We start from the raw sequence: 72,089 nt of genomic DNA on the forward strand, positions 1-72,089 counted from the left end.
ACCAAGTTGGCGATGCAATACAAAAAGAAACATAAAAACTATAATATGTATAGTTTATGGATCATATGCACCATATTACCAAGTTCAGAATACATTACCGAAAACAAACATATAAACTAAAATAAATATAGTTTATGAGATATACATACAGTTATTTATCACAAAAAGGACATTTCATTATTCTATATGTAATCGTCAATATAGCTTTGTGAGACATACTTCACGTACTTATCTAAGTACCAACGAAAGCCTTGAAATTATATCCAGAGTCTTCTAGAAGGAGAGCGTGACACTTGTGTATAGATCTATACGGGTCTGATAATCCCGCACCTTAACTGTTAGCTATAGTTAGGCCGGTAGGCCTAGGGTGACAAATGTCATATCGATTTCGACGCCTGAAGAACGTCGTATTTAAGCCATTTTAGGTCATCAAGTACGGTTATAATAACTCACAATTTAGTATTGAACAATACGATTAGTGTACGAATAAGTAAACAACTTCAAATAGTTTTATTAAATAATAAAACTACAATACCGTATTTTACAGTACAACTGGTGGATCCAGGCACATACACTCACATAATTTCATACAAGTACAGCTACAATATACTAATTTCTTAATACGGAGAAACTTACATTTCAGGGAACATTTATTTTATGGTTTTATGTGGATAAAAACTATATCATACTACTTCAAAGTACAACAACATTCTCATGTTTTGGTGTTAGGGTATTAAGACTACAACATATTTACAATAGAAAATATAGGATTTTCTGGAAGAACATACTTACATTTTCAAGGATCAAAAGACAAATTTCAATTACAAACATACTTATGAACTCACCAACTTAATTGTTGACACTTTTTTCAAAACTACTTGTATTCTCAGAAAATCAATAAACAGGCACTCATAGGTTATGAGAAGACGAAGCTTCATAGTATCATGTCTTTTAGTTTTTGTTATACATTTTGGTGTCAAGTATACATTTATTTGAACACAAATGTAAAATTGTACATTATTAATATTATAGTTGTTGTACTTTGATTACTATTATACAATTGTTGTGATACTGTACATGACGTCATTCACCCTCGAACGTTTCCGCCGTTCTGATGTGGGGGTGTGACAGCTTTAAATGACAAATATTTGTCTCTCATCTATAGGCATTTAAAACAGGCATTCTGCCTTTTTCCTAGTAGTGACTCCCGAGTACTTTTCATTTAGACATTTAAATTCAATAAATCTATATTACAACAAAACAAAAATTAATTCTTTCCACGACATACAATTAAAACATTGAATTTATCTTGGTTTTTATTCACATATTCAAATCAATAAAACGATATTACACTTAAAAAACCATTCAAAATAGATTTGGTGGTTAGACCAAAACCAACATTAATATCATGCATCACTGACTTCGTAGCCAGCTTTTGTGTGTGTTAAAGGTAACATAGCTTCTGAATAAGTATAAAAAGGATAGAGTGTTTCATATGCCTTTGTTCCATCTATAACGTTCACCCTCTCTGTGGGATGAAAAGCGTCCCAAAATATATAGTTTTGCCTGTTGCTACATGGAACTTGATTCGGAACACAACTCCCTTTTCCCGTGGTTCTTAACGCAATTTCACAGCATGGTTTATCAGTAACATTTAAATCTGTATGCATGGAAACTATGCACGTTAGTAAGATGTTAAATAATTCTATTCTATCCTACAAAAATATAAATTTTAACTTTGAAGGTTAAACAATATTGTCAAAAGTGATGCTTTATACCACTAGGATATACTAAACGAGCGTCGATCAAGATGAACTTTGCATCAAGGAATCTATTGTTTAGATCATTTAGAGTAGTATTAAGCAGGGTGTTGAATAATTTGACCGCATTATTAACTAATTCGACGCAAGAGTTCAAGCCATAATCCGCCATGATCCCTGGGCAACAGCCCGAATAGCCTGCTGCAAAAATTCCAAACTTTCTAGCTCCAGATTCATACAATTCCTGTGGATTAATATTTGTATTTTCATTTTATTTTTTCATCACGAAATAGACTTGACGAACAAAATATCTAAAAATAAGAAATATAATCTTGAATCAAATAAATTTAATAATACAGACCAAAATTTAGACACATTATTGGGCTCAATCCAATAATTTTCATTGCGATTTAGTTGAAAGAATAAAAGATATATTCAAATGTATTTATATTTATACATCTACCTGTTATAAATCTTGTTAGCCGACTTATATATATATATATATATATATATATATATATATATATATATATATATATATATATATATATATATATATATATTCAAATGTATTATATTTATCTTTTAAAAAATCTTATCCTGGAATATCTATTGTAACCTTCATATATAGTTGATCATTATTAATAAGAGGGCATGAATTTTTTTCATGTTTAATCAAGGTTCCAAAACATTCGTCATGGTACGTCATGACTTCAACGCTTGTAGTTGGCGCCAAGCTTTAAAAAAATGTTGCATTATGTCATATATATATATATATATATATATATATATATATATATATATATATATATATATATATATATCCAAGATTTTCTCTCCAAAATATCTCTTATAGAGAGAGGGGGAACAAACATATATCAATACTTATAGGACCATGTAGCACCAATGTGTAGAGAGACATAAGTAGAATCCAAGGTTATGGCTCCAAAATAAATTTTATGGAGAGAGTAGGAACTCCAACATATATATAGACACTTATATGATTGTGTCGTACCAATGTAGGATACACTAACACAAGATGACCATAGATTCAACCTTACATGTGAATAAATGCCAATTTCATGTCGATTTTGCGGTGACTAATATAAAGAATTTTATATCTCTTCCACTCAATCAAAGTGACTTGACACTACGCATTGTGTGTTGAACTATTTCAAATGTACACATGCACTTATAATGTAGTATATCACATTGAATCGAATACCCCTCACCCTACTACCAATGACGTTCCAATATGGAAACAATTAGATATCATTCTAAAACAATGGATCTACAACACCATATTCACCAACCTTCTTTAGACAGTTGAGAAATTATGTGTACATGCCCAAGAACTTTGACAGAGATCCCAATTCCGTGTATCCGGTTAAGCAAGTCCCGCCGCCAACTTCCACCCAGAAAAAAAAAGTGAACGCCTAGCACAAAAGATTTCTTTACTAAGTAATATAACATTAGCGCTTTAGTTTGTTTGATTACTCATTAGTTTCATTTTTAATAAGGGCGGGAAGAAGCGAGCCTATGGGACAGTTGACAGAAATATTTCAATACAACAAACAACACGAGCTTTATATATAGAAGAGAAATTCAACACCACTCGTGTTTATGTAGGCTCCAACATCACTAATGTTTGTTCTCCCTTCAAAGCTCTAGTTGACCAACTAACTTATGTTGGTAACCCTGTATCATAAAACTAAATGGTGATATAGTTGGTATATGGTATTTGAAAAGGTGATTATTGAACTTAATATGGTATATATGTAATAACACATATACCCTAGCGAATAAGGTTCACTATGATCGGCCTGATATGGTTAATCCATGACAACGGAACCACGATCACCTGATTGAACCATTATGGCCAAACCATTCCTACTTACGAATACGGATGAATAGCGAATCTACACTATAATAAGCTAAGAAATTGAATGGAATGATGATGCGTTGATTATAGAAAGGTACATGTTTTTACAACAAGGTTTCGTTGTACCTTTGTCATAAGAAAAGTGTGAATAACATTACCTTCGAACATAATCTCGTACTTTCAGCCTTACAAACATTTAATATGAAAAGATAGCAACCTGCTTGGAATGGAAAGATAGCAATTACCGAGAAAGAAAGAAGAAGAAGAAGAAAGAGATAAATAGAGCAACAGAAGGTAAGCTATTTATACACTTCTTACACCTACAACATTTAAATACACTTATCGAATCCGAACCTAATTTGATCGTTGAAGCGTTTTCCTAAGAATATTATCCTTGGTAAATAACTTACGATTTGAGTATGTTATTAGGTTATTTGCTTGACACTCTTAAAAAGGGATAAACTTCATTACGTCCATTCCCCCTAGAAAACCTAAGTCGCAAAAACACTATTGCTACATTTATTCAATAAATTGATCACTTACTCATTTCAACAAAGCCATGTCAAAACTACTTTTCGAGGAGATGCTCAGAAAAAAAAAATGGATGGAGAATGACTAAAAGAATTAACTCCTAAAATTTAAAAAACTATTGGTTGGTAGAATGAAGCTTATAGGAAAAACCGACAAATTGATGAAAAATGAGTTGACTTTGACTGAACTAGTAATTGTTATGGTGTCAATTTTTCAAAATTTGAAAGCTTTGTGGTCAAAAATATGATGTAGGAAACTTGAAATAAGATGCATACCCTCACCATTTTCCCTCATTTCTTCTCCGACACGTTTTAGAGAGCTAGAGAGCATGACAATGGAAATTTTCTGAATGATTTCACAAAGAGTTTGAATTAAAGAAGTAATTGGTCTAGTGAAGAAACATTTGAAGCATCCTAGGGCTTGTAAGGTATAATTCCTCACCATTTCATCTAAAATTAGAGTTTGTGAAAGGGTTGAAAATCTGAATTTGTTTTTATGATGAATTGTCATCTAGAATTTTGTTTCTAACACTTTCGAGAGTGTTGATGTGGTTTAATCCCAATTCCATCACTCTTTTGATTGAATTTGTATTTGGGATTGAATGATGCCACAAACCCTAGAATCTCCATTTATGATCATGAATTTTTTTTAAGTAGTATTCCTAAATGATTCTATGATCATTGATGTAATTTTCTTGCAATAAATCCATCATGGATACACAAACCCATTGGAATGAGAGAATCATAGCTTTAATGATGATTTAGGGATTTCATTGTTGACATTAGAAAAATAATATGTAGATTTATCCATTCAGATATGTAAATGATATTCTAAATCATGATTTAATATATTAGGAATGAATTGGATGCAAAACATGAACAATTGCTTGATCTCTATGTGACTCTAAAGATTGTTTGGTCATAAGGGAAATTTGGGAAACCATAGAATGAATTTGGTAATTTCATAGTTACATTAAGTATATAGAACCATTTAGAATGTGTTTTAGCAGGATATTATGCACTTGGTGGCATTCATATGAATATTGGATGGTGTTGGATGAATCATATTGGTTATTGTTCAACTCGTCTATAAATTAAGCTCATAACTACTTTTTTGTGAGTTGAATGATAGTTGTGCCCTTAAGACTTTTAAACTGTTAAGTTCTTATGTAAATGGAACATAAATGGGTATCAAATGAGCTTCATAGACTTGTTACGTCCCTTAGAGCCATCTAGGTGATATATGGAAGGTTTGGGCGCATAGTGACCAACGTATAACACTTAGAAATGAAGTTTGGGACATTTTTGGACTGTTGGCATAACACGCATCGTGTTATTTTGACACAGGTTGTATCCTGTGTTCTGTTATGAATTCCTTGGTTATCCTTAAAAAATTCATAATTGTTTCTTCTGGACTTGAAATTAGGTGCGGTTTTCACCTACATTCATGTTTTAATATAAATGAAGTAATAAAATTTAAGATCTAGTATTAAGATCTTAATAAGTAACTTAATGGATCACATTTTTTTGAATGGAAAATACAATATATTCCTAAACTACTCCTAAATCCACCTATGTCTCAGACGAGACTTGAACCCTCAACCTCAATGGATCACATAATAGAGTTTTGATACACCTTTTAATGCAATTAGGTGCAACTTGAGTTACTACATTCTTGAGAAGAAAAAACTAAGGTGAGTTAACAGGAACACACATGTCTTACCTTACTTTGAATTTTTGTTATGATATTTCCTAAATGATACTATATGTATTTGTGCATCCATGAAATGCCATTTTAGAAAATGGTTTGATTATAAAATCAAAAAGCTTATATACTTTGAAAATGATTGTGAGATCCTTGGTTCAAATTGGACATTTGTTCTGTTTGTTTCATGTGTGTAGATTTCTAAATAATTCTCACATGCACAAGTAGAGGATCACTACCCCTTGTATGGCCTAGGATGATGTCCCTAGTGCCTGTTTATGCATATAAGGGAAAAAGTTGACATCATCGTCTCTCATGAGCTCTTCATATTTTTCCATCAAACCTTGTTTGTGGATATTAGTGCAAAAGTTGTTAGTGTAGTCTGTCGTGAGTTGTAAATATTTGGTCTTTGTTGGTGAGTTGCACTTATGAGATTCACATAGGGTTATGAATAGTTTCATGCATTGCATCTCACTTACTGTTTTCATTTTGTTTTACCTTTTTATGTAAATTTTGGGACTTAGTTGTCTCTTTAGGAAAAGGATTTGTTTAAAGTAAAACTTTTGAGAGTATAAAACCCTTGATTTGGGTTATTAACCAATAACTGTTCCTTTGTGTTTTAAAGTATTTTTGGAGGCTTGGTTCGAGTAAGATAGATTGCATCCTCTTACTCTAAATCAACTAATATCGGCTAACTTAATAGGAAATATATTGTCTAGCTTATTTTGATATGTGTTCAAATTGAACACCCTAGCTTGGGTTACGCATTAGCTTGGACTTTAAGAAGGCCACCAAATGTATGGTGAGCTAAATATTATTTTGATATATTTATTGTTAACAATCTCTCTAGATTTCAAACTTAAATTATGTTTAATAATTTAGGACCAAATTGTTTTTTCACAAAACATAAGTACTGAATCTTTTTTTGGGATATGATCACAAATGATTTTCTTAAGTATAATTGTAAATAGGACCTAGAGAGGGGGTGTTACAACACAACACCCCAATGATTTTCCTAATTAACCCCATCCTTCTTGAGTGTGCCTCGAAATAGCAGTCGGTCATCCACTCGTGGTGGATATCATTGTGGCAGCAACTACCGTGGGAAGGTCTAGGACGTGGTCAACAACAATTTGTTGTTGCAAAAAAAATCTCCAACACCATGGAAATCAATATTTCCCTAAGTGTCATTAAGAGTTATAGGAAAACCCACCATGCCCCTACCCAACAACATTTCTACCACACCAAGCAGACACGCTTGGCCCACGATCTAATACACATCCCTAACAGATTCCAAAATACCAAATCACCTGCCTTCTTATACATAATCGACACATACCCAACCCATAACAACAAAATAACTTGATGCTACCTTTCACTTCGTGTAACTGCTTTTAACATTCGAGTATAGGTATGTTTCCTTTTTTAACCCTTAATGCTTAATTCATTACATTTTGGTCCTTAGCTAGTATGAGGGGAGTACTCTATGAGTACACTTAGCGTACTAGCTCTCCGATTGATCGCGGGTTCACCCTCATACGCTGGGCGTATGTGGGAGTACGTAGGGCATACATAAGGATTAGGTAAACCCTAATAGCGTTTGTACCCTATTTAAGCAACTTATGTTGCCTTGGTGGTATCTTTTGGTCAACCTCCACTCCCCTAAACCCTAAGAACAAAACCCTAGTTCCTTTTGTGATTTTTAGAGCTTCGAAGTGAGTTTTGGTGGTGTTTTTAGTCATTTGCAGGAAGAACTCTTGGAGATTGCCTTAGGGTCTCTTGAGTTTGTAGATCCAGATTCATCATCATCTTTACAAGCTATTTGAGGTATAAAATTCCTTATTTGATAATTCATTATGCTAGAGCTAGTTTAGGGCCTTGTTTATGAGTTTTTGGGTCCTTTAAGATTTTCTTAGGAGTATAAGCTACTCCAGAACTTGGGATGTTAGACTTCTGACTTTAGGGTTTTGACCTTGTTGGGCCATTGGACTTCTGACTTTGGGCCATGGATAGACTATGGAATTTCTTGGGAGTGGGAGGTCCATAATAATTTTTGGGTCCAATTTCGAAGTTGGGCCTTATTGGGCCTAGGGATGCCATTTAGGAATTTGGGCCTTTTGAGCAAATAGGTTGGGCCTTGGTTTGGCCCATGTAAGAAAAAGGGTAGAATGGTCTTTTACGCTAGATATTAGACAAGAAGCTTAGATTCTTGATTATGGGTCGAGATCTAATTATTAATTGGATATTATTTGATGATATTAGCGCGGTGATTTTCTGGACTAGCAGACCGAGATTTATTGAGAGATTCAGCAACTAGAGGTGAATTCCTCACTGTGTTTAGCAGGTTGAAGGCATCAATGTCGTTCCATCGTTTGTTATGATTAGGATGCTAACTATTTGCATGACTCTTGAATGTATGATATTGATATGTATACCGGGAGGGGCCCAATGACTATCTTGTATGATACTTATCTTTGTGATTATTTCATGTGTTTATATGATTATATGTTTATATGTTTATATGTATACCGGGCGGGGCCAGATGCCAAGCGGGGCCTGATGACTGACATATCTATTCCGAGAGGGGCTCTATGCAGAGCGAGGCCCGATAATGGGCGATCCCTATTATATGTTTGATATGTATGGTATGTGGTATTTTGTGAATCTCACTAAGCTTTATGCTTACAGTTTTTAGTTTATGTTTCAGGTACTTCTGGTTCCAAGGGGAAGAGCTCGGGATGACTGCATTACACACACCACATTGTTCTACATTTTTATGACTCTGACATACTCTGATTTTCACTATGGTTTTATGATGTTGATTTGGTTATTAATACAAATATCGAAATTTTTGGTTTTAATTTTTGGGACGTTACACTGCTGCAACGAGATTCTTCTTGGTACATGGACTTAGGCTATACAACTCATCATAAATGGATCGGGTAAAATATATGCACTCTCTCATAAGTAATCAACATTATATTTAGTTGGAAATGGAAAGAATATTCCAATTCCTAGTCATGGAAATACCACAACCTCATTTTGTAATCATAAATACAATCTTAACCCAATCCATATATGGCTTAAAACAAGTAACTAATCCATGGTACAAACACTTTGCCTTTTATCTCCTTAAATTGGGCTTATGTTGTTACTTGTTTATCGGTATGGCAATGCCATAACTTATCTGTTACTGTATATGGATGATATCGTCTTAATAGCTTCCTCATACTCACTAACAGATGTGTTAATTTGGTCCCTAAAATCCAAGATCTAAGTTTAACATGACTGACATGCTGCATCCCACCTGCTTTTTTGGGCATCTCACCTATTTTTGGCCATTTGTATAACTCATACATCTCAATGTATGTTACATGACCAACGTAAATATGATGTGGAAATTATGAAGTTGGCCAAACTATAAATATTGCAAATCAATTTTATTCCCACAAAGACCTAGTTTAGTATGTGCCCTGCAATACCTCACATTTACAAGACCATATATAGCATATTTTGTCCAACAAATATGTTTCTTTATGCATATACCATGTGATATGCATTATAATGTCTTAAAATGCATTCTATGATACTTAGGGGTACCCTAGAACACATATTACATCTTTTGTCATATGCATGATTAATCGATTTCTTATCGATTGGAGTGACTACCCTAATACTCGATTATATACCTTACGTTACAACATTTTTTGGGCAACAGGCTTATTCCATGGTCTATGAAACGACGGCCTACCTTGTCCCGATCTAGCACTGAATCTAAATATTATGGGGTCACCAATGTAGTCTCTAAAATATGTTGGTTGCACAATCTTCTTCTAGAGTTTCACGTTCCCCTCAGTTGTGCCACATTGGTATATTATGACAACATATCAACAATTTACTTCTCCAAAGGTTTGATTCAACAACAGTAGACCAAACGTATTGATATGGAAATAAAATTTGTATTATAAAATGTTTCCCTTAGCCATATAATAGACGTTCACATCCCATCCACCTATTAGTATCTATATATTTTCACAAAAGGGTTGCCGCATCCCTTTTTCAGTAGCTTAAGATCCAACTTGAGTGCCCTCCACCCCCCAATCAAATTGTCGGGTCGTGTTAGCCGACTTATAATTCAAATGTATTATATTTATCTTGTAAAATCGTATCGCATAAGTATCAGAGTTTCTATTGTGAAATTTTTATGTAGTTGATCATAAATGAGAAATTGGCATAGAGTCATTCCTAACAATACATGCATATATAAATAAAAATCCTAAACTATTTTCATGTTAAAAAAACATGATCTTATCCAATTTTTTGGTAAAAACTTATTAATTTGTTCCATTTAAGTGATGTAGAAATAAATATGATGTCACCAATGACATTGGTGGTCTATGTCACCCTTTGATATCCTATAATGTATCGATACACAAAACTCGATCATCAACCATGTTATTAGCAAACATCACAGTCGATATTGTTTTACATCTTGATACATTATAAGAGGTCAAGGGATGACATGGACAACTCATTTTATGAGCCATAATTATCAAATTATTAAATAAAATCGATAAATATAACTGTATAAAAAATTTGGATAAATCGGTAGGTAAAAAATAATGTGTCTTTTGTCTTGACAAGAAAATAATAATATGTTTTTTAATATGTTGCATATAGCTTGTGTTTTAATTCTTTTCCCTTCTTTTAATGGTTAAATGAGCATCTATATTTTCTTTATATTATGTAACAAAATAGTATTTATACACACTATGTGACAATGTTTCGTGGTATAATCAAAAGACATGATATTTGAGAAGTAACGACAAGATGGTTGCATCATCCATTTCAGTTTTATAAGTTGGTAAACAACTAAAATAAGATCTCACTATTGGATTTTCATCTCCTTAATGCTATGTCAAACATAAGGGGCACAAAATACAAACCTGGAGTTGCCGGGAATACTGTTCAACAAGGACTTCTGCATATTCCTCAGGCGTATATTCAGAACTCGTCTCATAGTAATTGGGAACAAAGTAATTGCTAATGTAATCGTTGTTCCCCATCCCGATAGTATATATGCACTGGTTTAGGTATTTTCTTGTCACGTTAGCACTTCCTTTTCCATTCAAGGTGAAGAGTTGTGAAATCGTTATCTGATGATTGATTATCTGCTTGTTTAAGCTTATTCGATAACCCTGCAATGACCAATTATCGTTATGTGGGTCATTCGAGTATGAAATGAGAAAGCAATTGTTAAGTGACAGATTCGAACTCATTAAGGTTTTTGATTTATAGTTTAATAATCAAACCATCAGAGTGTCATTTAATAAGGTGGTACTTAGGTTAACAATGTGATACTTAGGGGCAAATTCAAAAAAAATAATATCATGTTTTGGACTAATGATATAAGTTGAAAATTTGTTTTTAAAATTATCCACAATTTTCATGGACAAAATTGTTTATTCATGTATTATGTTTTCCTGTTTAGTTACTAATTATTATTAAATTAGTAACAAAAATATTCTAAACGCTTTGATCTATAAGGCTATACATACAAGGATATCTGTAGTTTTTAAACTCGTTTGACCTAATTCGAGATATAGCTAACTTTCTAAATTGTGTTTAAATTTAAGTTTTTAACATCTTTAACTCTTTTTTATTTTTTAAAAGACATAATCATAATATTGTATATTTTGATCGAGAACCAACATAATTGTATGTTTTTTTTTTTTTTTTTTTATATTCAGTTGTATAACTATTAAAAATGATTAATATATAGAAATGAAAATTATAATTAATATGATAAACATACATAGTAACTTTAAAAGAAATTGCGCATATATATATTTGATGTTTTAGTGGGGATCATTTTTGAAAGATGACTCTTAAACTGTTATTGCTGATGTGAATGACCTAAGCATCAAGATTCAATTATAAAAAGCTTCATAGTATGGTATGAGTCGCGATTACATGACTCGTTTGTACACACCGCTTTTTTGGTGTTTTTTGAAGCGCTAAGCAACACGAAGTGTATACGAGCTTTTTGTTAACTTTCGTGGGGTACATAGGCTTAATTAAGCATCCCTATTAAGACTAAAAGGAGTGATGTCCCACCATGTTATTATTTTGGATAATTTTATGCTTGTTCTATAAATTGTTTCGTGTACCCTCTTATAGTGGAATAGTATCTATATCTCATGTTTGAAATTTTATTTGAATGAAGGAGATACTTATAGTAACACCTTTTATTTTTTTTATGCGACTATATAAACACCATCTCTGTTCCTACTCGAATTTGTCACTTTTTAAGGCTTTTTCATGCTTATATAGTCTTTTATGTATTTAATGTATATTAAAACTTTTATGTCTAACAGTAAATAATAATAATAATAATAATAATAATAATAATAATAATAATAATAATAATAATAATAAGCCCACATAAAACTAATATTAAAAATCATAATTGAAATTATAAAATACAACATAAAACTAAAATATACAATATAAAAGACATTCAATGTGAAACTAGTTTCTACCAAATTATAAAAAGAAGAAAAAAAAAAATAGCTTTCTTTTTTAATTATTCGCTAAAATGACCACGTTTGAAGGTTATATTCTTCAAAAGGCAACATTTTTCAATTATCAAAAATGATTTGAAATTGAATTTATATCACAAAATAACACTTGTATATATTGATCATTAACCCATTAAATTTAAAAATAGTCCTGACCAACAAAACGTTTTTATTTTTGGTGATACAATACCTCAAAGATTTTATTGATTATAGAAAATATAAGATTTTTTATATGAAAATATGTTTTTTTGTATATATATGATTTTATAAAGAAAAAATATATTCGATTTAAAAAAAAAGTATTATAAAAAAACTAAAGTTATGATGAATTCATAACAAAATTTTGAAATTTGAACAAAAAAAGTAAATTTTAGATCAAATTTGTAATAAAACTTAAAATTTCTATCAAAAAATAAATTTTAGACCAAATTTGTAAAATAAAATTGAATTCTAAATCAAAAGTGTAATTTTTAAAAGTTATATGACCTGTTAACCAAGTAAAATATTCAATTGAATACGATTATCGGTTTTTGGAAGTTAATTGAATAAAAAAATATAAAAACTAAATCGATTATGAAATCAATATGTAATGATTTTTTTTACAGTTTTCCCTTTGTTTTTTAACAAATCTTGATTGTTGTTTTTTTATGAAATTTTTAGTTATGTTTTTTAAGTTTTACTATGTACTTTTTATTTTATTTAACGAAGTATTTCTATTTTTATTTATTTTGTGTTTATTAATCATTTTTGAATGATTTCTATTTATTTTTTTAATTATAGTATTTAAAATTAAATTAATTTTATTTATAAAAAAAATTAAAATGAAAAGTAGTAAAAATTGATCATTTCCTAGTTTTTGGTGAGTGAAAGACAAGTGTGTTGAAATCTAACGTGGCAAAGAAAAAATGAGTTGTTAGTTGTGAATATACTATTTAGTCTTAGGGTGAAATGTAACCATTTTTCGACTTTTAGTGAGCGTAAAATTAACGTGGCTGAAGTTTGATAATTAGGCCTAAACTGTAAGGAATTTAGAAGGGCGAGGGCTAAAAGGGTAAAATATGGATTGGATTAGAAAGAAATTACAGAATGAGGAGCCAATTTCGTCATTATGGAAAAGATGTGAAAAGGGATGGGTATTTATGCCAAAGAGAACCCTGACCCTAGTAAAAACACTCCAGCTGTCACCCCCCCCCCCCCCCCAGCCTTATGTCTCCCCGGTCGTCACCCCTTTCTTCACCTCCGGTTGCCACCTCCATTGCCGACGACGACAAACTCGGTTGTTGCTACTACTGTCGTGGTTTGAGGAAGCAAACCCCACTGCCATGTGTGAGCATCCCAGTTGTCGTCACCATTGTTGTGTTTTTCTGACCGGTCAAACCACCGAGTGTGGCAACCTCTATCTCGGTCCAAGTGCAGTCAATGGCGTGATTGTCAGATGTGTGTGTGTGTGTCGCCATTTTCCGACCACCCTTCTCCATCTGCCAGCAGGCATTGTAGTCGCCGCCACTCCAGCAGCTGAGGTGTGACGTTGCTGCCGCCCTGCCTACCTTGTTCCACTGCAAGGGTGGTGGTTTTAGATATATTTTCGGTGACATCTAGCGTATGTTGACATTTTTGCGGGCAGCAAACCAAAAGAAAGCATCGCCACCACCGTGAGGTAGTGGATGACGACGCCACCTACCGCTGCCGCCTCTCCAAGGTTCTGCCATCGCCGTGTGCCACAAGGTAGGTGGTTAGGGTTGTTTTGTAATCAGATAGGGTGTATGTGTATTATTTCACTGATGTATAATTGGGTTTGTTGGTCGAATAGATCAAGAAAGTCACCGCCACCACCGTAAGGTGGTGGCTGCCACCATGAGCCACCGCCAGCCACCACTAGGGTGATTGTGTGTGTGTTAGAGTAGTTAGTGTGTGTGCTTATTTGTGGATTAAAAGCTTGTAATTGTAATTAGCAAAAGATGTAATGTACAAAACCATAACCACCGCCGTAAAGTGGTGGCCGCCACCGTGAACCGTCATTGACCACCACTACCCAAGGTGGTAGTAGGTGGTATCCCACTAGCAAAACCCTAATGGGCTTAAAGATTAATTTTGGGCATATTGGGCCATGTTTGAGTGGAAACCCTAATTAGGGTTTAGAAAACCCTAATTGTGAGTATTTAGGCCTTAGACTTATTGGGGCCCACCTTTGGGCCCTTGGGATTGGATTGTGTATTAAGCCGAAATTATTTCGTATCATTTTTCTAGTAGAGTAAAGGACTTAATGGATTAAGACTTTAATGGGTTAAGTGAAAAACACTTAACCCTAATTGTCATTTTATGTGAAACCCTAATTTCACTTAGACTTTGAGTTGGGTCTTCCTATTGGGCCTTGGTGATTAGGATAATAATGGACCATTCAAGAACAAGCAAATAGACTAGAACATTTAGATGGGCTTTAGGGAAAGGCCCATATGTGAGGGTTGGGCCCAATTTGGAAAATTAGGCTATAGATGGACTATAGTTTGGGCCTTAAGGTTATATGATTGTCACAACTAGAATTTTTTGTGCCTTGTAGATTACAACAATTAAGCCAAATTATGAATCAAAGACACAAGAGCATGTATGATGCATACTCTATAACAATAAAATTTCAAACAAACACCCCATGCAAGCATTTCAAGTAGTCAATAAGCAATTGGAAACCCTAGAAGTCCTTGTTTAAGTCCATTTTAGACTAGGACTTCCTTATTGGGCCTTATGGACCAATAAGCTTCCAATTTGACCATCTTGGGCTTAGAACTCTTAAATGGGCTCTAATTGGACCCACTTCCAATTATTTCAATATTTTGGGCCATATTGGGCCTAGAATGAAATAAATTAATTATATGAACCATTTTGGGGCATAATTAACCTAATTTAGCCCTAATAGGTCATAAAAATTATACTTTGATTTAATTAGGACAAACATCATCTAACTTAACAATAATATGGGCTTAGGGGCAAAAAGCCCAAAAATCTCCTCTTTCCCCTCTCCATTCTCGGCCCAAGCCCAAGGGAAGGAAGAGTTGACTTTGTGTGTGCCACCTCACAATTATTCAAGGGACTTCCATGCAAGAGGACTCATACTTCCATGCACCATCCTTTCACACTTCTCTCTTCTCTCCTTTCTTCTCTCTTCTCGGCCGAACCCAAAACATGCACACACACACACACACTTCACTCAACTCTCTCAAAAGAAACTCTCTCAACTCCTCTCCAAGTGTTCGAAAATTAGGAAGCTTCAAGGAGATTTTTCCCACAAACACATCATCTAAGGTAAGTTGATGTTAGATCGATAAGCTAGTTATTTCATTCCATTCAAGAATCACCTCTTAATCCATTCAAACTTATGATTTAGCACCTTAGAAGCATCTAAGTTATAAGATCTTCCAAGGAGGGTTGCTAAGGCCGAATTTTCTTCTCATTTTTCTTCCAAAACCGAAACCACACCCAAGGTGAGCTTCATACCCCTTATTTTTTGGTTTTTATAAGTTTTTGTGGGGGAGAATACAAGCAAATGCATAGATCTATGAGTAAATGTATGCCTTGTGTGATTTTTATCCTTATATGTATGATCTTATGTGATTTGTGATGTTTATGTTAGCCAAAAGAACCTAAAAACCGAGAACTACAATATTAGGAATGAAATAAGTATAACTTATACCATTTCACACTAATCAAGTCTAGACAAAGAGTTTAGTTGGTTAAAATGAACATTTTTGGACTTAAAACCCATTTTTTGACACAAAATGTCAAAAATACAAAACTAAGGGGCCCAAAACGACAAAAGATAATTTATGAATGTTGAAATGAGTCTAAAAAGTTTCTAGTATATATTTTCTGAATATCAACACTTTTGAAGAGTTAAAAATGTGAATTTCGAACATAATGGGCTAAAATGGGCTTTTCCGCCCAATAAAGCCCCAATTTGCGAGATTTTTGAAATTGGGGGGCTGAAAATGCACATTTCTGTAAAACACGGAATTACAAGTATACTAATACCATTTCAAGGGCCAAAAATGCTTTTCAAATTAAAAAGGGACCAAAAATGCAAAAATTTTCCATTTTGGGCCAAAATTGTAAAAGTTGGGAAAATGGGGGTTTCAACCGAGAAAATTTCATTTTTGAAGGACTTAAGCAGTTTATCAAGTAAATCTAGGCTGAAAATGTCTTTTTAATAAGTTTTGATACTAAAGTGTCAAGAAAAATGGTTTAGGGACTAAAATGGAAATTCTTTTATATAAAGGATTAAAAGTGTAAATTTTATCCAAGTAGGGTCACAAAAAGGTAAACTTTTATCTATAAACAAATAGATCTCATTAGATAAAATATGAGCACTACAACTACCGGCGAAACGTAATATCAAATACACCTTCAACACCAATATCTTTACCCAACGATTTGATTCGGTCTCGAATCAATTACAAAACAACAATCAATAAATAGTAGTACTTCAATAACACACACGAAATTTACAAGAAGTCAATACTCAATCTTTGGGCTTGAAAGTTTAAAATCGTGCTTGTTGGGCCTAGCTAGCCCAATGACATGATCTTTAGGCCCGAAGGGAATGCGCTTACATGCTATTGGGCCTTCTATGACCTAATTCCATGTAAAAGGACTTTCAATAGCTTTATTGTGCTGTTGGGCCCCACGGGTCCATTGGTACTGCTATCAAAGTCGAGAAGTCAAATGCGAGTCGGGCCAAGTGCCTTTCGCATTCACGATAGCCTTGAACGACTTATGGAAATAACGAGGGCTTCGTACCCTCTTTTCTCCTCGGTTGTGGGGCTATGAGAAGTCAGGGTGGTTGGATTAAGTGAGTCTTACGGATGACGCCAAAAGGATCGTTTGTATTTGGTAGTTATAAACTAGTCATTTTCGTTAATGCGTGATTATAACGACTCACAACCCATAATTAATCCAATGTCACCTGGAATTATCGGAAACAATCGTTGAATCGGTATAACAATAAACAAGACACGAAATCCTATGTACGAGGAAAACATCGGGTTTTCCCAGGAAGTTCAACACTTTTATCTATGTGATGTATACAAGGTTTAACAATTATACAAGTTTACAAAAATCAACAAGCATACTACGGATCTCCACACTTTTTCTTATGTACAATACTTGTTTCAGAAAATATCGGATTTTCTGGGTTTTCAAACTTCACAAAATTCATTATTTTTCAAACATGACTTATGAACTCACCAACATTTCATATGTTGACGTTTTTCAAAATACTTGTATTCTCAGGTAACAGGTAAATCGAAGAATAGGTATCCAGTGATGTTTTGGTGTTTTGTTAGTATCGAACGGTTTAAGTATTGGAAATGTAATGTTCAAAACAATGTACCGAATATAAACAATATATGTTGTAATATTTCAATGCATGGTGATGAATGATGTTATGCTTCATGTATGTTCATTGTGATGGTATTCAATTGAGTCACAATAGCCCTCGGACGTTTCCGCCGTCTGGTTCGAGGTTGTGACAGGTTGGTATCAGAGCTCTGTTTATAGTGAACTAGCATATCTAACCACCCATTGATATGCAACTATAAACCAAAAAGAGGGACTAACAGAACTCTGAACAAAACAAGTAAAACACAACAATAAAAACATCCTTTCCTGTATTAGGAAAAAGAACGTAATACCTTAACAAAACAAGATAATACTAGTATCTCGGTTAAGCCAGAACTGTTCTAGTCATATCAAGAAGTGGATGTAGCCTGATCAACTATATTCCCTCCAAGGTATAACTATCACACGTTCTGAGGAGATCGTGATAGCTAGGGAACCTAAGAACATACCTCTTTATCACCAAAAAGAAAACATCCGTTTAGTCTGTACAATAGTTGTAGAGTCATAGGATAATGATAGTTTATTCGTATACCTTCTCCCAGTCTTCATGGAAGGAGAGCAGCAGGGCATTCAATTTCATCAAGCCCTAGTGGCTCATGGGATGCTTGAAGATGAACCTGAAGGGAATCAGGGGGAAGCACACGACGTCGGACCTGACGAGTACACGGACACTGACTACGAGTTTGAGGAGATCGATGATGACATGGAGGAATGACAAGGATCGGGCAAGGATAACACCACGTCATTTGTCAGTGAGGCGCAACCGGACCACCCCGCCCCACCGATGAACCCCGCAAGGGAGAATCGCTCTCCCGAAGCTGAGATTGCCGCCCTGCAACAACAGCTATTCGCCATGGAAGCACGCGCAGTGCAAGCTGAGCATGAGAGGGATGAGGTCATCGGAGACATGACTGAGATGGCTCGGTTGTTGGCTCAACACTTCGGCATATGATCTCGCCACTAACTTAGGACACACCATGGAGTGCTAGAGATAGACTTATCTTACTAGGTCATTAGGAACTATGTTATGTACCCCGACTCTATGTTTAAGTGACTACACTACTCATAGAGCCGTTATGCTGTCGAACTAGTATCGCTTATTTATGCTCTTTCGAGCAAAATTTTCGTGTATCAAAGTGCGGATAATAGTAATGAAAGATTTTATATGTTTTGTTATGACGTTATAATCTGCTATGTTTTATGTATCCATGATTGTATGCTAAATTGTAGAAGTACTTAAGTCGTGCCACACACCTAGTCTATAGGATCACAACCTCACGAAAACCACATACACTCAACATCTTTCCGTTCTATGACAGAAAGATGCCTCCACGACCCACTCGCGGAAACCCGGGACCAGCCCCACCCGAAGTTGACTCAGCCGCATTCCAGGAAGCTGTATCTGCTGCGGTCACCGCAGCAAGACACAAATTCACCAAGGGAACAATAGAGGAGTCAATGGGCAAGGGGCCGGAAGTTCGAACAATGGAATGAATCAAGGACCCACCAAAACATGCTCTTACAAAGACTTCACCAATGCTAAACCACGAACCTTTAACAGCACTGGAGGAGTGATCACCCTAAAACGATGGATCGAGAAGGTGGAATCGGTGTTCGAGATATGCGACTGCCCTGAAGAGATGAAGATGAAGTTTGCTGCATGTACTTTTGTTAACTAAGCGCTCACTTGGTGGAACGGACACGTGGAAGCCATGACACTCCCCGTAGCCAATTCCATGCCATGGACATAAATGAAAGAAATGTTGATGGCCGAATACTTTCCTAGTGGTGAAATTCAGAAAATGGAACAAGAGCTGTGGAATCTCACTGTCCGGAACGCCGACATAGATGCCTACATATCCAGGTTTAGCGAACTGTCTCTGTTATACCCTGGCATGATTACCTCAGAGGGTAAGAAGATCGAGCAATTCATCTAGGGACTAACCTCCCCGATCCAAGGAAACGTGATACCTGCAAATCCTGAAACTGTCGACAGTGCCAAGAGATTGGCCAAGAAGCTATATGACCACAACAACAAGAAGGGTGAGAAGCCAGTGGATACTGAAGTTAAGAAGGAAAATGATAGCAAGAAGGGTAAGAAAAACAAGAGAAAGGGGCGTCAAGGCTCTGAATCATCCAAGAAGCAGCAAACAGTGGCAGTTAATGTTACGACTACGCAAGCTCCATCCACACCACATGCTCCAGCCTCAGGTGCTCCAAGTGCTCTTAGACCTTATTCCGGTAATCTTCCCAAGTGCAACAAGTGCGGTTTCCATCACAATGGAGAATGAAAGGAGATACAGTGCACCACTTGCAATCGGAAGGGGCACACGACAAGGTACTGCAGGATTTACCCTCCTCAAAATCAACAACAAGGAAGTAACAACAACAACCGCAACAACAACAACACCAACACCAGCGGAAACAATGCAGGACCTAGCCACACCTACTATGGTTGTGGAAGGACTAGGCATTTCCGTCGAAACTGCCCCAACAACAACAATAATTCCGGAAATGGAGGAACCAGAAGAGTGTTGACCATGGGTTAGGGGGAGGCAATTCAGGATCCTACTGTTGTTACCGGTACGTTTCCCTTAAACTACACTTATGCATGCATCCTATTTGACACCGGAGCGGAGCGAAGTTTTGTGAGCAATAAGTTTAAACATTTGTTAAAACAACAACCCTAGAAGCTCAATGAAACCTTTACGGTGGAAATGGCCAATGGGAAAACCGAATCCACTGGGGAAATCTACATCGGATGTACCCTAACTCTAAATCAACACGTCTTTCGAATAGACTTGATGCTTGTTTCCATTAGGAGTTTCGATGTGATTATTGGCATGGACTGGTTAAGCCCCCACCATGTTGAAATTATGTGCCACGAGAAGGCCGTTCGCCTTCATCTTCCGAATCACAAAAACCTAGTTATTTACGGAGACAAACCTAGCACGAACCTTCGCATCATCTCGTGCGTCCAGGCACAGAAGCATCTACGAAAGAAAATTTTGACGTTCTTGGCTCACATAGTGGATAAAACCAAGGAAGAGGTTAACATTCAAGACATCCCAGTAGCAGTGAATTCCCAGACGTATTTCCTGAAGATCTCCCTAGAGTACCCCCAGAGAGACAAGTTGAGTTCCGAATTGACCTCGTTCCAGGAGCAACTCTACTTGCTAAATCGCCTTACTGGCTAGCTCCTGCTGAAATGTAGGAATTGTCCAGCCAACTCATCGAACTCCTGGACAAGGGATTCATCCGACCCAGCTACTCACCATGGGGAGCTCTGGTCCTCTTTGTCAAAAAGAAGGACAGATCTTTTAGGATGTGTATCGATTACAGGGAGCTAAACAAACTCACTGTCAAAAATCGTTATTCACTCCCACGAATCGACGATCTATTTGACCAGCTCCAAGGAGCTAGTTACTTCTCTAAGATAGATCTACGGTCTGGGTACCATCAGCTCAGGGTCCGGGAAGAGGATATTCCCAAAACCGCTTTCCGAACTCATTATGGACATTATGAATTCGTCGTAATGCCCTTCGGTCTAACAAATGCCCCTGCCACATTTATGAACCTGATGAACCGAATTTGTCAACCATTCCTGGACAACTTTGTTATCGTCTTCATTGATGGCATTCTAGTCTATTCCCGAAGCGAAGAAGAGCATGGCCAACATCTCCGAAAAATCCTGGAAACCCTGCGAACGGAAAAGCTATACGCAAAACTCTCCAAGTGTGAGTTCTGGCTCTGTAGCGTGAACTTCTTAGGTCATGTTGTTATTCGGAAAGGAATTCATGTGGATCCTTCTAAGGTCAAAGCTGTCGAAGGATGGGCAGTCCCGAAAACACCCACAGAAACCCGCCAATTGTTAGGCCTAGCAGGCTATTACAGGAGGTTCATTCAAAACTTCTCTAAGATCGCCAAGCCACTTACCTCGCTTACACAAAAGGGCATACCATTCAAATGGACGGAAAAACAAGAAGTTGCATTCCGAACCCTGAAGCAAGCCCTCTGTAGTGCCCCGGTACTATCTCTACCAGAGGGAACGAAAGATTTCATGGTCTACTGTGACGCGTCGAATCAGGGTTTAGGTTGCGTTCTCATGCAGTGTGGAAGAGTGATAGCTTATGCATCCCGCCAACTAAAGACACACGAAGTGAATTATACAACCCATGATCTGGAATTGGGAGCGGTGGTCTTTGATATGAAGATTTGGAGGCATTACCTTTATGGTACGAAGTGCACCATCTTCACGGACCACAAAAGTCTCCAGCATATCTTGAACCAGAAAGAGCTGAATATGAGGCAACAAAGATGGGTTGAACTATTAAACGATTACGAGTGTGAAATCAAATACCACCCAGGCAAGGCCAACGTGGTAGCTGATGCCTTGAGCCGGAAGGAGTACTCTAATCGTCGTGTGAAAAGTCTCTCAATAACCATCAAATCTCACCTAACCACTCAGATCGGGGTATCCCAGTCATATGCCATGAAAACGGAAAACAGAGCAAGCGAAGCATTACGCGGCATGGAGAAGAATCTAGAGGTAACGGAGAACGGAGTATACTACTTCATGAACCGTATTTGGGTCCCTAAACTCGGAGGATTTAGGGAGGTAGTCATGAATAAAGCTCACAAAATGAGATATTCCATCCATCCTGGTTCGGACAAGATGTACTTGGATATTAAACAACATTATTGGTGGCCTAACATGAAGGCAGAAATTGCCACCTATGTCAGCAAATGCCTTACTTGTGCCAAAGTAAAGGTGGAGTACCAGAAGTCCTCGGGGTTATTACAGCAACCGGTGATTCCCGAGTGGAAATGGGAAGGGATTTCTATGGATTTTGTGACCAAGCTACCCAAGACGTCAGATGGATTAGACACCATATGGGTAATAGTTGACCAACTAACAAAATCCGCTCATTTCCTGCCAATAAAAGAATCCTAAAAGATGGAAACACTGACACGATTATACATTCGAGAAATTGTGAGACTTCATGGAGTACCAGTGTCTATTATCTCGGATAGAGACAGTAGATTCACTTCACGTTTTTGGCAATCACTTCAGAAAGCACTTGGAACCCATCTCGACATAAGCACCGCTTATCACCCACAAACGGACGGTCAAAGCGAACGAACCATCCAGACGCTCGAAGACATGCTTCGTGCATGTGTGATAGACTTTAGGAATTCTTGGGATACCCACTTACCCTTAGTCGAATTCTCGTATAACAACAGTTACTATTCGAGCATCAAGGTCGCTCCTTTCGAAGCACTATATGGACGTAAGTGTAGATCACCGTTGTGTTGGGCTGAGGTGGGCGACACCCAGCTAGCAAAGAAACTGGCATCAGACAAGGCGTTAATGGGACTGGAGATCATACGTGAAACCACAGAAAAGATAGTTCAAATCAGAGCTCGACTACAAGCATCGTGCGACCGACAAAAGAGCTACGCCGATAAACAACGAAAGCCCTTAGAGTTTCAGGTTGGGGATCGAGTGTTGTTGAAAGTTTCACCTTGGAAGGGGGTCATTCGTTTCGGAAAACGGGGAAAATTAAACCCACGATACATTGGACCTTTTGAGATCGTTGCTCGAATAGGTCCAGTGGCGTACAAACTGCAACTACCCGCTGAGCTAAGCAATGTACACCCCGTGTTCCATGTTTCCAACCTAAAGAAGTGCCTATCAGATGAAACTCTCTTCATTCCCCTTGACGAAATTAAAATCAACGAGAATCTCCTATTCGTCGAAGAACCAGTCGAAATCATGGACAGGGAGCTGAAGCGTACTAAGCAAAGTCGCATCCCGATCATGAAAGTACGGTGGAACACGAAGTGTGGGCCAGAATTCACGTGGGAACGCGAAGACCAAATGAAGCAAAAGTACCCTCACCTATTCAAGCATTCTCAAATCTAGCTTTCAAAAGAATTCCGGGACGAAATTCCCTCTAACGGGGGGATGATGTCACAACTAGAAATTTTTGTGCCTTGTCGATTACAACAATTAAGCCAAATTATGAATCAAAGACACAAGAGCATGTATGATGCATACTCTATGACAATAAAATTTCAAACAAACACCCCATGCAAGCATTTCAAGTAGTCAATAAGCAATTAGAAACCCTAGAAGTCCTTGTTTAGGTCCATTTTGGACTAGGACTTCCTTATTGGGCCTTATGGACCAATAAGCTTCCAATTTGACCATCTTGGGCTTAGAACTCTTAAATGGGCTCTAATTGGACCCACTTCCAATTATTTCAATATTTTGGGCCATATTGGGCCTAGAATGAAATAAATTAAGCCAAATTATGAATCAAAGACACAAGAGCATGTATGATGCATACTCTATGACAATAAAATTTCAAACAAACACCCCATGCAAGCATTTCAAGTAGTCAATAAGCAATTGGAAACCCTAGAAGTCCTTGTTTAAGTCCATTTTGGACTAGGACTTCCTTATTGGGCCTTATGGACCAATAAGCTTCCAATTTGACCATCTTGGGCTTAGAACTCTTAAATGTGCTCTAATTGGACCCACTTCCAATTATTTCAATATTTTGGGCCATATTGGGCCTAGAATGAAATAAATTAAATATATGAACCATTTTGGGGCATAATTAACCTAATTTAGCCCTAATAGGTCATAAAAATTATACTTTGATTTAATTGAGTCAAACATCATCTAACTTAACTAGAATATGGGCTTATGGGCAAAAAGCCCAAAAATCTCCTCTTTCCCCTCTCCATTCTCGGCCCAAGCCCAAGGGAAGGAAGAGTTGACTTTGTGTGTGCCACCTCACAATTATTCAAGGGACTTCCATGCAAGAGGACTCATACTTCTAAGCACCATCCTTTCACACTTCTCTCTTCTCTCCTTTCTTCTTGATTCTCGGCCGAACCCAAAACACGCACACACACACACACACTTCACTCAATTCTCTCAAAAGAAACTCTCTCAACTCCTCTCCAAGTGTTCGAAAATTAGGAAGCTTCAAGGAGATTTTTCCCACAAACACATCATCTAAGGTAAGTTGATGTTAGATCCATAAGCTAGTTATTTCATTCCATTCAAGAATCACCTCTTAATCCATTCAAACTTATGATTTAGCACCTTAGAAGCATCTAAGTTCTAAGATCTTCCAAGGAGGGTTGCTAAGGCCGGATTTTCTTCTTATTTTTCTTCCAAAACCGAAACCACACCCAAGGTGAGCTTCATACCCCTTATTTTTTGGTTTTTATAAGTTTTTGTGGGGGAGAATACAAGAAAATGCGTAGATCTATGAGTAAATGTATGCCTTGTGTGATTTTTATGCTTATATGTATGATCTTATGTGATTTGTGATGTTATTGTTAGCCAAAAGAACCTAAAAACCGAGAACTACAATATTAGGAATGAAATAAGTATAACTTATACCATTTCACACTAATCAAGTTTAGACAAAGAGTTGAGTTGGTTAAAATGAACATTTTTGGACTTAAAACCCATTTTTGGACACAAAATGTCAAAAATACAAAACTAAGGGGCCCAAAATGACAAAAGATAATTTATGAATGTTGAAACGAGTCTAAACAGTTTCTAGTATATATTTTCTGAATATCAACACTTTTGAAGAGTTAAAAAATGTGAATTTTGAACATAATGGGCTAAAATGGGCTTTTCCGCCCAATAAAGCCCCAATTTGCGAGATTTTTGAAATTAAGGGGCTGAAAATGCACATTTCTATAAAAAAAACGGGATTACAAGTATACTAATACCATTTCAAGGGCCAAAAATGCTTTTCAAATTAAAAAGGGACCAAAAATGCAAAAATTTTCCATTTTGGGCCAAAATTGTAAAAGTTGGGAAAATGGGGGTTTCAACCGAGAAAATTTCATTTTTGAAGGACTTAAGCAGTTTATCAAGTAAATCTAGGCTGAAAATGTCTTTTTAATAAGTTTTGATACTAAAGTGTCAAGAAAAATGGTTTAGGGACTAAAATGGAAATTCTTTTATATAAATGATTAAAAGTGTAAATTTTATCCAAGTAGGGTCACAAAAAGGTAAACTTTTATTTATAAACAAATAGATCCCATTAGATAAAATATGAGCACTACAACTACCGGCGAAATGTAATATCAAATACACCTTCAACACCAATATTGTTTCCCAACGATTTGATTCGGTCTCGAATCAATTACAAAACAACAATCTATAAATAGTAGTACTTCAATAACACACACGAAATTTACGAGAAGTCAATACTCAATCTTTGGGCTTTAAAGTTTAAAATCGTTCTTGTTGGGCCTAGCTAGCCCAATGACATGATCTTTAGGCCCGAAGGGAATGCGCTTACATGCTATTGGGCCTTTTATGAACTAATTCCATGTAAAAGGACTTTCAATAGCTTTATTGTGCTGTTGGGCCCCAAGGGTCCATTGGTACTGCTATCAAATTCAAGAAGTCAAATGCGAGTCGGGCCAAGTGCCTTTCGCATTCATGATAGCCTTGAACGACTTATGGAAATAACGAGGGCTTCGTACCCTCTTTTCTCCTCGATTGTGGGGCTATGAGAAGTCAGGGTGGTTGGATTAAGTGAGTCTTACGGACGACGCCAAAAGGATCGTTTGTAATTGGTAGTTATAAACTAGTCATTTTCGTTAATGCGTGATTATAACGACTCACAACCCATAATTAATCCAATGTCACCTGGAATTATCGGAAACAATCGTCGAATCGGTATAACAATAAACAAGACATGAAATCCTATGTACGAGGAAAACATCGGGTTTTCCCAGGAAGTTCAACACTTTTATCTATGTGATGTATACAAGGTTTAACAATTATACACGTTTACAAAAATGAACAAGCATACTATGGATCTCCACACTTTTTCTTATGTACAATACTTGTTTCAGAAAATATCGGATTTTCTGGGTTTTCAAACTTCACAAAAATCATTATTTTTCAAACATAACTTATAAACTCACCAACATTTCATATGTTGACGTTTTTCAAAATACTTGTATTCTCAGGTAACAGGTAAATCGAAGAATAGGTATCCAGTGATGTTTTGGTGTTTTGTTAGTATTGAACGGTTTAAGTATTGGAATTGTAATGTTCAAAACAATGTACCGAATGTAAACAATATCTGTTGGAATATTTCAATTCATGGTGATGAATGATGTTATGCTTCATGTATATTCATTGTGATGGTATTCAATTGAGTCACAATAGCCCTCGGACGTTTCCGCCGTCTGGTTCGAGGGTGTGACAATGATATTGGGTTATTAGAAATACCAAATGTTTGGACTGGACTAAGTGTTGGGCCTTTAATTATAACCATGTAATTGTTTGGGCCCAATTTGGAAAATTATGCCATATATTCGGCTTTGATTCATAGTTGATTGTTGGGCCTTTGGATTGGGCCTTGGGATTGAATCAAGCTAAGATTGGGATAAATCAGTCTTTTACCCCAAGCATGGACTTATGAGTATATGTGATGGAACCCAATTATTAATTGGGAGTTATTTTGATGTTGACGGATTCGGGAATCTGTCATCCAGTTGCTAAGGTTTTGTCAGCGGGACTTCAATAGTGTGAGGTGAGTTTTCCTCTAGTAGGAACGGGTCTAAGGCACCAAGGTCAGCCCGTTTAAGTAGTAGAGTATGTCGGGGTAAGCCTGATGTCGGGGTTAGCCCAATGCAGTTTATATGTTTCCGAACCTTGTTCTGATGCTGGGGCAGTCCCGAGAAGTAGTTATGTATGCTTGACGTCTTCATGATTCATGCATGCTTATGTGTTATGTGTGATGTGTTTCGGACTTCAGTCCGATGTCGGGAAAGCCCGATGCAGGATATGTGATTATGTTATATGTTATGTGTTCCGGGGTAAACCCGATGTAAGTTAGTCATTATGCCATGTATTATGTATTTCGAGGCAAGCCCGTTGTATGCTAGTGTATGTGTTATATGTTGTTGTTCCGGACTCTGGTCCAATGTCGGGGCAAGCCCGATGCAGATTATGTGATTATGTTATGTATGTGCCGGGGTAAGCCCGATGTCGGGGTGAGCCCGATGCCGGACAGGAATCCAATGTCGGGTAAGCCGATGTCGGGATTCATCCCAATGCAGTGGGAGTAGTCCTAGAGTTATGTTGTTTGTTATATGTTCTTTGTATGGTATGTGGTAGTTTGGGTGAGATTACTAAGCTTCGCGCTTACAATTTCAGTTTTGGTTTTAGGTGCTTAAGTTTTCAAAAGAGGAGCTTGGGAAGATTGCACTGCACACACCATTTGTTCAGCCTGTGTTGTTTATACTCTGATATAATTGAAGAATGTTGTTATGTTCTTGAGATATACGATTTATGATTTTATATGTTGAAAGATAATTATGGTTTTATTAATGATTTAAAAGGAATTTTTTGGACCATGTTTTTGGGATGTTACAAGTTGATATCAGAGCCTTGGTTTGAGGGATTCGGGCACGCTTTCTGGTGTGTCTGAAGTAAAACTAAGGAATTGGTATAGAAATTTTCAAAAAGGAAAATCATTTTTTGTAAAAGAAAAGAGTTTTAGAAAATGTGAAAAGAATTTTTAGAAAGAAAAGGACTTTGAAAAGAGAAAAGGGTGTGGTGCATGCAATCAGCCGAGGTTAAGTAAGTACTCCCAAATTACGCATACAAGTTTATGCTATGTTATCATTATCAGCATTATTAGAGCAGCATGTTAGATTAGGAATAAGGATCTAGGAAGGATACCTTATGTGCCTGCTATATATGTTTCAGCTTTATGAGAACTGCATGCTAGTACAAAATTTTCAGTATGATAGCCAGAGTAGTAGATGCTTGATTATGTGTACTCGATGCTCGAATGCTTCTTGCTTTGTGCTTTTAGGAGTATTAACTATCTTTTACTAACTAGTAAATGAATATGTTATGTTACATATTGCGAGGATTAAATAATTTCAGAAGGTTAGGTCTAGCTCTATTTCGCAGCTCTTGTTGAAGTCTAATCGTTGTAGGGTATGATCTCTCATTCGAAGAATTATCTAGTCTGAGTAATATGTAATAGTATTCGTGAGCTAGTTAGGGGAAGAAAGCATGGACTTCTTATGCAGCTGATGGCGGAGAGTGGGTTGGTGATTACTCTAGGGAAAGCCTAGGATGAGAGTAACAGTGAGCAGTAGCAGTAGACGGGACGTGGTGAAGTCAAAGCAGTTCTTGAGGAAAGTATGGATATATGTGGAAGGTAGTATGGGCCCGTACTACTAAAAGCAGAGGATCCCTACTCGAATCAAGGAAGGCTGAGATAAGATCAAGGAACTTGTGGTGTGTGAGATCCCTTGAGTTTTGTTGAGTATTGTGATGTTAGTGATGGTATATCGCCAAGTATAGTGATGCTATGTGGTAGAGAAAATGGTAGTTCTGGTGTTGACGAGGGATCAGGCTCGGACTCTGTAGCCGGGCAGCTTGATGATCAGATGAGGGAGTTCATTCCATCTGAGATTATGCGCGGTATCATTAAAAGACTCATGTGATCCTCAGTATGATCAAGGAGTGCATTATAGAGATTTGTGATGAGAGGCCAAGTGTATTCTGCACTAAAATTACAGTCATGGTAGGGACTCGTACGTTGATGTTTCGGGAATTCAGAGCTTGTGAAGCTTCAGGTTGTCATGGGGGTTAGGGCCCTTATTCTTAGCAGTAGATGGTTGTTAGATGTCACCAACACTTTTTGTACCAGACATTTTCTCGAAAGGAGACAAGATCTGACTTACTTCCTGTCTCTTGAGGGATAGAGCACAAGATTCATAGGAAGAATTTGGTAGTGAGTCGAGTGATGAAGCAGTTGATGCTATGTCGTCGGATGACTTTTAAACCAGATATGGGCAGAGTGTGCCCAGGCGATTGAGACGCAGTAGTTGGCGTAAGATTTGTTAGATCTCCACCAAAGGACTGACATTGTGGCAGAGATCACTGCCAAGTTTCGAGAAAGAGCTTATTTGGTACCACAGTATGCAGCAGATGAGGAAATGAAGAAGGTAAGGTATCAGAACATACTGTAGGATGATAACAGGGAGATCGTGAGTATCTTAGGGTGCAAGACCCTAAATGATATGACTTCTAGAGCACGAGAACGGGAAATTGACTTGGAGCACATTGGTAAGAGGGAATCAGATCAGTTGCATATGCTGAAGGGTCTCGGGAGGAGACCCAAGATTTAGGATTAGCTTTAAGAGGCCAACAGGGCCAGATTCGGTGCAACACTTACGGGAAACTGCACGAGGGAGCCTTTCGTTCCAAGGGTTTGAGTAAGTGTAACTCTGGGTTATCCTCAGTTTGTGTTTGAATTATATTTTCAAGAGATTTTGTATACCAATTGCATAAAGAGAATTATTAGTGGATATCGATAGATCATTTACCAAATTGCGGGATTGTGAAAGTACAACTTCATCTTGGTTTATTCCAAGACTGAGAAGCACCACGAGAAGCACTTGAGGGAGGTGCTAGAGACTTTGAGAAGGGAGAGACTTTTTGCAAGGCTCTCCAAATGTGAGTTCTGGTTGTGCGAGGTGCAATTTCTTGGGCACCTTGTTAACCATAAGGGTATTCTAGTCGATACAACCAAGATAGAGGCCGTGATGCAGTGGGAGATTCTGAGGTCTCCAACTGAGATTTGGAGCTTCCTAGGTCTAGCAGGTTACTACCATAGATTTATTTGGGACTTCTCCAAGATTGTAGTTATGTTGACTTGACTGACCAATAAGCCGGTGGCTTTTTGTGGGAGCCCAAGCAGCAGGCAACCTTCGAGACTCTCAAACAACGGTTGTGCGAGGCACCGATTCTCACCCTGTCATAGGGTGTAAATGATTGCGTAGTTTATTGTGACGCTTCAATCACGATCATGGGTGTAGTAATGATGCAGTGGGTTCGTGTGATAGCAGGCCTTAGGGAATCAGGTTGGGGATTCCAGTTAGGACATGAGTTCAGTAGAGAGTTGGGTCAAATGCGTGATCGACCCAGATAGTGTTAGAGTGTTGTAAGTCTGCGGGGGTAGCCATAACATTCATTAGCAGCCAGATAGTGTTAGAGTGTTGTAAGTCTGTGGGTGTAGCCGTAGCATTCACTAGCATCCAGGTAGTGATAGAGTGTTGTAAGTCTACGGGTGTAGCCGTAGCATTCACTAGTAGCTAGATAGTGTTAGAGTGATGTAAGTCTGCGGGTGTAGTCGTAGCATTCACAAGGTTGTCAAATAGTGTTAGAAGTGTTGTAAGTTTGCGGGCATAGTCGTCGCATTCACAAGTTCATTCAGATGATTTAGGCTCGGGTGGGTAAGTTCCTAGGATCGTGGGAAGGACACAACATGATCAGAAACAACAAAGGGTATGTCGAGCACCCAGATATGCTCGGCAATGCCAGGTCTGGTTAGACCAAACGGGGTAGGTCAATCACCCAGATATGCTCGGCATTAGCCGATTGAATCAGATCGAAAGGGAGGCCATAACCCAGATATGCTTGGAAGTACTAATGTCTTAGGATGTTATGTGACAGTGATCTAGTTTGGGTGGGACCTGAGGGAGAGGCCTGTATGATTATAGTTATGCAGGTGGGTAGAGACCGTTGGGCCAAGGCATGGGATTGGGGATCCCATAATTTATAGATCCACAGTGGCAAGATAACTAGTGGCAACTATTGACAAACAAGGACTTCGATCAGAATTTGTGTAGAGCGGCTACGTGGGAGTCCTTTGGACTCCGCAACCGGGCCGGAACCTGTTATTTTAGACGACTGGTGAATGAATTGAGACCCAGAAGTTCTCAGTAGATTTTGGAAAGCAGCCATGTGGCAGCATACTGCCTCAGGCAATTCAGGGTTCGGGCAGTTTCAACGTTTGGGTAGTGTTAGTATTTGTATTTTAGGTTGCAAGTACGGACAAAATAACTGGTTGATTGGGAAGTGACAAATCACTCACAGCGGGATTAGATGAGCCTTGGCCAAGTATAAGTGATATGCAGGTATAATTAGGTCTGTGATCCTATTTTATAGTGAGAACCCCGAGTTATCAGAAGTTGAGTAGATAGTTGAGGGATAAGTGGACTGGATTCAACAATAATGATTTTGTATGAGCAGTCTGTCGGAGAGTCAGACTACCTCAAGACTGCAAATTTCAGACGGTATAGATGTGATCTCGTTGCAAGGAATCCATTCATCTATGGATTTTAGGGCCTTATGAAGGTTGGTCACGGTTACCCTCGGGAAGGCTAGGGTGTGCCCGAGATTATGGCCATGTTACTTGAGTAGTTAGCATGTAAGGAACGGTAAGGAATGATTTCGAGGACAAAATCTAATTTAAGTGGGGGGAGAATTTTAACACCCAGTTTAATAGATAAATAAATTGATAAAGATTTATAAAAAAAAAATAATAGCCCTAAATATGAAATAGTGCAACAAGGATTTAGTTTTGGGGGTTAGGTATAAATTCGAGATTTAAATCAAAAAGATTTTATGGAATCAGGGTCTAAAGTATAAGTTTCGGGACATAAGTTGAAAACAATGAAATGAGGAAGGACTAAAAAGGTTAACATGACTGAAGTTTGATAATTGGGCTTGAATTGAAAGGAATTTAGAAGGGCGAGGGCTAAAAGGATAAAATATGGATTGGATTCAAAAGAAATTGGAGTAAGAGGAGCCAATTGCATCATTATGGAAAAGATATGAAAAGGGACGGGTATTTATGCCAAAGAGAACCCTAACCCTAGCAAAAACCCTCCAGCCATCACCCCCCGTATGTTTTCCTGGTCGCCACCCCTTTCTTCACCTCCGGTCATCGCCTCCATTGTTGACGACGACAAACTCGGCTGTCGCTGCAACTGTCGTGGTTTGAGGAAGCAAACCCCATCACCATGTGTGAGCATCCCAGTAGCTGTCACCATTGTTGCGTTTTTCCGACCGATCGAGCCACCGAGTGTGGCAACCTCTATCTCTGTCCAAGTGCAAATAATTACGTGACTGTCAGATGTGTGTGCATCACTATTTTCCGACCGCCCTTCGCCATCTGCCAGTAGGCATTGTGGTCGCCGCCACTCCAGCAGCTGAGGTGTGATGCTGTTGTCACTCCGACTACCTTGTGCCACCGCAAGGGTGGTGGTGTTTATATGTATTTCCGGTGACATCTAGCATATGTTGACGTTTTTACGGGCAACGAATCATAAGAAAGCATCGCCACCATCGTGAGGTGGTGGATGGCGACGCCACCTGCCGCTGCCACCTCTCCAGGGTCCTGCCATCACCGTGTACCACCAGGTGGGTAGCTAGGGTTGTTTTGTAATCAGATAGGGCGTACATGTGTTATTTCAGTGATGTATGATTGGGTTTGTTGGTCGGATAGATCATGAAAGCCACCGCCACCACCGTGAGGTGGTGGCTACCGCCATGAGCCACCGCCGTCCACCACTAGGGTGGTTGTATGTGCGTGTGTTAGAGTAGTTAGTGTGTGTGTTTATTTGTGGATTAAAAGCTTGTAATTGTAATTAGCAAAAGATGTAATGAACAGAACCTTAACCACCACTGTAAGGTGGCCGCCGCCACCGTGAACCGCCATTGACCACCACTACCCGAGGTGGTAGTGGGTGGTGCCCCACTAGCAAAACCCTAGTGGGCTTAAAGATTGATTTTGGGCCTATTGGGCCATATTTGGGTGTAAACCCTAATTAGGGTTTAGAAAACCGTAATTATGAGTATTTGGGCCTTGAACTTATTGGAACCCACCTTTGGGCCATTGGTATTGGATTGTGTATTAAGCCCAAACTATTCCATATCATTTATCTAGTAGAGTAAAGGACTTAATGGATTAAGTCCTTAACAGGTTAAGTGAAAAACACTTAACCTTAATTGTCATTTTATGTGAAACCCTAATTTCACTTGGACTTTGAGTTGGGTATTCCTATTGGGCCTTGGTGATTGGGATGATAATGGTGTTGGATAAGGTGTCTAAGTCCATAACTTATTTGGTATATACTTGAACCGACCCGGCATGGTCCATTTGGGTTGCATTTCATCCGAACTATTTATGGATAATTTTATGAGAGTTATACACATATGTCTATTAATATATTGTAAGTTATAATATATTAATATGAAGTTATTTAATTAGTCTTAGTCTTAAATTAATTATGAATTAATTTAGAGATTAAAAGGAAGACTAATTAAATTGTGGGCTATTGTTTTTATATGGTGTGGGCTAACACTCATTAGTTAATGGGCTAGGCTTATATGGAAGTCCATGGATGATCCATGGAGCTTTTAACCCATGGATCCTTGGAAAAGGAAAGGTCATGGGTTATTAGGGTTTCACCCTAACCATGCAAACTATATAAACATGCTTATGTTGCATGAAATGGCTAACTAGCTACTAGCTAGTGTGTGTGTTTGTGTGTGGCCGAAATTATAAGTGTGTATACACTCTCTCAAAGTTTTCCAAGTGTTTGTGGTGATTTGTGATTTCCATTTGTGGCATTCACATTATTGGTGCTTGGCTCTCAAACTCCTTAGGAATCAAACTCATCAAAAGGTATGTAATCTCAACTAATTCTTTTATGTTTAAAAGTTCCCCATGCCATGCTAGATAGGTTATGAACCTTGGAAAATTATTATTTTGCATGTATTTAGACAAACATAGATCCAAGGTTTATTAGGGTTGCATGCACACTTAGGAAGTGTTAGATTGCTCAAAACCCAATAGTAGTATCAGAGCCTAGGCTTGCTTGTTTGATACTTGATGCAAAATAGTGAAAAAGGTCAAAAATTTTGTTGTCTGCATGATGGACTCATCGAGTCCAAGGCAAAATTCATCCTACTCGCCGAGTAGGTTCGTGCACTCGGCGTGTAGAAGGTTCAGAATGCAGATTTTCGACTTTTGCTGCTGGAAATGGACTAGAAACTTTACCCTAAACTATTTTGATGTTTTAAAACTTATTTTAGTTGGTGTAATGGTTGTTCTAATCCATTTACAATGGCTTATATCAAAATTTCATGTCTTATATGTGTTCATGTTTTCTTGAAATTTTGATGTTCATGTTCTTATGAATTTAGAAGATGATAGGAATTATTTGCTTAATTGTTTAGGATTAATTCTTGATCATTTATGTTTTTTAATGGAGTCCATAATTTGTCCTCAAGTTATGGATATCAAAAGGTCACTTTTCTTTAACACACATTAAAAACACATAAGTTACATAAAATGAAGAGTCTTCATTTTATGAACCTTTAATTCATAAGTTATGAAATGAAAAGTTTTGAAGAGTTACAAAACTTGTCCTCAAGTTTTGAAATTTGGAAAAGTTTCACACACTTTAATAAACTTTAATTCCAACACTTAGAATTTTAAAAGTTAAAATTCAACACTTATACTATTTATAACATTAATGGTTAATTATATATATATATATATATATATATATATATATATATATATATATATATATATATATATATATATATATATATATATATATAAGAACAAGTCGTTTTACCGTTAGTAGGCCTCATTCACGAAGCCGGACTATAAGGTGGGTATAAGTTTGTTGCCTATAAAATGGCGACTTAATGGGTGTACACTCTCACCCACCACTTGCTTGACTGGTGGAGGGTCGTTAGCCGAACGGGTAAGACAAGGACTTATGAATTCTCATTAAGTATGATGAATATTATAAAGTAACTAAATGTTTTATTTAATTCCCAATCTTAGTTACTTTAGGAAAAATGTGAACATGGTGCTAGTCCATGGAATTCACACTTTGTACATTACCAAGTCGTTGGTGGAGTGTGTGTGGTTAACCGGCACACTAACTTGGACTAGTAAGGATCACGAAGGGTGACTTAATGTTTGTCATAGATCAATGGAGCGTGTGTGGTTAACCGGCACATTGATTAGGTGATAATATTAAGGGTACCAAGTGAATTAGCATGGTTATTCACACCTTGTTTTGTGATCCTAGGCATCCCAGTCACAAAACTTGAAGGCCACAATCGAGATTGAAACATGCCATTGAAAAGTTCAATGAATCTCAAAAGAATCTAGGAATTTCAAATCCAATTAAAACCTAATAATTCATTTTGTTTTTCATGGTGGAAATTGGTGAATCGTCATTTACCTACCTTTCAAATATATTATTACTTAGATTACGGCATCCCTCTTCTAAGTATAATATATTGTGATTGGATCCTAGCCTTAATATTACATTTGGGTGTCTTATTAAGGACTCTATATATCTAATCTAAACTTGCTTTCTTTTTCCAGATGTCTTCCAACACTAATGCTTCGGGCTCTAACCCAACTGGTTCTTTCTCTCTCATGAATCTTTGTGGGAGAGTCATCTTTGATGGTTCCAACTTCATGGACTGGATCAGGAACATCGGAATGGTAACTCGTTATGAGGACAAGGAATATGTCCTCGATAAGGAGTTAAAAGAGCTTGATGAGTCTACTGCTACTCCTGAGGAGATCGCTGAATTCAGGACACATGAGAGAGATGCTACTAAGGTGGCATGCATCATGATGGCCACGATGACAGCTGAGCTCCAAAAGTCCTATGAGGACTTCTACCCTTTTGAGATGCACCAAGACCTGATGGAAAGGTACCATCAGAGTGCTCGTCAGGAGCGGTATGAAATAATCTCCTCCATAATAACAACCCGCATGAAGGACGGTGAATCCGTCATGGGCCACATGCAAAAGATGCAAAGGTATGTGGACCGTTTGCTGAAGCTGAATGTGAACTTCCCTGAGGAGTTGGCAATTGACATCATTTTGCACTCCTTACCTTCTTGTTATGACCATTTTTGTATGACATATCATATGAATAAGGAGGAAGTTACCCTTAGCAAACTTCAAGAACTCTTGAGGACCGCTGAAACCGTTCTTAAGGGCAAGTCGGTTGTTACCTCTACTACTCCTACTCCAACATCTACCCCTGTTTTGTCAATCGGGCAAGGCAAAGGGAAGAAGAGGAAGACCCCTTCGAAGGGTACCAAGGGAAAGTCCCTTGAAGGCTCCTCATCAAGGACCAAGAGCGGTTCTGTCACTCCTTCTGCCATTCCCAAGGATGCTGATTGCTCCTATTGCCAGGACAAGGGGCACTGGAAGCGAAACTGCCCTAAATACTTGCAGGATCTAAAGGATGGGAAAGTGAAACCCGCCCATGCAGGTATTTACACAATATTGTCTAATAACTCACCATATTCTAACTCTTGGGTGCTTGATACAGGATGTGGTATTCACATATTTTATGATTTGCAGGGCCTAAGAAGAAGTGAGGATGTGGAGCATGGGAAGATAAACTTGATCATGGGGAATAGGAAGGCTTCACCTGTTTCCAAGGTTGGAGTTTATACTTTATTGCTGAATAATGGGTTAAAATTAGATTTGAATAAATGTGTGTACTCGTCTGAAATGGCAAGGAATATTATTTCCTTTCATGCTTTGTACAAACAAGGTTTTACCTTTTCATTTGATAATGAATGTGGTGGTATTAATGCTTTCTTTAATAATGTGTTTTTTTTAAAGCATTACCTTGTGATGGTGTGTATGAAACTGTGTCGATTGTAGACAACTTTGGAAATAATGTGTTATATATTGATTCTTTTACTAGCCTAGATAAATCATCATTGTGTCATTGCCGTCTTGGACATGTAAACAAGAAACACATAGGCCAACTCCAAAAGAGTGGAGTCTTGGAGTCATTCGACCTTAAATTGGATGATAGTTGTGAATCTTATCTACTTGGAAAGATGACAAAATCGCCTTTCACTGGAACTTGTGAAAGGGATGAGGGTTTGTTGGACCTAATACACACTGATGTATGTGGGCCATTCAAAACCGCCACAAGGGATGCTAATCGGTATTATGTGACTTTTATTGATGATTTTAGTAGATATGGTTATGTCTACTTGATCAAACATAAGTCAGAAACCTTTGAAAGGTTTAAGGAATTCAAATAGGAAGTAGAAAATCAATTGGGCAGGAACATTAAGATGCTTTGATCCGATCGAGGTGGTGAGTATCTTAGTACCGAGTTCCTTGACTATCTTAAGGAGTGTGGGATTATCTCACAATTGACTCCTCCCAGGACACCACAGCTAAATGGTGTAGCTGAGAGGCGTAATCGAACCTTGTTAGACATGGTTCCCTCTATGATGAGTCAAGCTTCACTACCAATCTCTTTTTGGGGGTATGCCTTAGAGACTGCCGCCCATATCCTTAATTTAGTCCCTACAAAGAAGGTTACCAAAACACCTCATGAGATGTGGACTGGGAAGGTTCCCAATTTAGGCCACATCAAGATTTGGGGTTGCGAAGCTTTCGTGAGGTGTGAAACTCATGATAAGCTCTAACCCCGAAGTGAAAGGTGTATTTTCATCGGCTACCCACAGAAATCCTTCGGCTACCTCTTCTACAGACCCAGTGAGAATGTGGTCTTTGTAGCGAGAAGAGCGGTCTTTCGTGAGAGAGAATTTATAAGTGAAGGAGATAGTGGGAGGCAAATTGATCTTGAAGAAATACAAGAATCAATTGGTGAAGGAACCTCAGAAACTAGCAATCAACCTGAGGAGGAAACTCCTGTTGAGCCAGCTGACGAGTCTGTACCTCCGAGGCGTTCCACACGGGTTAGGAGCACACCTGCGTTTTATTATGGCTTTCATATTACTACGGAAGGTGATACATTTATCAGCGATAGTACACTGGTAAATTTGGATGAACCTAGCAGTGTTAAGGAAGCCATGGCAGACCCGGAGTCTGCTAAGTGGAAGGAAGCTATGGACAGCGAGATACAGTCCATGTATGACAATCAAATTTGGAACTTGGTTGACAATGTACCAGGCCGTAAAATAGTCGGGTGCAAATGGATCTTCAAGAAGAAGACCGACATGGAAGGAAAAGTGCATACTTATAAAGCTCGACTGGTTGCGAAGGGTTTTACTTAGACTCAAGGTATTGATTATGATGAAACCTTCTCGCTGGTAGCAAAGATTAAGTCTATTAGGGCTAGCCATTGCTGCATTTCATGATTATGAAATATGGAAAATGGATGTCAAAATCACTTTTCTTAATGGAAAATTGGCTGAGGATGTGTACATGAATCAGCCATAGGGTTTTGTCAGTTCAGAGTATCCTAATAGAGTATGCAAGCTTGAGAAATCCATTTATGGATTAAAACAAGCATCTCGTAGCTGGAATCTTTGTTTCGATGAAAAGGTCAAAGAGTTTGGCTTCTCGAGAAGTGAAGATGAGTCTTGCGTGTATGTCAGAGCTAGTGGGAGTATAGTTAGCTTCTTGGTATTGTATGTAGATGACATACTACTTATAGGAAATGACATCCCAACCTTGCAGGAGGTTAAGTCCTGGCTTGGGAAGTGCTTTGCTATGAAGGACCTAGGGGAAGCTACCTATATCCTAGGGATAAGGATATTAAGAGAAAGGAGTAAAAGACTAATTGGACTTAGTCAGAGTAACTACTTGGATAAGGTGTTGAAAAGGTTCAACATGCAGAATTCCAAGAAAGGAGATTTACCGATCCAAAGCAATACCAAGCTGAGTAAGACTCAGAGTCCGAGTACAAAGGCAGAGATAGCTGAGATGAGCCAATTACCGTATGCTTCCGCTGTTGGCTCAATCATGTATGCTATGACTTGTACCTGCCCTGATGTGCCCTTTGCTTTGAGCATGGTCAGCAGGTATCAGGGGAACCCTGGCAAGGCTCATTGGACTGCGGTAAAGAACATTCTCAAGTACCTGTGGATGACTAAGGATTGGATCCTTACCCTTGGTGGGAGTGATGACTTGAGAGTATTAGGGTATAGTGATGCTAGTTTTCAGACTGATAGGGATAACTTTCGCTCTTAGTCGGGCTGGGTCTTTACCTTAAATGGAGGGGCAATCTCTTGGAAGAGTTCCAAGCAGGAGACGGTGGCTGATTCGACTTGTGAATCAGAGTATATAGCAGCGAGTGAAGCAGCGAAGGAGGCGATATGGCTGAATAACTTCATCGGAGACCTTGGAGTTGTGCCAACTATTAAGGAGCCTATGGAAATTTTCTGTGACAACAGTAGTGCGGTTGCTTTAGCTAAAGAACTGAGAGATCATGGGAGATCCTGACACATTGACATAAAATATCACTTCATAAGACACAAGATAGAAGAAGGACTCCTCGTGGCAAAGAGGATATCGTCATATGAGAACCCTGCGGATCCCCTTACAAAGGGACTGACGAGGGCTAAGCATTTTCAGCATGTGAGGTGCATTGGTCTGAGGGACGATATTAGTTTTACAGATTATATAGTTTCTCTGAAACTTGTAAAATGTAATCGACATTTGATGATGAATAAAATTGTGATTTATTTATGAGTAAGGTGTTGCTATCATTGTCAATTATTTACAATTGTTTCAGCTTTGCATGTTTTGACTTCCAGAATAATTAATTTATTCAAACCTCCACAATCGGTCATACGTCGGAAGTAGGTATGAATCAAGATTGTCATGAATTGAGTTTGTAGATGGCTAAAAGTGTTTAGACAAGGCAATGGTTGCTACAACGTTCATGAGTGCTCATAAGTTATGAGTATTGGAATAAACCCACGCTCACTTGTATCACTTCATGGAATTTATCTCAAGTGATCGTGAGACGATAATATCATATAAGTCTTCAAACCTAGAGATATGAGTTGTTACCTATGAGTTGGTTGTGCATTGATTGCACGTAAACGCATCAGTAACTTGATGTTATAAAACGTGCCTTTGTGTACAATTCAACAAGTAGTAGAACAAGCATATGAGTCGAAGTTTATCTGTTCCTTCTAGAAATAGAAGCGATATCTGGGCCCCTCGATGATTTTGTGTTGACCCATGTACCGGGCCCGGTCAGAACTAAATTGATGTGTTCAGTTGAGTTCTTTGTCAAACAAATCGGAAATCGAGAAACAACTACCAGACAATAAGCAAGACATAGTTCCATGTGTTTGTTTGGCTGATATCATGAGAATAGAGGATTATATGATCACTTATCTAAAATGGTGCTTCATAGTTCAACAGAATTTTCGAGAGCTACGATTGCTGGTTGGTTCCTGAAGTAATATAGGCAAATACAGTTATTAGACTTATCCAAGTGGGAGTCTGTTGGATAAGGTGTCTAAGTCCATAACTTATTTGGTATATACTTGACCCGACCCGGCATGGTCCATTTGGGTTGCATTTCATCCGAACTATTTGTGGATAATTTTATGAGAGTTATACACATATGTCTATTAATATATTGTAAGTTATAATATATTAATATGAAGTTATTTAATTAGTCTTAGTCTTAAATTAATTATGAATTAATTTAGAGATTAAAAGGAAGATTAATTAAATTGTGGGCTATTGTTTTTATATGGTGTGGGCTAACACTCATTAGTTAATGGGCTAGGCTTATATGGAAGTCCATGGATGATCCATGGAGCTTTTAACCCATGGATCCTTGGAAAAGGAAAGGTCATGGGTTATTAGGGTTTCACCCTAACCATGCACACTATATAAACATGCTTATGTTGCATGAAATGGCTAACTAGCTACTAGCTAGTGTGTGTGTTTGTGTGTGGCCGAAATTATAAGTGTGTATACACTCTCTCAAAGTTTTCCAAGTGTTTGTGATTTCCATTTGAGACATTCACACTATTGGTGCTTGGCTCTCAAACTCCTTAGGAATCAAACTCATCAAAAGGTATGTAATCTCATCTAATTCTTTTATGTTTAAAAGTTCCCCATGCCATGCTAGATAGGTTATGAACCTTGGAAAATTATTATTTTGCATGTATTTAGACAAACATAGATCCAAGGTTTATTAGGGTTGCATGCACACTTAGGAAGTGTTAGATTGCTCAAAACCCAACAAATGGACCATTCAAGAGCAAGCAAATGGAGTAGAACATTTACATGGGCTTTAGGGAAAGGCCCACATGTGAGGGTTGTGCCTAATTTGGAAAATTGGGCCATAGTTTGGGCCTTAATGGTTATGTGATATTGGGCCATTAGAAATACCAAATGTTTAGACTGGACTAAGTAGTTGGGCCTTTAATTATAACCATGAAAAGGTTTGGGCCCAATTTAGAATATTAGGCCATATATTGGGCTTTGACTCTTAGTTGACTGCTAGGCCTTTGGATTGGGCCTTAGGATTGGATCAAGTTAAGATTAGGGTAAAGCAGTCTTTTACCCTAAGCATAGACTGATGAGTATATGTGATGGAACCTAATTATTAATTGGGTGTTATTTTGATGTTTACAGATTCAAGAATTTGGCATCTAGCAGCTAGGGTTTTGTTTGCGGGACTTCAACAGTGTGAGGTGAGTTTTCCTCCGGTAGGAACGAGTCTAAGGCACAAAGGCCAGCTCGTTTAAATAGTAGAGTATGTCGGGGTAAGCCCGATGCAATTTATATGTTTCTGGACTTCGGTCTGATACCGGGGCGGTCCCGAGAAGTAGTTATGTATGTTTGATGTCTTCGTGATTTGTGCATGTTTATGTGTTATGTGTTATGTGTTACGGACTTCGTCCGATGTCGGGCAAGCCCGATGCAATATATGTGATTATGTTATATGTTATGTGTTCCGGGGTAAGCCTAATGTAAGTTAGTCATTATGCCATGTATTATGTATTTCAGGGCAAGCCCGTTGAATGCTAGTCTATGTGTTATATGTTGTTGTTCTGGACTTCGGTCCGATGCCGGGGAAAGCCTGATTCAGATTATGTGATTATGTTATGTATGTCCCAGAGTAAGCCTGATGCCAGGGAAAGCTCGATGTCAGGGTGAGCCCGATACCTGATGCCGTGGGATGCTGGGGTGAGCCCAATGCTGTACAGGAGTCCAATGTCAGGTAAGCCGATGTCGGGATTTGTCCCAATGCAATAGGAGTAGTCCCATAGTTATGTTGTTTGTTATATGTACTTTGTATGATATGTGGTAGTTTGGGGGAGTTCACTAAGCTTCGCACTTATAATTTCAGTTTTGGTTTCAGGTGCTTAAGTTTTCAAAAGAGGAGCTCGGGAAGATTGCAATGCACACACCATTTGTTCAGCCTAGGTTGTTTATACTCTGATATATTTGATAGATGTTATTATGTTCTTGAGATATACAATTTATGATTTTATATGTTGAAAGATAAGTATGGTTTTATTAATGATTTAAAACGAAAATTTTGGACCGTGTTTTTGGGATGTACAATAAGGAAGGATAGGAACTCACACCATACCATCGAGACATAAAACATTAACCAACTAAGCTAGTATCATAGTACTAAATTGTCACCAGTTAGACCATCTCCAATCCACTTCCATTTTTTCCTCCAAAAATGGAATAAAAAATGGGGTAAATAGTGTTTCATCTCTAACTCTACTTTATTTTTACCCCACTTTTACTCCCAAAAATTATATTTCATTCTTTTAAGTTATATAGATTATCAAATACACTCCTTCTATTAATTTGGTTTTAACAAATATATAATCTATATTTTTTTTCATTACAATAATATTAAATAAATAAGATTATATTTATAATACGAAATTATAAACTTTTATTAAATACGTTATTGTGTTTTGAAATTTCAATATGTATTTGAATTATAATATGAATTTGATAAACAATATATATATATATATATATATATATATATATATATATATATATATATATATATATATATATATATATATATATATATATATATATATATATATAGCACAATATTATAAGTATTAAATATTAAATTTAAATAATAATTAGTAGATAAAAAAACTAAAAATGTATAAATATATAAAACGAGAGATTAAAACCGACAATTCAAAGTTCATCCCCATTTTTAAGAAAATAAATAGTATAACACCATATTTGGTGTTATGCTATTTATTTCCCCCAAATTGGGGTAATAAATGGGGTAAGGTGGGAGAGAAATATAAAAAAAAATGAAGAAAATAATAAAAAATAAGTGTGAGTTGTAGATGTTCTTAATACTTTCTTGCACAAAAGGCAAAAAATAAAAATAGAAATAAAAAATTTCCAAGTTAGTTTTTGCCTCAAATTAGGGAAATTTGAGAATGCATCTAAATTAGTTAACCATTGGCGGGCACCATATAATTTTGTCAAGTTAAAAGAAAAGAAAGAATAACACAAATATATATTTTATATAGTAAAATTAAAAAAACTCAAGCTCCAAGTTGTATGGCTAAGATAAATTTACTAAAAACAAAAATAAAAGAATATGTGCTTAATATGGTTAACTTGTATGGTTAAGATAAATTTACTAAAAACAAAAATAAAAGAATATTTGCTTATATAATATGGTTAAGTTGTATGGTTATACTTAAGATATAGGTTCATGTCCCAATAAAGAAACAAAAAATCATAATTATTTTTTGGGATAATAACTTAAAAGGGTAATATATTTTCTGATTTGTACACATTTAGTTACTGATTTTTTTCGTCCACATTTACCCCTTCAACTTGTTAAATTGTACACATTTAATCTTTATGAATGACTACTCCAGGTTAGCTGGTAAAAAGGACTTAATAGGGTAATATAGTTCTCACTTTGTACACATTTAGTCCTTAATATTTTTTTACACATTTAGTCCTTAATATTTTTTTTGTTGTGAAATAAGTAATTTTTGTTTTTGTACTCATTTAACACTTATAAATGATTTCGTTAGGTTTTTCTCACATCTTAAGTGGGATAGCCATATGGTGGCAAGATAGGTTAAGGTGGTCTTGCTATATGTTGTAGGCCAAGATACCTAATGCAGATCGGCTGTAAGCTGTAGGCACGGAGGCTCGAGAAGAGCGGTTGGGTTAAGGCTACATGCCGACAAACCCTAGGTATTCCAGTCCGATGACTGATTGGACATGTTATGTGTTGACATTTCAGTCGGATGACTGATTGGGCCAAGGTATTCCAATATGATGAGTATGGGTCTATTATGCATGATAATATGTTTCTTGTATCAGGTATTTTGGGGGAAACTCACTTAACTTTATGTTAACCCAGTTGTTTATGTTTTCAGGTTTTATGGTTGATCGTGGGAAGGCGGAGACATGACTGTCCACACTCATCAACAGTATTGAGGATTCCATGTTTCTTATACTACTCTAATTTTCGATAAATTTTGGAATAAACGTTTTTTTCTTAATAATGGATTTATAATTAGGGAGTTTTGCGTTATTTAAAAATAAAATTTTTTGGTTTTGAAAATGAGACGTTACATATAAACATCAACAGCTGCACGCACTTCATCAATGTGTCCCACGTAAGATGCCGTGAGAAAAACCTAAAGAAATTATTCATAAGTATTGAATGAGTACAAAAACAAAAATGACTTATTTTGAAACAAAAAAATATTAAGGACTAATTGTGTACAAAAATATTAATGACTAAATGTGTACAAAATGAGAAATATATTACCCTATTAAGTCATTTTCCCGGCTAACCTGGAGTAACCGGTTATAATGACTGAATGTGGACAGTTTAACAAGTTGAAGGGGTAAATGTGGACGGAAAAAAAAGTCAGTGACTAAATGTGTACAAATCAAAAAATATATTACCCTTTTAAGTCATTATCCCTTATTTTTTAATGAGATTTAATTCCAAAACCTCTACTTAACAACTAATAAGACATGCATTGATGCACATTAACTGTTCTAACTAAAGTATCTGTGTTTTAATTTTGTTGATTGCGGAAAGGGATAATGACTTGAAAGGGTAACAAACTTTCGAATTTATTCACATTTAGTCACTAAACTTTTTTTTTTATTATCTATTTGTCACTGAACAATTGAAATTGTTCAGTAGCAAATAGATAATGAAAAAAAAAAATTAGTGACTAAATATGAACAAAGTTGAAAATTCGTTTCCCTCCCAAAAAAGTTCAATTACTAAATGTGAACAAACTTTCCTCTTGTATTATGGTTTAGCAAATTATGTATTTTTGTTAAATTTTAACAACATTTGTTGATGAATAAATCTTTGAATAACCCCCCCCCCCCCCCCCCCCCCCCCCCGAAAAAGGTATAAAAAACGAATAACAAAACCAACATTATATATATAAATTTTATGTTATAAAACTATGCAATATTATATGTCTAAAAATTATCCTAATATTATATGTATGAATTTTGTGTTATAAAATTATGCAATATATAAATTGACATACATTAAACCATATATATTGTTTATAAAAAAATACATATGTACATTGAAACATTATATATATATATATATATATATATATATATATATATATATTATTATACTACATTTATTGACATACATCATATTAATATATTTACTATTAAAAAGGATATTATGAAAGTCAAATTGTTTAGAATTTAGACATTTTTAATTTACCCGGACAATTGATTTATATTTGAGATTGTATTTTCTTAAAAAAGTTTGAATAATTATTGAAATTTATGATTGTTTAACTAGACATATAGAGTTAAATAAAACCGTTAACATGTTTTATGAAGTGTTGTGCCCAAACCATCCATCCATATTACCTTTATAAAAATATTATTTTTAGAAAAAAATAGCTATACATGCAACAATTAAAAAAAGTCACTCATAATTTTAAAATGTTTTAGAAAAAAAAACAAATCATATTTAAATAACTATTTTAAAAAATAATGTATTTAATTTTTTTCTTCAAAATACATTGTAATTTCTTATCATGAAACACAATTTCTTAATAGCTATGGGTGAGAATGGTTTTTTTTTTTTTTTTTTGTTGAGCCAAAATTAGATTGAAAATTTTGAATTTTTATTTTGGAAAATACCAAACAATAGGTTTTTTATTTTGGTTTCTGTTTTTCGTTTTTTTAATATAGTTTTTTGGGTTTTGTTTTTTTTTATTTAATAGATTTCTTCATTAACAAATGTTGCTAAAATTTAACAAAAATAAACAATTTGCTAAAACATAATACAAGAGGAAGTTTGTTCACATTTAGTCATTGAATATTTTTAGAGGGAAACGAATTTTCGATTTTATTCACATTTATTTAGGGGTGTAAATGAGCCGAGTCGAGCCTGAGCCTTACCAAGCTCGAGCTCGGCTCGTTTAATTTTGAGGAACCTCGAGCTCGGCTCGTGAACAATTTAGTGGGCTTGGGAGCCTAATCGAGCCTAAACGGGCCTATATATATATATATATATATATATATATATATATATATATATATATATATATATATATATATATATGTTCAGGTTCATTTGAGATCATGCTAATTTTTTGAGACCGTGAAACCAAATTTAAAAATAATTTTAAATTGCAAAATAAAATGAAAAATCCAAAATTTCTTTTTTTAATTATTATTTTTGGAACTTTATTTAACTAAAAAATTACCGTTTTTTTAAATACGTGAAATATTCTAATAGAATATTACACTGTACATATTCTAATATGATTTTTAGAATGTTTAGAATATTCTACTAGATTTCCCAGATATGTAGAATATTCTAAATATTCAACTAAAATATGTAAAAAAAATGTATTTTTTGTATTTATTTATTTATTTATTTTGGTATTTTTTTATTTGTTTTGGAAAATATATATTCCGAATATAATACTGTTTAATTTGTTCATTTTTACACTTGTAGCCGATTTCCAGATAACCTACCGGTTACCTAATGCGAGTAAAGCCCTTGAATTTTCAAAAATATTCGGATTTACCTTTACCTTGATTTTTATTATGATTATTATTATTATTATTATTATTATTATTATTATTATTATTATTATTAAGTATTTTTAATACATTGTAATGTATAAAAATATTTTATACATACAATTGTAAGTGTATACAAATATTTTTATTAATATAAATATATTTTTATATATATATATATATATATATATATATATATATATATATATATATATATATATATTTGTATTTAGTATTTATATACAAATGAATTCTCATCTATTCCATTAAAAACATATATATATATATTAAAAAAGTATTTATTTGTGTGTATATATATATATATATATATATATATATATATATATATATATATATTTATTTATTTATTTATTTATTTATTTATTTATTTCATATAAAAATTTATTATATACATATAAATATAAAATACATATTTATATGGATTATATTGTATAATAGATATATTTATCTGTATTTGTACATATTACTAACTACAAATATGTATTTTTTCCATACCTATTTGCATAAGATAGTTTTTATACAAATGAAACACATATTTATATCTATTAAATACAAATGAAAATGTATTTATACATTTCCAAACATATTTATATGTATTAAATACAAATAAAAAGTGTATTTATACATTTAAAGACATATTTATACATTTAAAAATATTTTTATTTGTATTTAATAGATATAAATATGTATTTCCTCTATATAAAAACTATAGTATGCATATAATTATGAAATAAATACATATTTATACTTGGTTATATGTACAAATACATCTAATTATATCTTTTATATAATATAAACCATATAAATATGCGTTTTTATATTTATATGTATATAATATATTTTTATATGAAATAAAAATATATTTATACCTACTAAATACAAATAAATACATTTTTAACATATAAATACGTTACTACAGTAATACATGGGGTTTCAAATGTATATAAATACTAAATACAAGTACATATATTTTTAAAAATATATTTATATTAGTAAAAATATTTTTATATATAAATATGCATTTTTATATTTATATTTATATAATATACTTTAATATGAAATAAATATATATTTATAACTACTAAATACAAATAAATACATTTTTAACATATAAATATGTTGCTACAGGAATACATGGGGTTTCAAATGTATATAAATATTAAATACAAGTATGTATATATATATATATATATATATATATATATATATATATATATATATATATATATATATATATATATATTAGTAAAAATATTTTTATACATTTAAAAATGTATTAAAATTAATAATAATAATAATAATAATAATAACAATAAAAATAATAATAATAATAATAATAATAATAATAATAATAATAATAATAATAAAAGTAAAAATCAATGTAAGGGTATATTCAAACATTTTTAAAAAACTTAAGGGTAAATCTGAACATTTTTTAAAATTCAAGGGATTTACTGGTATTAAGTAACCGGTAGGTTACATGGAAACCGGCTATAAGGGTAAAAATGAACAAATTAAACAAAACTTCGGATTTTTTACTGGACCTAAAACACGTCAAAAGGTAAAACCGATATTTTTGTGAAAACTTAAGGGTTTTTATATCATTTTCTGAAAAAACAATTTGTAACATTGAATTAAAAAAACAAAAACTAGAACAAAAAAATCAAAAAAATTAAAATTAAAACAGAAACCAATGTAAATATTGACTATTTAATTGTTTTTTTTATCACTTTTGTAATTTGATGCCAAAATCACTCCGTCTAATTATTTGATTATTTTTATATAATAGAACTTTTGCACAAAATTTGTAATTGTTTTGCAAAAATAATTTATTATTATGGTAGAATTTATAAAATACAAATACTAAGTACTTTTGTATGTAACTAATTAAGCTGATTCACCTATGAACTTCATATGTATGTTTTCTTGTGTGTTGTATTTTGGTTGCATATTATCTATCTTTGTACATATAGATGAGTGTGAGTTTATATATTTATTTTCATTGCCATATTGAAACATTAATATTAATATATTTTTATCATTTTTCTTAATTCTCAAATTGATGTTTTATCATTCAAAAGAATCAATGTGAGAATAATAATAATGTTTAACTTAAATGACAAAGGTTGACAAAACATATTTTCTTTAGTTCCCGGTTGGACTACTCGTTTACTAATTGCTACAAATAGTTATCACAATTAAGCTCACATTTTATTTGGTGATTGAATTCATTATATATACATAAATATGAATAATATATATTATTTTATTGATCAAATGTGTAGGTAGAAGAAAATGAAAATACATGCTCATGACTACATCTATAGTTTTAAGTTTTTCGGTTTTAAGCATGATGTAAACGAAAAACCTAACCTAACTATTTTGTTTTTAACCTTGAACCAAAATGAAACAAATTGAACCATATAGAAAATTAAAAAACAAATCATAGTGAAGAACCAACTTTAAAAACAAAACAAAAACCAAGCTCTACAGTTCGTTTTGATCAAAAACGAAACTTAAACGTTGTAAGCTCATTCTTAGCAATATGTGTCCCGCTGCAATGCGTGGGTACACAACTAGTGTGTGTGTGTATATATATATATATATATATATATATATATATATATATATATATATAGAGAGAGAGAGAGAGAGAGAGAGAGAGAGGCTCCTTTAAGCTCGTTTAGGCTCACGAGCCCATTAACTGAAACTCGGCTCCAGCTCGGATCATGCTCATTTAACTCGATCTTGTGTCGAGCTTTTAACGAGTAGCTCGGCTTACTTACACCCCTACATTTAGTTACTAATTTTTTTTTTCATTATCTATTTGTCACCGAACTATTAAAACTATTAACATTTTACCCTTATGACCGGTTGTTACCGGTTATAAATGTAAAATGTGAACAGTTCCAATAGTTCAGTGGCAAATAAAGAATGAAAATAAGTTTAGTAACTAAATGTGAACAAAGACCAAAGTTTGTTACCATTTCAAGTCATTATCCGTTGTAGAAAATATGTATTACTTGTAAAGGGTTTGCATATTTCAATGTATTCATTAGTTCGAGAGCTTTTTATTTGTAATAAAATGCTTTTATGTACACAAAAAGTAATTTTACGGATTCACTAATTTTTGTTAGCAACTTAACTGGTCTATGAGAGATAGCCAAAAAATAGGCCTCAACCAAAAATAGCCAAGGAATACGTAGACGTGAAAAATCGTCCATAGTTTTTCGGGGGTGGGCTACGGGTTCGAGGTATTCTATAAAAAAATTCATTTTTTTAACGAAGCCATATGTGAGTTAGTCACTTACGATATATGTATCCCAGATCGTAGGTACAAACTATATACTATATCCTTAAAAAAAAGTAAGGGTGCATTTAGTTGCCGAAAAATGAACTGTTTTCCGATAAAAATTTCCAAGAAAAATGAAAATTTTGAAAACGCGTTTAGTTCGTCTATTTTTCTAAAATTTTCATGAAAAATGAAAATTTTCGGTTTTCTAAAATTACAAAGTTTGAAAATTTTTGGAAAACTGATAATCATTGTTTTCAATATTTTTCTAATTCCAAAATTTTTCTAAAATATAAACACACACCCACTCCCACCCCATCCACCTCTACCTACCCCCACATTAACATCTCCCACCCACACAGACACACACACACACACATACATACCCACCCCCACCCCCACACACACATACACATACACACCCACACACACACACACAAATACATATCCACCCCCCATACACACACACACAAACACACACACACACATACACATACATACCCACCCACCCACACAAACACATTTACACACATACCCACCCACACCCCAACAAACACACACTCACACACACACAAACCCACACCTACCCCACCCCCACCCTCACAGACACCCCCCCCCACACACACACACACAAACTCACACCTACCCCCACCCCCACCCTCACAGCCACCCCCCCCCCCCCATACACACAAACCTACACCTACCCCCACAAACACACACTTGCACCCCCACCCACCCAACACCACCAAGACAATCACCGACCTACCATGACCATCACCACCACCACCACCACTAACCCGTCACTACCACCACCACCACCGCTGCCGCCACCATCACCACCACCGACACAATTGCCGCCGCCACCACCATCGCCTATCATCACCACCACTGCCGTCGACCTGCTATCGTCACTGCCCCCACCCACACCCTACCATCGCTACCGTTTTCTAAAAATGAAAACCGATAGAAAAATACATATCTAAACACATTTTCTAATTTTCTAAAACTGAAAATGAATAAGTTTAACTAAACGCGTTTTCGAAAATTTTCAATGAAAAATGAAAAGGAAAACCGAAAATCGAAAAAGGAAAAAAAAAACGGAAAATGAAAATTGTTTTTCCGCAACTAAACGCAATCTAACTTTTCCTAAGAATAACTATTGATCCATTCACTTAACTACTATTTCCTTCGAATTTCTATTATTCCGTTCATGGCATTCAACTACTTTTTTTTTTACCTAACTACGAAACCAAATTCAAATAACCTATATTTACATACAACTATATCAATATACAAGGCTGAAAAAAAAAACAAAAAAGGATTATACAAAAACCGTAGTTGATGTGGCCACCTATAGTGTACAAACCGTTGATGCACAATTTGTGCATTAAAAGCTTGTACACCGTAGGTGGCATACATCACCTACGGTTTCTGTAACTTTTTTTCGATTTTAGCAAAAAAATTATATACTTAATGTTAACAGTTTTCATAGTAAGCAACAAAAAAAAACAATACGAGCATTACTTGATTGTTGTTCGGAGCTGCCATTGAGAGTGTTTTCTCTAACTTCAAACAAAAGAAAATGATTTAAATGAAAATTTTTCAATTTTATATATTTTGGGCTAGTGAGCATGAAACAGTAGCCGGTCCTCCAAACCAAAGCCCAAAGGCCTTAAGTTGTAGTTCTTTAAATTCGGTTAGGCCGAAACCGTAGTTTTCTTACCAAGAGCCATAGTTCTCTTAATAACCTACTATTTCGTCGATTATTTTTAACTAAAGGCTATCTTTTAACTATTTAATGAAAAGTCATTAATGATAGCGGTTATTTTTATCATTTCTCTTAGGCCGTCCGGTATACACTACACGAACAGTCTGTCTCTTGGTCTACGTGACCACGGGAAAACATCTGTGCACACTACCCCGGACATTTGTGGTTGAGTGTGTTTGTGGTGGGCAGCACGAAGGACTACGAGTTTCTTCTTCTTCTTCTTCTCTCTCTCTCACTCTCTCTCTCTCTCTCTCTCTCTCTCTCTTGGTTGTCACGGGTACACCAACAATTAATGTTCGTGGTTAGTGATGATCTCGTAGTTTCATTGTTTGTGATACGTACGGGGGAATGTCTTAATCTATATAGAAAGTCAAATTTTGGGTTAATGTATGTATAATCTGTGTTTGGGACATATCTTATCTGTACAGATTGTCAGACTCAAATTTGGGAGAAGGACTACTCCTCAGTCCTCAACCACCCATTCATGGTTGGTAGTTAGTCACAGCTGGCTGATCTCTCTATCTATCTTCATGCCATGTTAAAATCATGATCCTATTCAATCAAGCTTCTTAAAAGTAAAAATAGAAAATTAAAATGAAAAAAGTTGGATAAGAGGTTTATTTTAGTTTTTGACACAATGATTTCGAAACTGTTTTGAAATTATTACTTTTTATCTATATTTTAAATTTCTTATAAGGGTATAACTTGTGGTTTTGCTTTTTTGTAATTTTGTATCTCAATTTAAAATGGTTTGAAAAAGGTAATGTGAATCTTGGTTTTGATGATCACTCGGTGGAATTTAGTCGGATAGTAGAAAATGAATTATTAGGACAATTAACTGTTATTTTTGTTTACATTTGTTTAATTCCTTTTACTCGTTTGAGTTTTGACCATTAAACTTAGCTTAATCGCAATAAAATAAAATAATAATAATAAAAGAAAAAAAAAAAAAAAGAATGTGGAACTTGGCTAACTTTCCTCATTAATTCTAGATAAAACATTTTGACAACTCGGTTATCCTTTTCCGATTTGTAAATAACAGATAAATGGAAACCCAAACTTTTTTTAGAAATTTTCGTTTACAAATAAGTATTTTTTTTTTGGGTACAATTTTGTAAAAGTGAAGTAGATAAAAGAAAATGCGTTTTAATAATTTTAAATACATGAAAACGAATTTGTAAAAACAAATTAAATAATTTGTGAAAGCGAAAAGATATTAAAAAAGTAAATAAAAAATGCATATGAGGACATTGGAAAAAATATGTAATAGGACATTGAGAAAAAAAAAAAAAAGAGTAATAGGACATTGGGTGCATTAATAACTTAAAAAATAGACAAAAAAAATCGAGGGTGACAAAAACTTAGGAACCAGTAATTTAGTCAAATTTTTAACAAAAGGTATTTCGTTATAAATCATATTTATTATTTAAAATAAAAAATACACAGAAAAAGGACGATTATTAGTATCTTATAAACTTTATAAATAAAAAATAAAAATAACAGAACAAAAATTTATATTTTATACACGTTCTTGAAAGAAGTAATTTTTTTTTTCAGAAATAACATTGAAAAAAGTAAAATGTTTAATTGAATTGGTTACTAACAAATTAACAAAATTGAGATTATATTGTGCACAGAAGAAAAAAAAAAAAAAAAAAAAAAAAAAAAAAAAAAAAAAAAAAAAAACTCCAGAATTTTAATATAAAACTAGTAATGTTGATCTAGGTTTGTTAATACCCATTGCCATAATCTCCATATGGTTTTATATAATAACTTTACAAAACAAGTCACTTATATAAACAATAATTGCCAAAGCATGTGCAAGAAGCATTCAGACAATCAAAGAATGCGAATTAACTTAAAGTCGATGGCATAATATAAAATGGCGTACCATATGTTGTCCCGTTTCATCTCGAATTCCAGCTCCCCCAGATGCATAGTTTACGCCGTTTACGATTTCTTCAACTTTTGCAGTCGCAAAAGGCGGAATGAAACTCTTGAACCCAAGTAATTGAGCTATTTATCACATAAGCAAATCCAAGTTAGAAGGACCTTTGCATCACAACTAAAGTTACACACACACATACTTTTATATATATATATATATATATATATATATATATATATATATATATATATATATATATATATATAGGTAAAGTGAATATACCTAACAACCTATATATATATATATATATATATATATATATATATATATATATATATATATATATATATATATATATAGAGAGAGAGAGAGAGAGAGAGAGAGAGAGAGAGAGAGAGAGAGAGAGAGAGAGAGAGAGAGAGAGAGAGAGAGAGAGAGAGAGAGAGAGAGAGAGAGAGAGAGAGAGAGAGAGAGAGAGAGAGACCAATGACATCGGCGATATTCCGGCCATTGGAGAACCGGCCAGTAGGGCCGTCGGGGAAGTCAATGCCATATGGTGGAAAGTTAGCTTTTGCTTGAGTACGATGGTGGTTGTTGTTGCCGTTGTCCATTAAGGAATCGCCAAATATGAAGTAACAAGGGACCTGAGGCGGAGGGTCGCCATTGGTGAGTAATAATGTTGCTGTTGACACCAAGAAGACAAAGAGGGCGAGTGTCAGCATTGGAGGTAAAGTGGTAGAATGATGCTCAAAAGGGTGGTTCTACGTTTACACTACATATATCACCTACCCTTCCCCATAAATTTAATACACATTCAACAATCACAACTACACATATAAACACGTGTTACTCACTAGTAATTACAAAATAGCAAAGTGTTATTAATTATTTGCTTTTACATTTTTCTTACAATACAGGTTTTATAATATTTACTCCATGTAAAACTTTTGAAATGTTATAACATGCAATAAAGTTGTACATCCTCCGGTTTTAAAATTGAGTAAATTATAGGAATGGTCCTTATGGTTTGAGTTAATTGTCACACCCCCAAACCTGAAAGGCTGAAACGTTCGGGAGATAAGAACGTCATGTATAATATCACTATCACAACAATTGTATAATAGTAATCAAAGCAACAACAACTATTATATTAATAATAAAATGTTTACATTATATTCGAATCACAACTGGATTGACTCCTAAAAGTAAATAACAGAACAAAGACTTGAAGCTACTATGCTCCATCTTCTCAAATCTGTACGTATACCTGTCTACTAGATAGCTAAGAATACAAGTAATTTTGAATGTGTATCAACATTTAAATTAGTGAGCTTATAAGTGCTTTCATTGTAAAAAGTATATACTTTATTCTTTAGAAAATGTTACAGTGTTCTTCCAGAAAATCTGATATTTTCTTATTAGTTAAATGGAATGTAGCCTTAGTACCTTACGATAAAAGTTGTATAAGTTTCTTGCACTTAAAGATTAATTCTTTGAAATAAGTAATCGTATTTGTTTCTAGAAAATACTATATTTTCTATATAGATGATTTATGATCTTTAATGTTGCAAGATCGAAAGATGTAAGTATAAATGGCATACTTAGTTTAATAATGTGTAGTTTTATTATTAAATAAAACTAGTTGAATATGCGTTTGTCCTGTAAACTTGTTTGCTTGAAAAGGATTGATGTTTATCCCCTAAAATCCTATATTTTCTATAAAAATCAGTTGTAGTCTTTAATGCACCAAGGCCGAAAAAGTATAAGTATAAATGTCATACCTAAAGTTGGATTGTAGTCTTAATTACTCTAAGACCAAAAAGTATAAGTATAAATGTCATACTTAAAGTTGGATTGTCGTCTTAATTACTCTAAGACCAAAACATGTTCAAGTAATTCACCATACTTGAATTAATGATACGTAGTTTTATTCGAAAACAAAACTATTTGAAGAGATGTGTTCATATGTAAAAATAACGTATCTTTGTTTTCCCTATGTGAGTTTTTATAACCGTACTAACAAATGATTTGCCTGCCTCGATGTTCTTCAGGCGTCGTACTGCTTGATATTTATCACTCGGGGACTGTAGCTAACAGTCAGGGTGCGGGGTCATCAATCATGTATAGATCTATACACAAGTATCACGCTCTCCGGGGGGAGACTCGAGTTATAAAACAAGACTTACTGGTATACCTTAATAGGTACCATGAAGACAAATGACTCACAATTTCTCAACGAAATACATATTTGTATATAAGAATATTCATATATAAAGTTGTTACTCTTTTCCTAATGTTTATGACATAAAAATAATCATATTTTTAATTAACTGATGTATTTGTCCTGAAAGAGTATAATATAATGAGAATGTAACTCAAACTATATCTATTATAGCTTACAATATATGTTTCAATTAAATTGATAATTGATGTGTCATAAGATGTTTTATATGTATATGTTTTCATGTAATAGTTATAAAAACTGAAAGAAAACATAAACAACGATTTATATTTAAACACTAGTATTCTAGTGTTTTACTTGTAATTTCCCCCTTAAAAACCAATAAAAAGTTATAAAAAGTGTAGGGGTATGAACTCACTTGATAAGTAGTGAATTCGGCATCACTTTGTTGCTAGAAAAAGGCTTTAATGTTGAAAACCGTGCTTTGCGAGGGTCGGGTTTAGAAACCGAAAGACTCTTTTCTTGCGGACTTCTAGCGCCTCGGGATGTTATTCGGGTGTTGGATATGATATTGGGGCTTCGGGGGTTTTAAGGAGGTTTGTAGAGGTGAAAAGTGTGAAAAATATGAGAAAGTGGTGTAAAATTAGAAATGGAACCAGGACATCTCGCAGGTATTTATAAGGCCGAAGCCTCGGATTCGAAGGGGAAGGGGGAGGCTCGCATTGGACAGGTGGCGAGGAGGGGGCACACATCGGATGGAGAGGATACGCACGTGTCTTAGTTCGGACGCCTCCATTGCGACGACACGTGTCAGATTTTGCTTGGGTCGCACATCGGATGACTCAGCAGCTCATACACAGGGCAACTCGCATGCGAGGGTGACGTGGCTGAAGCTTGGTCTAGCATTATGCGAAAATTCTCGGTTTGTGTGCCCCGAACTTCAAAAATTCATAACTTTCGCATACGATCTCTACTTTCGACGTTCTTTATATGCACATGTAGGTGAGATACTCTACAACTTTCGTTTTGACTCTATCGGCTAATTTTGACTTTATTTTTAATATTATTATTTTTAACAGACCAGGTCAGGAAAATTCGTTAAAAGTTCATAACTTCTTCATCCGACGTCCGTTTCGTCTGTCTTTTTACCGTTGTATTACTATTGATGAGACCTTCAATTCTCGTTTAGGTTGTGTCGGCTTAAAATCACCCAATCTTTATTTCGAGTTTTTAACAGTATACTGCTACTCTAAATATTAGAAAAATCATAACTTCCTCCTACGAAGTCAGATTTTGACATTCTTTTTATGAAAGTTCTCGATTTAATGTATTCTACAACTTTCACTTAGATTTTTAAGGCTAAAAAGCGTTTTATTGCAAACTCACTTTTTATGACACACAATGTTTTGTCGGTTTTGTTGCGGATCTTCGATTGGTCATAACTTCTTCATTGTAACTCGGATTTAGTGTTCTTTATATTTTTGGAAACCTTGTTAAATTTCTACCACTTTATTCATCACAATCAAGATTATTTAACACTTCATTTTTTACGCTACTTTTCATTTCAATTAATTTCTATTTTTATTATTTCAAAATAATTTACAATTTGACCTAGTCTATGACAACCCAAAATTTATTTTTGTACAAGCCGTTTAAAATCATTCAATTCAGAATTATTTCTGCCATCGTTTAACATTTTTTGGGGTCCAATTGAATATTCTAAGCTCAGTACAATCAAGGTTTGGGTCAAAGAACGAGTTTTTCTAAATCGTATCATAGCATCCGGGCCAAACACCCCTTCGAGAGGAGTGTACAGCCGCAAACTCGAGTTTACGGCCGCACACCCCCACCCACCCCTTGGCCGAAAAATCATCCCTATATAAGGGATGCTTGGCCTTCATTTACCACTTTACTCACTTCAAAAGCTTTTTTTTTTTCTCTCTCTCTCTCTCTACATCCATCGAATTTTCTTCAAGATCTTGAAGGTGTAAGTGTTTCTCCACATTGAATTGTGTTTCCTTCCTCTATCTAGTGGTGAATCAAGGTTCCTGTCTCATAAATTTCATCATTTGCTAGATATTCATCTTTCACCAAGAACACACACTAGTTCTTGGTCGCTAAAAACCCCATTTCAAGCTTCCTAATAGTAAGTAACTACTTCCTATGTTTGTTATCTACTAGAAATGATTGTTTTTCACTTTAAAATCGACCCAAAAGACATAATCATGGGGGTTTTACGGCCGTAAACCCATGTGTACGGCCGTACACCCCTCATTAGCCGCAAACCCTAGTTTTGGTCAAAGATTGGGCCTTAAAATCATCCTAAAGCTAAGTACGGCACTTTGAACACTCCCAACGGGCTAGAAAGGACCTTAAAACACCTCAAATGCACACTTTATCAAGAGTGTACGGCCACAAACTCCTTGGCCGTACACCCATTGGGCCGTAAACCAATGGGCTGCAAACCTCTTGGGCCGTAAACACATTGGGCCGAAAACCCATGACCGTACACCCCTTTGTGCAGCCGTAAACTCCCCTCTTTCAATCACATGTGATTCTAAAACTTAGTTTCAAGTGTTTCCTAGTCCCTAAGGTGGTTCCCTTCCATATCTACTAGTGTTACACCCTAATCTAATACATATATGTGCTATTATATGTTAAATAGGATCCGGTTGTGTCTGAGGCTTCACTTGACACCCAACATTCCTATCGATCTTACATTTAAATCACAACAAATAGTGAGTTCATACCCCTACGCTTTTAAGGTTTTTAAATGTTTTCAGGGGGGGGGGGGTATATAAGCCAAACACAAAAGGATTTTTGTGAACAAAAATGTTTTCAACAAGTTAAAACTTATGAATATGATACAACCCAATGCGTTTCATAAAACATATAGACATTTATTCCCTTTTGTAATATGCGGAGCATAAGGGACGTTTCCTAAACATAATTTCATAGTTTTAAGAACAATACACGAACATAATATATCAGTCAAACTATAATAGGTATAGTTTGGGGAATTCATTACCAGTTTTACAGATAAAAACTACGTACAAGGTTGAACATATAAGCTATGATAGATTTAGTTTATCCGTTACCACATACAAATAACAAGAGTATCATACTAAATAATTATTTATACTCTACACAATAAACAAATGATTTCAAACATGAGAACAACAAAACATCACGTAAACTAGTTAATACAGGATTGTAAGACATCTTTTCATTGTACCCTTCGGGGTTTTGGTAAATCCTCTACATTTAGTATAACCAGAGTCTCTTAGAGGGAGAGCGTGAGATTTGTGAATAGATCTATTCGGGACTGACAATCCCACACCCGAGTTGTTAGCTACAGTTAGGAAGGCATGCCTGGGGTGAAAATTTTGTAACATACGATGCCTGAAGAGACGTCACTGAGGTCATCAGTCATATTAGCACGGTTATACAAACTCACAATAGTATAAACTAACATTTGTTTACGGGATTTTCATTCTTCAATAGTTTGTTTTTAATTAACAAGACTACTTACATACTACACTGGAGGGTATTCTAGGGATACAACATTTGGTTTTATTTTAAGTAATAAGACTACTCTACATACTGGTGGTAGCCAAGGTTTTCAAACAAGAGCAATCATACTGGTGGTAGCCAGGGTTTTTCAAAGAGATCATGCTATTCATACTGTAATCAACGAACATGTTATAAAATACTGGATTTTCTTGGAAAGCATGCATACTTATTTTCAGAACTTGATAACAATGGTTTTTACTACCAAAACAATCTTATGAACTTACCAGCTTTATGCTGATATATTTTCAAAACCGCTTGTATTCTCAGGACATTAGTAGACCGGTACACTAGCTGGCTTTTGGAGAAGATGGAGCATTTTGGATTCTCGTCTTTATCTTTTGCTACTTTTGATGTATACGAACCTCTTATCAAACAAATGTAAATATTCATATTATAATGTAATAGTTGTGTTTACTTTGATTACTATGATGCAATTGTTGTGATACTACATATGACGTCCTCCACCCCCAGACGTTTCCGCCGTTTGTTTTTACGATTTGGGGGTGTGACATAGACTATTACATTGAGTAGAAATACCGAGTTGTTACATTATTCCCCCGTTAGAGGTAATTTCGTCCCAAAATTGTTTCTAAAATGTTACTCATGGTCTGGGGAAAAGGTATGAATGGTTTTGCTTCATCTGATTTTCCCGTTCCCAAGTGAATTTAGGTCCCCGCTTGGCATTCCAACGAACCTTCATTATTGGTATACAACTTTGTTTTGTTTGTTTAACTTCCCTATCCATGATTTCTACTAGTTCCTCCATGATATGTAGGCTTCTCATTCAACTCGATTTCATCAAGTGAAATCACAAGAGTCTAGTTAGATAGGCACTTCTTTAGATTAGATACATGGAAGATAGGATGTATGTTACTAAGTTCTTGCGGTGGTTCGAGTTTATAAGCTACAGGACCAATCCTTGCGAGGATTTTAAATGGTCTGATATACCTTGGATTAAGTTTTCGACGCTTTACGAAGCGTATCATGCCTTTCCATTGTGAGACCTTTAACAGAACATGATCACCAACCTGAAATTTCCAACAATTTTTGTCTTTTGTCGGCCTAGCTCTTTTGTCTATGTCTCGAGACTTTTATTCGTTCCTGGATTTGTACAATTCTTTCTGTGGTTTCACGAATGATTTCCGGGCTAGTGAGAGTGCTGTCTGGAACTTGACCTCTAGCTAGTTGTGTGTCACCCATCTCATCCTAACACAGAGGGGATTTGAACTTACAACCATAATATTGTTGTAAGAGAACTCGACCAGTGGCAAATGAGTATCTTAGGACTTGTCGAAGTCGATAAGACATGCTCACAGCATGTCTTCTTGTGTTTGAGTAGTTCTCTCACTATGCTCATCGGTTTGTGAATGATAAGCTATACTCATGTTCAGCTTAGTTCCAAGAGCCTTCTGAAGTGATTGCCAGAATCGAGAGGTAAACCTACTATCTCTATTCGAGATAATGGATCTAGTTACACCGTGTAGTTGTACTATCTCTTGGATGTGGGTTCTAGTCAGTCTCTCCATCTTGTATGTTTCATTGATTGGTAGGAAGTGGGTGGACTTGGTCAATCTGTCAACGATCACCCAAATAGTGTCATGGCCACTTGGGGTTTAAGGCAATTTGGTAATGAAATCCATTGTAATTCGTTCCCACTTCCACTCAGGTATTTCTAGCTGTTGGAGTATACCTGAGGGCTTCTGATATTCCACCTTCACTTTGGTGCAAGTTAGACACTTGCCCACATAGGTAGCAATTTTAGCTTTCATATTCGGCCACCAATATAATTTCTTAAGGTTGAAATACATTTCATCTGAACTAGGATGAATAGAGTATCGAGTCTTGTGTTCTTCATTCATGATAAATTCTCTGAGTCCACCAAACTTCGGTGTCCAGATTTGATTCATGAAATAACAGACTCCATCATCCTTTGATTTCTAAATTCCTTTCCATTCTCGTTAAGGCTTTACCTGCCATGTTCTTAGGTTTCATGGCTTCCAGAATAGTCTCCTTGATTTATGTGGTTAGGTGGGGATGGATGATCATCGTCAAAGATTTTATTCGGCGGCGTAAATATTCTTTCCGACTGAGGGCATATGCTACTACATTGGCTCTGCTGGGATGATAACGAATTTTCGTATTCGTAATCATTAATTACTTCAATCCATTGTCGTTATACATTGAAAGAGTTAGTAAGATGGTTGGTTAAAGCGAAGAGTCTTTCCATAGCACATGGATTTGGTATAGTGAGGACCAAGTCAATCTATTTCTAATAGTTACCTAGGAAACTTTTATTGTAACGGGTGTTAAGTTAATTAGGAAGAAGTGTCTGTTTAAAGCGATGATGTCTTCTATGTATATGTCTTTAGTGCCTTCTGTTTTATTCTTGTTATTACTGTTGCAAATATTTGCACTTCATTTAGCTAGTATAGGTAGTAAGAGTACTTTGATAATTGCTGGTGAAATCTCGTAATATGATCCTAAAAGTCCCTCTATAATCGCTTAATGTATACAAATCGTATATAGTTAAGATTGAGAAGACAGTCGACTGAGCAATATTTCCCTAAATCCACAATCAATAGTTTAAACGCCTTCAAAGCGTTTGTTTCAGACCATCCAGTCATAGTATGGTCATAATCAGCTCACCTGTAAGGATCCTTAGTTATGATGTATTTCATTTGAATGAGAAGGCATGATTTTTGATTTTTTTTACTGTTAAAAACTTTTGTGAAAATTCAATGTTATTTTTATTTGGAAAACATACCAAAATTCCAGTAGGGTTCCTTGTTGTTTCATCATGTTTTGTTACTAAACTCCTCCTGCTTCTCCGTCATTCCTCTATGTTGGACAATCTCTTTTGAAGTGTCCCGTTTCACCACATAAATAACATATTGGCCTTATTCCATCATTGGAGCTTGAAGTGGTGTATTAGGTTGGAGTCATACAGTGGGCGTCGATGTATCCTCTCTTCTTGCACCTATTGCACTACATCTCTCGATAGGATTCGTAATGGTGGTAGTTACACTTGTTGCAGTGTGGGAGGTTTCCTAAATATGGTGTTATTGGTGTTGAGATAGTAGGGTTAGTGGGGGTTTGGACTGCTATTGTTGGTTGCCTTTCTTGAGTTGAGTCGCCCCTTCTCTTGTTCCAGGGCCTTTGTTTCATGTTCTTAGATTTGTGGATTGGAATGTTCTTGCAGGCAGACACTCAATGTTGCCTTTTATTGTTACTATGGTTTGAATTGTTGACACTATTTCCATTTTTTTTTGGGTTGTTAGCATCGAGATGCGTCATGACAGTTGTCACATCAGCTGTTACGGTAGCTGTGATAGCGGCCTGAAAAGTGGCAGAGTCTATTTGTAGAATTGGTGTTTTGTCGGCTGGCTGGTTATTTCCATGTGAAGGCATGATTCTATTACAAGGTGTGAAAAAAGTTCATAAGCAACAGTGCTTGTTTCTTGTTGAGTGTTATCTATTTATATATACATATAAATTTCATGTTCTTCTGTACAATTCTTAAGGGTTCGACCAACATATCTATGATGTTTTTATGGTAGAGAGTAGAAAAGGATAAGTTCATTCATCTTAGTACTTCTCTCGTCCAAGTATGCACCACTGTGGAGTTCTGATGGGATCCGATGCATTAGTAAGGATTTGATAACGTTGTTTTATAGTACCTAAAATACTCCTGTAGTATTTTAATTGCATGTTTGATTCTAGAGCTTCTTGGTATTTGATAAGCTTTTAGACGTGTTGTTTTTGTATAGTATCATAAAATACTCCTATAGTATTTTAAACTTCATGTTTGGTTCTAGTATTCCTTTGTGTAAAGAGTTGGTAAGTTTTATACTTGTTGCAACACCACTATCACTCATAAACAGATGTTAGTCGTATCTCAAATAAATATAGTTGATCAGGCTATATTTATCCCAGATACGATTACATAACTGTCTACGTCTGACTGTAATGTCCAACATCTAAATACTTATGTTTTTTCTTCTTGTGATACTTTCTCTAGCATGTATGCATACTTTTATATTGCTATACTTTAAAAGTATACTTATAGTCAGAGCATTTCGGACCCATTGTATTTATAGTTGTATATCTTTTATGGGTTGATATACTTAGTTCGCTATAAACAAAGCTCTGATACCAATCTATCACACCCCTAACCTGAACGGGTGAAACATTCGGGGGAGGAGGACGTCATATAAGATATCACAACAATTGTATAATAGTAATCAAAGCAATAACAACCATTGTATTGATAATAACTTGTTTACATTGTATTCAAATCACAACTGGATTGACTGCTAAAAGTAAATAACATAAAAAAGACTTGAAGCTACAATGCTCTATCTTCTCAAATCTTTGTGTGTATGTAACATCCCAAAAATACAGTCTGAAAATTTCTTTTTAATTTAATACAAAAACCATAGTCATCAAACAATCATATAAACTTCATAAACAATGTATCTCAAAAGTACAATAACATCGATTAAACATATCATAGTATAAACATCCCAGGCTAAACAAATGGTGGTGCACTGCAATCTTCCCGAGCTCCTCTTTTGAAAACTGAGTATTTGAAACCAAAACTGAAAACTGTAAGCACGAAGCTTAGTAAGTCTCCCCAAGATACCACATACCATACACAGAATCACATACTGAGCCTAGCCTACTGCATCGGGCCCCACCCGATATTAGACCAAAGTCCGACATACTTGGGCCCTGCCCACTGCATCGGGCCCCACTCGGCATCAGACTGAACTCCGACATAACTTGGGCCCTACCCACTGCATCGGGCCCAGGTCGGCATCAGACCGAAGTTCAGTATAACTTGGGCCCTGCCTACTACATCTGGCCCCGCCCGACATCAGACCGAAGTCCAGTATAACATGGGCCCCGCCCGTGATCAGACCGAAGTTCGGTATAGACTGAACATAACATAAACATAACCATATAACATAATCACATATACTACATTGGGCTTGCCCGACATCAGACCCAAGCCCGGAACATATAACACATAACATAAACATGCATGAATCACAAAGACATCAAGCATACATAACTACTTCTCGGGATTGCTCCGGCATCGGACCGAAGTCTAGAAAACATAATATATAACATGTAAGCTAAACTAATACATCGGGCCCCGCCCGACATCGGACCGAAGTCTGGAACACATAACATATAACGTGTAAGCTAAACCACTACATCGGGCCCTTCCTGATACTACTAACATCTAAACGGGCCGGCATTGTTGCCTTTGACCCATTCCTACTGGAAGATGACTCACCTCGCACTGCTAAAGTCCTGTGAATAAATCCTGGCCTACTGGTTTACAGATCATTGAGCTGTCAACATCCAAATAGACCCAAATTAATAATTGGATCCCAAATACAAGCCCAATTCCCAATCTAAAGGCCCCATAGTCTAATAATCAACTAAAGCCCAACTATGGCCCTATTTTCTAAATTGGGCCCAAATCCTTCACACGGTCTTACTTAAAAGGCTCAACCATTTATTTGATCCAAACACTTGGCCATACAATAGTCCAATGCCCCATAATCTTCAAGGCCCAACTATGGCCCATCTATGGACCAATTTTCCAAATTGGACCCAAACATGTCTAATGGGCCTTATCCTATAGTACAATCCAATACTCTAGTCCTTATACTTGCTCCTGGATGGTCCATCAATAGCCCAAAACGTCTAGGCCCAACACGAGGCCCAACTCCAAACCCAAAAAATTAGGGTTTTCACATGAAATGATGATTATGGTTAAGTGCTCTCACTTAACCCATTAAGTCCATTATTCCACTAAGTAAATGATATAGGGTAATTTGGGCTTAAAACATAATCCAATTCCAATGGCCGAAAAGTGGGACCCAATAATCCCAATCCAATAAATTCACAATCAGGGTTTTCTAAACCCTAATTTGGGTTTCTAGACCAATAACGAACCAACCAAGTCCAACATTAAGATTTTAGGTCCATTAGGGTCCTACTAGGCTGGGCACCACCCACTGCCACCTCGGGCGGTGGTGACCGGCAGCAGCTCAAGGCGGCAACCACCACCTCATGGTTGTGGTGGTTGTTTTCCTTGACTTTTCTCCGACCAAAACACCCAATCAGCAACCCATCAATAAGGAAACGTACTCACACAAACTAAATGACACACATACGGGCACCCATATGGCGGCAGGCGGCAACAAACGATGGCAGCCACCACCTCATGGTGGTGAGTGTGGATTTCCGGCCATAAAATCACGCATGCCACACACCAATTATTGAAAGAAACTAGCATGCTCGAATACACATCCATACAACCACCTCCTAGGCGGCAGATGTCGCCGGAAAGGATGAAAATTGTGGCCCAAGGGCCACCGATGGAAGTAACGGCGATCCCAACATCGCATTGACGACAAAGAACGAGAAAGAGAGGAAGGTAGGGTGTGGTGGACTTACTGTGCAGTTTCGACAACTCATGACCCTCAAACATCGACAACCCTCCTTCATTCATCGGTGATCTCCCAGAAGTTCTCGACGTCACTTGCGGCAGCGAGAGACGTGATTGTGGCATTAAACGACATGGCAGTAGGTGAAGAGGGTGACTATCGAACCAGTGATGTGATCGAGGATGAGGTGCTCCAAGAACAGTGGTGGCGGATGAATCCCATATAGGTTTATGGGTTGCATTAAGTAATGAGCGGGGGAAGGGACACCAACTTAACCCGTGTTCTATTTCAAACTTATTAGCATTTGTACAAGTTCAACCCCTCCTCATAAGATTTGTTTTCCGTTTAGATCCAAAATTTACCATTTAGCCCCCCAACTTCCAAAAATCTTATAATTCAAATATTAAATTTCCCCTTTAGCCCTTGTTTCCATAATTCCTTTCATATTAAGTCCTAATAAGTACCAAGCGGCCCCTATCTTCAAAATTCCTTTCAAATTAAACCAATGATTTATTAAACAGTCCCCAACCTTCAAAATTCTTTACAATTTAATCCGAAAATTACATTTTAACCCCCAACTTCTATAATTGTGACTTTTAACTCTCTGAAACCAAGGCTTCAATACATTTATTTAGTTATTTTTTAAACGGGGCGTTACAGTGTACATGTCTACTAGATACATGATAATACAAATAATTTTGAAAGTGTATCAACATTTAAGTTGGTGAGTTCATAAGTGTTTTCATTGTAAAAAGTATATCATTTATTCTTTAGAAAATGTTACGGTGTTCTTCTAGAAAATCCGATATTTTCTTATTAGTTAAATGGAATGCAGTCTTAGTACCTTAAGAAAAATGTTGTATAAGTTTCTTACACTTAAAGATCGATTCTTTGAAACAAGTAATCATATTTGTTTTTAGAAAATACTATATTTTCTATATAGATGAGTTATGATCTTTAATGTTCAAAGATCGAAAGATGTAAGTATAAATAACATACTTAGTTTAATAACGTGTAGTTTTATTACTAAGTAAAACTAGTTGAATACATGTTTGTCCTGTAAACTTGTTTGCGTGAAAAATATTGATGTTTATCCCAAATCCTATAATTCCTATAAAGATGAGTTGTAGTATTTAATGCACCAAGGCTGAAAAAGTATATGTATACATGCCATACATAAAATTGGATTGTAGTCTTAATTACTCTTAGAACAAAAAGTATAAGTATAAATGTCATACTTAAAGTTGGATTGTAGTCTTAATTACTCTAAGACCAAAACATGTTCAAGTAATTCACCATACTTGAATTAATGATACCTAGTTTTATTCGAAAACAAAACTATTTGAAGAGATGTGTTTATATGTAAAAATAACGTATCTTTGTTTTCCCTATGTGAGTTTTTATAACCGTACTAACAATTGATTTGCCTACCTCGATGTTCTTCAGGCGTCGTACTGCTTGATATTTCTCACCCGGGGACTGTAGCTAACAGTCAGGGGGCGGGGTCATCAATCCTGTATAGATCTATACACAAGTATCACGCTCTCCGGAGGGAGACTCGGGTTATAAAACAAGACTTGCTGGTATACCTTAATAGGTACCATGAAGACGAATGACTCACAATTTCCCAACGAAATACATATTTGTATATGAGAATATTCATATATAAAGTTGGTACTCTTTTCCTAATGTTTATGACATAAAAATAATCATATTTTTAATTAACTGTTGTATTTGTCCTGAAAGAGTATAATATAATGAGAATGTAACCCAAACTATATCTATTATAGCTTACAATATATGTTTCAATTAAATTGATAATTGATGTGTCATAAGATGTTTTATATGTATATGTTTTCATGTAAAAGTTATAAAAAGTGAAAGAAAACATAAACAACAATTTATATTTAAGCACTAGTATTCTAGTGTTTTACTTGTATTTTCCCCCTTAAAAACCAATAAAAAGTTATAAAAAGTGTAGGGGTATGAACTCACTTGATAAGTGGTGAATTCAACATCACTTTGTTGCTAGAAAAAGGCTTTACTGTTGAAAACCGTGCTTTGCGAGGGTCGGGTTTAAAAACGAAAGACTCTTTTTCTTGCGGACTTCTAGCGCCTCGGGATGTTATTCGGGTGTTGGATATGATATCGGGGCTTCGGGGGGTCGTAAGGAGGTTTGTGGAGGTGAAAAGTGTGAAAAATATGAGAAAGTGGTGTAAAATTGGAATTCGAACTGGGAGATCTTGCAGGTATTTATAAGCCCGAAGCCTCGAATCCGAAAGGGAGGGGGGAGGCTCGCATCACACAAGTGGCGAGGAGGGGCACGCATTGGAAGGAGAGGCTGAGGAAGTGTCTCGGTTCGGACGCCTCCACCGCGACGACACACATCGGATTTCACTTGGACCGTGCATCGGATGACTCAGCAGCTCGGAAGCTTGCATGCGAGGGTGACATGGCTGAAGCCTGGCCTAGCTTTATGCAAAAATTCTCGATTTTTGTGCCCCGAACTTCAAAATTCATAACTTTCGCATATGAGTTCCGTATTCGACGTTCTTTATATGCACGTGTAGGTGAGATTATACTCTAAAACTTTCGTTTTCACTCTGCCAGGTAATTTTCAATTTATTTTTAATATTATTATTTTTAACGAATCGGGACAGGAAAATTTATTAAAAATTAATAACTTCTTCCTCCGATGTCCGTTTTCGTCTGTCTTTTTACCGTTATGCTACTATTGATGAGACCTTAAATTCTCGTTTAGGTTGTGTCAGCTTAAAATCACCCGAGCTTTATTTCGAGTTCTTAGTTATATACTGCTATACTGAATCTTAGAAAAATCATAACTTACTCATACGAAGTCAGATATTCACATTCTTTTTATGAGAGTTAACGATTTAACGTATTCTACAACTTTCATTTTAGATTTTTAAGGATAAAATGAGTTAATTGCAAACTCACTTTTTATGACACACAGTGTTTTGCCTGTTTTGTCGCGGATCTTCGATTGGTCATAACTTCTTCGTTATAACTCAGATTTCAATGTTCTTTATATTTTTGGAAACCTTGTTACATTCTCTACCACCTTATTCATCCCAATCAATATTATTTAATACTTCATTTCTTACGCTACTTTTCATTTCAATTAATTTCTATTTTTATTATTTCAAAATAAGTTACAATTTTGACCTAGACTATTACATTGACCTGAAATATCGGGTTGTTACAATAATTTGCATGTTTGGTTCCTAATTTATTTTTTTAACTCGAAAGGTTTCTACTATTTGTTTTGTTGCACGCTTGGTCCATGTCTTACCTAAAAAGACTATTTTGCCCGTGATTTTTTTAATTTATTTAAATAAACACACCTTCAACCCCACTTCTGCATCACATTACCTTACCGTACCTACATCACCTTATTTAAATTAATAAAAAAATCAACGGCAAAATATTCTATTTAGGTAAGATAGGGATGAAGAGCGCAATGAAAACAAACACTTGGGACCTTCCAAGTTAAAAAATTAGTTAGGAACCAAATGTGCAAATTACCCCAAACCATAGGGACCATTCATGTAATTTACTCTTTAAAATTTAAAAGATTTACTCTCTCTTAATTTTTAATTTACAGAAAATGTCCCTGTAAGGTTTTTTTTTTCAAAAACAGTCTATATGTGTAACATTTTTGTATTTTGGCAGGTTTCACCCTTGTGTACAAATCTAATTAAAAAAATTGTCTTCATAATTTACAGAAAATGTCTACGTCCTTTACAATTCTGCCACTATATTTTGTGGAGTTGTCGCTTCTACTCCCTGGCTTTAACAATAAAAATTAACAATAAAAATTATATTTTTCTAAAACAAAAACAAAATTCATATATATTGATGGGTTTTGATACAAAATATACGTTTATTTTTCAAAAAAAAAAAAAAAAAAAACAGTATCGGAAGTCTTTAAAAATATGAAGTTTATTTTTAGTTTATAACAAAACTAAACAATCAATGATCCATTTATAGAGGTTAGAATGAAATAAAATAGTCAGAGAGCTTTTAAAATGATATCATTTGAAGCCTTTGAACCAATTTGGTTTTGGGGTGTTGATGAATATAGCAAAAATCAAAGAATATGATTTCTCTATGTGTATCCACCATCAAGGGAAAGACATTGGAATGCTAGTTCCTTCTTGTATTCTTGAGTGTCTTAAGCCTTTAAGTGCTTAACTCAAATAAGCACTAAAGGAGACAACTCAACGAAGCTTTAAACTGCCAAACTAACTTCAAATGAGAGAGAAAGGAGGATGGTCTAGAGAGATTTTGGCCATAAGCTTTAAGAGAAGGATTAAGACCAAAAACTAGCCAAAAAAACATGCAAGACGCATCCTTTATATACCTCATGAAAATAAGGGTCTTATAATAAAATACTCTGAAGTATTTTTAGCCTTTAGAAGCATGGGGAGACAAAGCATGGACATTGAAAAGCAACATCCATATTATTTTATTAGTTTTGTCCATACCTCTCAAAAGAGGACAAATTCTTTAATTTTTATAAACTCTAAGTTAATAAAATATAAAGTTTGTCTCTAGGTAAAAGACAAAAGAATCCAACTAGTCCAATAGGTTGTACATGGCTTATTAATTCATACCATATAAAATAATAACTAGTTATAGTCTCTTATAGTTATTATTTTCATAAAACAATAACTATTCCCTAATTAAATTACAAGAATTGATATTATTTATTAATAATCATATTAGTAATAAATGTAGAAAATTTGCCAACTTGATAAAAGTGTGACCCTATAGGATCATGTATTATTAGCAATGTCACTCAATAATGATTCGTGGGCATATAGATTTAACAATCTCCCACTTGCACAAGATTCATTATAGACTGACATAGACAGTAGTTGACATCTAGCAATACATTATTTCCCCTAACAACATATGAAGGGTGCCATCCCATCAACAACCAATTTTGGGATCTCTAAGTTACAATTGTTACTAAAGGTGTGGTATCAATTATTCATTTGTCTCAAACATCATGTTGAACATGAGATATGGATCACAATTAATCTCATTTAGTGTTCAATTTTGATTAAGGCCTTACATGTCTAACTCTCAACAAATAAGGAGGACAAATCCCATCTCACCTATATATGCCCATCAATGTAGTTCTTGTCATACCCATCGATGGCCCATATATCTGCCTTTTACGGAACAACGTTAAACCATGTTAAAGCACAATTCCTACACTTTAAGCCCTAAATATGTATCTTACATTTAAGAATACAAAGATACAACCCTGATTAAAACATCACTCTTGACTATGATC

At 35.6% G+C, this 72,089-nt stretch overlaps 1 protein-coding gene across 1 annotated transcript; it reads right to left on the reverse strand.

Annotated features, from left to right (window-relative positions):
• Nucleotides 1-1,262: 1,262 nt before the first annotated feature.
• LOC145045055 (GDSL esterase/lipase At5g45670-like) lies at nt 1,263-55,324 on the reverse strand. Its single transcript, XM_078993404.1, has 5 exons — nt 55,029-55,324; nt 54,548-54,672; nt 10,824-11,075; nt 1,779-2,004; nt 1,263-1,660 (listed from the first exon to the last, which is right to left on the reverse strand). Exons 1-5 carry the CDS (start codon nt 55,264-55,266, stop codon nt 1,407-1,409), a joined length of 1,095 nt encoding a protein of 364 aa, XP_078849530.1. The 5' UTR covers nt 55,267-55,324; the 3' UTR covers nt 1,263-1,406.
• Between the last annotated feature and the right edge of the window lie 16,765 nt (nt 55,325-72,089).

The sequence above is a fragment of the Lactuca saligna genome, chromosome 1 (assembly GCF_052625555.1).
Source record: "Lactuca saligna cultivar CGN05327 chromosome 1, ASM5262555v1, whole genome shotgun sequence".
Taxonomy (NCBI): domain Eukaryota; kingdom Viridiplantae; phylum Streptophyta; class Magnoliopsida; order Asterales; family Asteraceae; genus Lactuca; species Lactuca saligna.

What these genes read in the sequence shown, in the direction of transcription:
- LOC145045055 (XM_078993404.1), bottom strand. Translation starts at nt 55,266, where the DNA reads ATGCTGACACTCGCCCTCTTTGTCTTCTTGGTGTCAACAGCAACATTA. An exon ending in GAATATCGCCGATGTCATTG is followed by an intron (nt 54,673 to 55,028) that starts GTCTCTCTCTCT and finishes TGTGATAAATAG; the next exon opens with CTCAATTACTTGGGTTCAAG. An exon ending in TCGTTTAGTATATCCTAGTG is followed by an intron (nt 1,661 to 1,778) that starts GTATAAAGCATC and finishes CCATGCATACAG; the next exon opens with ATTTAAATGTTACTGATAAA.